Below are 71,120 nucleotides of genomic sequence, written 5' to 3' on the forward strand. Positions count from 1 at the left end.
ATAGATGGTTACAAACCAGCATGTGGGTGCTGGAACCTGAACCTGGGTCCTCTGCAAAAGCAGCAAGTGTTCTTAGTCACTAAACCATCTCTCTAGCCTTTAAAATGTTTGATTTTGAGACAAGATCTTGCTAATTCATCAGGCTGGCCTTGAACTTCCACTGTAGCCCCAACTAGTCTCAAAGTTCCCCTGCCTCAGCCTCTTGAGTAGCTGGAATTCTAAGGCACAGGCCTGGCTTGCCTCAGGTTTTCTGTACCATTGAGATAATACTAGGTACACACATGATGTGGTTCTGTGGACTTTGTAGACACTAAGAGCCATCCATGCCTTAAGATTCCTCAAATCTCACATTCAGGACCCAGAGGAGCCTAATCTCAGCCACAGGCAGGCTGGCTGCTCCAATGGGGCCAGGAGAGAATGCAGCAAGCAATTGGTATTTGTAGGCTTGAGATCCTGGAAGTGGAGTACCTGTCGGGTTCCAAGTAAAATCAGGCTTTAGCTAGTTAGCTAGAGTCTGGGGGGAGAGAGAGAGAGAAAGAGAGAGAGAGAGAGAGAGAGAGAGAGAGAGAGAGAGAGAGAGAGTGAGTGTGTTATGAGTGAGTGCATGTGTGAGTGTGAGTGTAAGTGTACATGCATGAGTATATATATGTATGTGTATGCATGTGAGTGTGTATGTCAGTGTTTGAGTGTGCGTGTACATGTGTGAGTGTGTGTGTATGTGTGAGTGTGTATGTGTGAGTGTATGTATGTGCATGTGAGTGTGTGTGTGTGCTTGTGCGTGTATGTATGTGTGCATGTGTATGTGTGAGTGTGTGTGTGTATGTGAGTGTATGAGTGTGTGTGTACATGTGTGAATATGTGAAAGTGTAAGTGTGCATGTGTGAGAGTATGTATGTATGTATGTATGTGTCTGTCCCCGTCCCCCTATCCCACACACCCAAAGGTTAACAGAAGCAATGGATCAGGCTGGAGGCAGCTGGTGGAAAGGGGACTTTAGCAGCAACGACAGAGTCTGGAACAGAGACTCCTTCAACCATGGCCAAGATGCACTGCCCTGGGCTCCCATTTGTGACAGTGCCTAATCTCATGGCATTATCTCATGTGAATGGCTTGGGGCAGGTCAGACTGGGAGGGACATCTGGACTGTAAGTAAGATACACACAGCAGGAAGTTGGAAAAGGGAGGAGATGATTGTTGGCAGAGATGGAGGGCAGGGCTCTGTTCAAAGGGCACGCATGCCAGCCAGTGCTGCTGGTGATAGTGACGTGGGCATTATTTTAGCTGCTAGGATCTGGGCCTCAGGGACCAGGTTCTGACTTCTCACGGAAGAAGTGAGCAGAGTGGAACCTGATATTTTATTACTATCCCTCCCCGCCATAAGTCTGTGTCCCAATATCATCCATCATCTTTCTAACGTTTTATACCATTTCCATTTATTTATTTATTTATTTATTCATTCATTCATTCATTCGTTTATTTATTTAGTGTGCATGTGTGTATGTGCCTGTTCATGCCTAACAAGCACATGGAGATCAGAGGACAACTCATGGGAATTGGTTCTCTCCATCTACCGTGTGGATTCCGGGGATCGAACTCAGACCACCAGTTGGGCATCAGGTGCCTTTCCTTTTTTTTTTTTTTTTTCCGGAGCTGGGGACCAAACCCAGGGCCTTGAGCTTGCTAGGCAAGTGCTCTACCACTGAGCTAAATCCCCAACCATCAGGTGCCTTTCTCTACCCACTGAGCTATCTCACCGACCCCAAGCAACGTTTTAATTTGCTCACACAAGAGGACTCAGATGACCGACTCCCCCATCCCCTACCACCAAACTTATCACCCAAAGTCGACCACGTGACTTCAGAATAGGATCCATTCATGATAGAAACAATCAAAATCAACTTTGAAATTTTCACCGTTATGTGCACTCTCTCCCCTCCTAAATCAGTTTGCTGATGATGACCAGAAATGCTGTCCTCTAGCAGGGACAATGGAAGAGCAGACTTCAGGGTGCCCTCATGCCCAGGGACTCTAATTACCTTTTGCTTGGCTGGGAGGAACATGGCAAGGACCATGAGTTGGGTGAGGGTGTCTCCCACATCCTCAGCCTTTGATCTGACCAAGGCCACCCTCATCTTCCTTTCTGCCACCTCTAACATCTCTCTGCGAATACCTTGCTCACAGGGGCAATGACCTTCTTGTTTCTGTCTTAACCTGTACCCACTCTAATGGAGGGCCATTGAATCTTCCCCACTGTCGGCCTTCCTTTTCCCTTTGAGCTTGACACCTACATTGTTTGTTTGTTTGTTGGTTGGTTGGTTGGTTGGTTGGTTGAGACTGGGTTTCTTTCTGTAGCCCTGGGTATCCTGGAATTCTCTCTGCAGATCAAACTGGTCTCAAATTCAGAATCCATGCACCCCCACCCCACCCCCGGCCCCCCTGACTTCCCGGAACTTCCTGTCTCAGTTTGACCTTTTGCTATATCTTGCCTTTTCACCTGCCTTTCAACGTATACCTTGCTCCACCCCCTCCCTGAACTCCTCACATAGGCTCAAGTTTCCAAGCACCTGCACAGGATGTTAGGGCTTATGGCCACAGTGACTGGGACCTAGTACTTCTTCTCTGACCCTGTGGGAGACAGAGGAAGGGCAAGGCTGAGTTTCAAGTTGCAATACTACCTGTAGACAATAATGGGCCCCTGGCAAGGTGCTAAATGGGTAAAAGACCTAGAAAAGCATGTCTCTTAGTGAATATGCTCTCTAAAGCGAGACTAAATCGCCTGATCATCTCAGGAACTTTTATTTCCCACGAACCCCTAACTCCCAATGCCTACCCTCACCTTACTTTCTGGCACCTCTAACGTCCCGCCCTTTTGCAACTTACAAACAGCTTTGCATAGGAGGCCTTCCTCCAGGCCACCGGTTGCCTTGTTAAAGTGCTGAGAGAGGCATCCAAAGACACATTGAGACGAAAGAGTTGGGGTGCTACATTCCTGGGCACACACACCGAAAGAACTAGAAAGAAAATAGGCGCTAAAGTTCTGAGACCACAACGTGTGGCAGGACTGGGCTAGCTTTGCCTCCAGGTTCTTGGATGCTTCGGTCCCTCTTGGGGCTGAAAATGAATGCTCCCCAAGGGCAATCCAGGGAGAGTGACTCAGTCTTGAATTGAGTCTCAGCGTCTCAGTTGATTTTTTTTTTCACGTTTTTCTTAAAGTTTATTCAATAATCTCCAACTTCACTGAGGTGGCTGACCATGACCAGGACAGAAGCCACCTCTAAACTGGAATTCTGTTGCTGAGCCAGCCCCAGCCTCAGCTTTCCTGTCAGCTCCAGGGGGCACAGCACTCCTTCTGTAGGTGTCTCTGTCTGCTTCTCCTCTCATGAGTTTTGCAGGCTGCCCACCCTCTGGACCTTTGGGCCGAGGTCTGCGGGTCTTGGGACAGCTGCGGTGCAGAGTGGCGGGCACAATCCCCGGAGGTAGGTAATCCCAGAGATACTGGATGCCCTCCTTCGTGAGGTACCAGTAGAAATGTCTCCAAGCAAACTGCTCCTTCACGTAGACTCAAGACTTGAGACTTGAGCATGGCCTTCATGACGTGAAGGTCGGGCTCGTTCTTGTCTGCCAGCTAGTGGTGCTTGGCCATGTGATCATCTTTTTTGGCAACCATCACCCCTTCCTTAAAAAGGGGTTCATAGATGGCAGCCTTAGGCATCTTCTTAGGCATCAACATCACGGTGGCTGCAGGGTCTGAGGCCTGTTTTGATTTTCAAAACCCATTGATTTGGGGCTGGAGAGCACAGTGTCTAAGAACACAGGCTGCTATTGCAGAAGACCTGGGTTCAGTTCCAAGCACCCACATGGCGGCTCACAACTGTCTGTCACTCCAGTTCCAAAGGATTCGTCATCTTCTGTTCTCCACAGGCTCTGGGTCTCACACATGGCACACATACAGATTAACGTGCGTATACACACACACACACACACACACACACACACACACACACACACACACAATTAACAAATGAAACACATAGATCTGCTGGTACCCGGTTCCCTGGCCCTCCTCTCCCACTCATCCCAGAAGGACTAGGCCTTTCCGACCTCCTGCCTCCATTGCAAGGAAGATTGCAGCGTGTGATGTCCCCATCTACTGAGGCTTACTTCCCACTGCATTGCTGGTCCTCGGTGTTTATGTAAATAAAAGGGCACAGACCCATGAAAGGGAAAAACAAGTCAAGGAAGCACCATTTAAAATATTATTGAGGGGGGTTGGGGATTTAGCTCAGTGGTAGAGCGCTTGCCTAGGAAGCGCAAGGCCCTGGGTTCGGTCCCCAGCTCCTGAAAAAAAAAAATATTATTGAGGAGTTGGGGATTTAGCTCAGTGGTAGAGCGCTTGCCTAGGAAGCACAAGGCCCTGGGTTTGGTCCCCAGCTCCGAAAAAAAGAGCCAAAAATAAAATAAAATAAAATATTATTGTATGTACGTATGATTTTATTTGTAGGAGGTTCCCGAGACTGGGTTTCACCGTGTAAATCCGGATGGCCACGAACTCTATCTAAACCAGGCTGGCCTTGAACCAGTAGAGGTTCACCTGCCTTTGCCTCCTGAATACTAGGATTAAAGGCATGGGCCATGTGCCTATCCCTGAATGGGGTTTTTGAGGAACTGCCTGGTGCCTGTAGAGGCCCAAGGAGTATTTAGATCTCCCAGGACTGAAGTTACAGATGGCTTTGAGCCATCACATGGGTACTGGGGATCAAACCTGGGTCCTCTGGAAGAACAGCCAGTGCTCTTATCCAGTGAGCCCTCTGTCCAGCCCCTTGCTATTATTAATTTATTAAAGGAACGTTTGGGGAGTTGGCTCTCTCCTTCCACCTCATGGGTCCCCAGGAATTGAACCCATTAGACTTGTGGTGGGCACCTGTACTCTTTGAGCTCTTCCCAGCGCCTCCCCCCAAGTCACTTTTAATGATTTGGTTTAGTTCCAGTGATGGAATTTCCCAAGCAGAGAGACCAGAAAGGATGGTGAAGAGACCTGTCATGTCAGCCGCTGAGACCAGAGATTTTCAAAACCTGCTCTACTTTCCTGCCAATGTCACAAACACTGGTAAACCTGCCCGCTGGGGCAAGGGATGTCCCCAGGAGGCCTGCTGTGTCATCTTTGGTGTCTAGCCAACCTTGTGTTCCTACAAGGGTTTGCCCTCTGGTCTGTGCCTGATCTCTAGGGTGTTTTCCCAACTTTCCACATGCATTCATGCAGGGAGTCATCACTTTCTTTCCCCATGGGAAGCTGGAAGGAGACGGGGCAGTCTGGGTGCGAAGGGTGTGGGTGTGGGTAGGGGGAGTAGGGGGATCCTGAATTCAAAGTCTACATCTGCGTCCGAGACCTGGCTGTGCTCCTGACCAGGGCAAACTCCCTAATATGCCTGAGATTATGTTTTCCTGAGTCAGGCAATCTGTTGAGATCACTGAGTCTACGTGTACTTATTAGTTTTAGTTAATTTTAAGTGTACATGTAGAATTATGTAATTCACCAGGCAGAGATGTAGATTGTAAAGAAACATGGCAAGAAGGCTCCCTCTTCGCTAAGCTCAGCGTGCTGGAGGAGCACCCTTCCACCACTGATTGCACATAGAAATCATTATGTGTGCACAGAGCCCCGCACCTCTCATGCCACAGGCTAGCCATGTGACCCCGCAGCCCTAAGACCAGGCTGTGGATTCTCATCACATCTCATTCATTTGACAACAACTAAGGCTTCCTTAATTATTTATTACCGAGCCCAGAGCCTCGCTAAGCTATATGCTGCAGCTCTAGAGAGAGTCTTGCTAAGTTTTCCAGGGTGGCCTTGAACATGGAATCCTCTTGCCTTAGCCTCTCAAGTACATGAGATAACAGGAGTGCACTACCATGGGCATGCCAGTTCCATTTAATTCTAAATATATCCACTGTGCGCGAGCATGCACACACACACACACACACACACACACACACACACACACACGAGATAAGGAAAGGATGTGGAGACAGCTTGTGTATGACAAAAGCTGAATTTAGTGGAGAGAGGAGTATTTACACCACAGACATTGGTGAATGCCACAAACCAGGGCTTCCCCTGCCATTCTGCCCCCAGCGAACTGCTGTGTCCTGTGAGAAACATGGTTGTACAACTTGGAGGGCAGTTGGCCTCAGGTGTGGTGGCGCAGGCCTGTAAGCCCAACACTCCAGAAGTGGTGTCAGGAGGATGGCCGAGTTGGAAGTCAGCCTGAGATGCATCTCGAGACCCTACTTCCAAGTGGGGTAGGCAGCTGGACAACCTCTGGACTGTCTGATTCTTGAGTTGAGGGACTGGATATGTCAGCTATGTCTCCACTAGTAGAATTACAGAGCCCTGGGCAAGATCCTGTGATCGGAATCCAGCAGAGGCAGGGGTTTCCTGCCCCGCTCTCCTGACCTTAGCGCCTCCTGCTTCACGGCTCTTAACCTCTGTGGCCATGGTAGAAATATCAATCCAATGTGAACTCTGCCTCCTGTGTCTACACCCCTGCACAACATAAAGTGGTACTAGCCTTATGGTCTCTTATTTTTTTTTAATTTATATTTTGTGTATGGGTATTTTGCCGGCACATAATATACCTGAATACCTGCGGAGGACGGGAGAAGGTGTTGGATCCCTCGGTGCTGGAGCTATAGACAGTTGTAAGCCGTTATCTGGGAGCTGAGACTCAAACCCGGGTCCTCTGGAAGAGCAGCCAGAGCTCTTAACATGTCTCCAGCCCCTTCGTGGCATTAAAAAACCCGTAGGAGGGGTTGGGGATTTAGCTCAGTGGTAGAGTGCTTGCCTAGCAAGCGCAAGGCCCTGGGTTCAGTCCCCAACTCCGAAAAAAAAAGAAAAAAGAAAAAAAAACCGTAGGATATGGCAGAGAAGATACGGAACACATCCTGAAGCTTAAACCTGAAAGGTCTTCCGGCTTCTACCCCGGCCCTTTCACAGCCTAAAAGCCTTGTGCTTTCATGAAGCTCAATCAATCACTTCAGGGGTTGGGGGTGGGGTGGGAAGCCATTTGGAAAGATAGTCACTAAGTATATGAGACCAATGAATAACATCATGTTGGACCCTCCAGCCCAAGGGATCAGCCTACGTGAGACCAAGAAAACTTCCCAAGTGGATGATACACAGTATCGGGGCTGGGCTGCTTGTGATACCTGTGGGTTTTTTGTTTGTTTGTTTGTTTTTTGTTTGTTTTTGTTTTTGTTTTTCTCCCCCCGCCCCCCGGAGCTGAGGACCAAACCCAGGTTGTTAGGCAAGCGCTCTACCACTGAGCTAAATCCCCAACTGATACCCGTGTTTTCTTAATAGCAGTTCTAGAAAGATAACATACTCCAGTGGAATTGGACCACTTTGCCCCCTATTCTAAAAGTTCCCAGTTGTTCCCACTCCTCTTTCCAGACCATCAGGGGCATCATCCATGGCCTATCCTCACAACCCAAGAGCCTACCACAGTGCTTATAGCCAGGTCGCAAGGAATGCAGCTGACTCAGAATCCCAGCTTCAACTCCCAAGATCAGGACGAGAAGCACCGGCGCTGAGGGCCTCTGCAGTTCTGAAATTGTGAAAGACAGAGAACACGGGCAGCAGAGCCAGGGGACAGGACTCTAAGCCCAGGGAACCTGCTGGCCTAGCCAGACCAGCACCACTTCCACAGCACTACCTCTGGCCCAGCTCTTCTCTGTGGCGTTGCTAACTACAAGGTAAGGTTGGGCTCTTGGTGCTCTGTTCAGGTGACGAGAGGCAGCTCATCTGGAGAGGACGTGTGCAGCATGCATGGAGCCCCGTTGCTGTCTTCAGCGCCACAGAAGCTAGGCTTGGTGGGGGAATTACACCCCTGTCATCCTAGTACTGGGGAGGCCTATGAAGGAGGATTCTGAGTTCCAAGCTGGCTTGAGCTACAAAGAGAGACCATATCTCAAAAACGGAAACCAGAAGGTGTCTTCCTCTTTCTATGACTCTAGTTCTGCTTTGGTCACCTGATGCTGGAGCCAGAAAAAGGGGTTCACTTGACCCCTTTGACTGGTGCTTGGAAACCTTCTCCAGGAGGAAGGGAAGCAGAGAAGAAAAGAAAGGGTGGAGACCGGTGAGGACTGGTGATAAGATTACCTGACACTCCTGCCCAGATTCCTCCCTGACCTACAGATTAAAGTTCAACCTTTTTTTTTTTTTTTTTGGTATGCAGAGCCCTTCCCATTGGGCTCACCCACGGTCACAGCCTTATTTCCACCTTGCCCTGCTCTGCCCTGACAACCTTAGAGTTGATAGCTGGTAGCTTACTCGTGATGAAGGCTCTTAGTCTGTAATGGCCTTTCCACCTCCCCATCCAGGAGCGATACCCTCCCTGAAAAGCCTACTTCTTCTCCAGCAGCAACTGCTGCCCCTACTGGGGTCAGTCTGGTAATATAGTAGGACCACTCATTCATTCATTCGTTCACTTGCATTCATTCATTCATTCGTTTGTTCATTCATTCATTCATTCTTCGTTCATTCCTGAGCACCTGCAGGAGCCAGCAGTGTTTGGTTCCAAAGACTCTACAGGTCAGATTTGTTTATTAAAAGATCCATCCTACCAGGGGGTGTCGATGAATGCTGTTAATTCCAAGCATTTGGGAGGTAGAGGCAAGTGGATCTCGGAGTTGGAGGCCTGCCTGGTCTACAGAGTGGGTTCTAGGACAGTCAGCTACACAGAGAAACCCTGTGTCAAAAAAACAAGACAAAACAAAATGAAAGAACGCCATCCTTCTAGCTGGGGGATGCAGAATGGATTGGATTTGGGGGTAGAAATGAGGCAGGAAGGCCAGGGGAAGGCTGGGCCTCCAAGTGGTTCAAGGAAAGACCCACAGGTGAGAAGGTTAACAGATGGGTCACTGTAGGTTACAGATAGAGAGCAAGAGAGCAAATGAGGGGATTCTGACTTGGTCCTCATGCTTTTGGCTTGAGGACTGTGCCTTTTCCATTAGCAGGAGGCTGTTATTATCTCACCCAGAAGGGTAAATCAGAAAGGAGGAGACAAAGCCTGTTGGAGAGAGACCCATAGCAGGGGAAAGAACCTCAGAGAGGGAAGCTGGCTGGAGTGGGAACCTTGCAGAGAGGGGATTTGATCCCTGCCAGGGGCTAGAAATGTTGAATGAAGCCATTGTAGCCATCTGTTCACCGAATTCTGAAACAAACAGAAACATTATTTCAAAATACACCAAAATCAGATCTCCTCCAAAGTGATAAGTTAATTGCTTGGGGATGGAGCACAGAGGTGGGTGTGACAGTTTCTTTTCCCTTATGTGAAGGACAGAGTATAGTTTGAACTAAAGGAAGCTTCTGGAAACAAACATTCTTGTAAATGAAGGTCTCAAATACAAAGATTATATACATATGTAGGTATATAGGTTTTATGAAATAATTAAACATAGAAAATACAATGTCCTATTTATTTATTTATTATGATATCTATTATATTTTATGGTGTGTGTGTGTGTGTGTGTGTGTGTGTGTGTGTGTACCAAGTATGTGTGTATAGTATGCCATGGCACATCTGTGAAGGTCTGAGGTAAGTTTGTGCTGATTCATCCTCTTACTCTGCCATGCCAGGCCCAGGCATGGGCCATCAGGCTCGGTGGCGAGTGCCTTTCCCTCTGAGCCAACTCTCCAGGCTCTTAGTATTTTAGTTTTAGTTGAAAAGGTAACTGCTTAGGCTGGAGAGATGGCTCTGTGCTTGACTGCTCTTCCTAGAGGTCCTGAGTTCAATTCCCAGCAACCACAGCGTGGCTCACAACCATCTGTGATGGGATCTGATGCCCTCTTCTGGTCAGTCTGAAGACAGCTACAATGTACTCATACATAAAATAAATAAATCTTTGGAAGAAAGGAAGGAAGGAAGAGAGAGAGAGAGAGAGAGAGAGAGAGAGAGAGAGAGAGAGAGAGAGAGAGAGAAGGTGACTGCTCATTGAGAAACACTTAAATAATAAACAAACATTGGAAGCTGGGCCGGGTTGCCCAGGCCTGTAAGCAGAGCACTTAAGAAGCAAAAGCAGGGGGCTGGGGATTTAGCTCAGTGGTAGAGCGCTTACCTAGGAAGCGCAAGGCCTTGGGTTCGGTCCCCAGCTCCGAAAAAAAGAACCAAAAAAAAAAAAAAAAAAAAAAAAAAAAAAAAGAAGAAGCAGAAGAGACAGTAATTTTCAGCCCAGGCCAGCCTGGGCTACATGAGACTCCATCTCAAACAACAACAAACTGTACCCCTCGTGACGTGCATGCAAACACCTTTTCTCTATACAACAAACCAGCCGTGGGATTATTCTATTTTTTGGTAGCTTTCTTGTCTCCCTAAGAAAGTACAGTCCTGTGGAAGAATGAATTGGGTCATAATTAACCCAGAGGCTCCCAAATTGAATAGTTGAGAAGCAAAACCCAGGGGTGCCACAGCTCGAAGCTGCATGATCTTATTGTACCCCATGGTGCCCCAGCACAAGATTGTATGAACAGTTGGGTGTCTTTCTTTTCTGTTTTCTTTTCTTTCTCTTTTTTGAAGACAGAATCTTGCAGTATCGCCTTGAGCAGCTTAGGACAAGATATGTAGCCCAGCGTGGCCTCAAATTTGCCTTTCTGCCTGACTCTGTAGAAATGAAAAGGGGGTGGGGTGTGGAGAGGTGGAGAACTCTGATACATTGTAACTACTTCTCTGATCAGTAAGGCTCCCACTCCTCAACAGTTACAAAGTTTAAGAGGTGTCAAAATCCTCCAGTCTGGCCTCTGTCATAAAGCAGTCATCAAGGCACCGGCTGAGCAAAATCCAAGAGCATGGAACCTAGGGTACAAAGAGAAGTGACTCTCAAAAGTTGTCCTTTGACCATACACACCATGGCACATGACCGCCTACTACATTTTTAAAAATTAAACCTTCTAGTGGTCCTCTGTCGGATATTTAAACTGCTCCCCCCCCACCCCAATTTCCTTCACAATTCTACATGATTCTGAGGATAAGCACCTTGGAAAACTCTGTCTTTCTACATACCCATGGAGACATCTCCATTCACTCACAAAACCGTATTAGTTCCTGTCCCTGCCCCCCACACACGCTATGTGAATTCCCGTGGATGAGCCCTTCCCCCATCCCTTTGGCCAACACTAGCCATTAGCAGTTTTTTTTTTTTTGGTTCTTTTTTTCGGACCCCCATTAGCAGTTTCAAAGAATGAAGTTCTAGGGGTTGGGGATTTAGCTCAGTGGTACAGCGCTTGCCTAGGAAGCACAAGGCCCTGGGTTCGGTCCCCAGCTCCGAAAAAAAGAACCAAAAAAAGAAAAAAAAAAAAAAAAAGAATGAAGTTCTAGTCAACCTGTGTATTTTCCTACAGCCTAATCTTACGGAGGCATTTTCCCAACTGGGCTTCCCTCCTCCCAGATGGCTCTAGTCTGTGTCAAGCTGACATAAAATTAGCCAGTACTAAGCAACAACAACAAACAAACAAACAAACAAACAAAACGCTCCAATAGTTTCCCATCTTTAAGAGCCAAAAGACTACATTTCCTAATATAAGACCCTCCATAATCTGACTTCTGAGCAATGGCTGACATCCATCCTCTAGATTCTTACCTCTGAATCCTGCACCCCCAAGCCACTCTGGGACACTTACGTTGTCCAAATAATCTGTGCTCTTCCATTGGATTAGGCAGTGACACAGCAAAGACTCCAGCTAGTCAATATTGATTGACAGCAAGGCCCTAGGACGTTCATGGGCAAAGGTCAAGAGAAGCAAAAGATCTGGTCCAAACAACATGCTTGTGATCCATCACAGGAGATAGGACAGTTAAACCAAGGATTACAGAACAGTCTAAGATACAGAAGCCTGAGACGGAGAAGCAACTGGAAGATGGAAATGGCGTGGACCACTGTGTGTGACCAAAGACAGTGTCAATATTTGTTGGACGTTTAAAAGCAATTTCACTTATCTTTGTTCCCTGAGCTGACCCAAATGGGACTTGAGTTTCGGACAGATCTAAGAAGCAAAGACGGAGAAGGAGGAGGAGAAGGAAGAGGGGGAAAGTAGAAAAGGACAGAAAAGGAGAAAATATTATGGCTTACAGAGTGTTTTCCTGGGTACCTCCCCACTTGCCTTTCACAGAACTCCAAAGGCTTGGTCTATCGCAGGAGGGCGGAGGCTCCTGGCAGCCGCACGGGAGGCAGCCACACCCAGCTCATACCTACAAGTGCAACCACTCCAATGCAAATCCTTTACTTCAAGTTTGTGTTTCTCTACTGTGCTTCACTGCAACTTAGACAGCAAGGAAGTGGGAGCCCACGGGGACAGCCCATATTGATCCAAGAACAGGTGTAAATCCCTGAAAGTCAAGAGAGTTTTCTCAAGTCCACCCTCAGGGAGTGGCATGTCATGTGGCAAAGGTCAGAGAGGAAATGGCCTGACTAAATAGCAGGAGAACTTAAAAAAAACATTAAGAAGAAAAATTCACAGTGTGTGTGTGTGTGTGTGTGTGTGTGTATGTGTGCACATGCTCGCATACGCATGTGCACATATGTGCACGTGTGCACCACATGGAGGTCTCAGGACAATCTGTAGGAGTGAGCTTCCTTTCACCCTGTGGGTCCCAGCGATTGAACGTGGGTCGCCAGGCTCGGCAGCTTACATTTTTTTTTTTTTTTTGGTTCTTTTTTTTTCGGAGCTGGGGACCGAACCCAGGGCCTTGCGCTTCCTAGGTAAGTGCGGCAGCTTACATTTTTAACTGCTGAGCTATCTAAGCAGTCGAGAATGATTTTTGTTTGCTTTGATTTAAAAACTGCATTCCTTACCTTGGGGAGGCAGTGAACAGTTTTAATCATATCACCCAGGAGGCAGAGGCAGGCAGGTCTCTGTGGTTCCCAGGTCCGCTTGGCCTACAGGGTGAATTTTAAGAGGGCAAGGGCATCGAAGTGAGACCTTGTCTCAAAACACCAAACCAAACCAATCAAACAGACAAGCCAACCTCTCATTACGTGATAATCTTTGAGTCGGTCAGAATGCTATAAACAGATCAGAAAACAGCCTTTAAGGTTTGAGCAGCAAAATCACAGGTTTGTAATGTTTGGGCAAATTCTAGAGCAATGTTTATGATTGGGGTCATGTCCGGTCATGTATTTAGTCTGCAATGTGCAACATCTTCCCCAAGTTGAAAAGCACCATGGTTGTCACAGAGAAGAGGCAGAGACTAAAAAATTTATTCAGGGGCTGGGGATTTAGCTCAGTGGTAGAGCGCTTGCCTAGCAAGCGCAAGGCCCTGGGTTCGGTCCTCAGCTCTGAAAAAAAAATTTATACAAACATTTGGTCAAGTGCTTTCTGGGAAAGTTGAGAAACCCTAACAACTGAGTTCAGTCCCTAAAACTCATGAAAGAAAAGGCTCCACAAAGCTGTCCCTGGTCATCTCATGTACACTGAGGCATTTATGCATCCATACTCTCATCCCACATAGATATGTTGTAGTAGTAGTCATAGAAATAATAATAATGATGATGGTGATGATGATGATAATGTAAATACCTGGAATATTTAAAACATGCCTACCCTTCATAAACAAAAAAAAAACATAAATTAAAGCAAAAAAAGTATAATCATAGTAACCGAGTACTTGGAAAAATATTTAATAAAAAATATTGGCGAGGAACGTTTTGAGACTGAAATAGGCCTTCACTGGGAGTGTAAGAGGGTGTGATATTTCTAGAGGGTGGTTGTCCTTCTGTGCTAAGAGCCTTGAAAAATGTCCCCTTTAGAAGAGACTGGGGCCCAGGAGCAGAGCGCTACTCTAACATACACTAGGCTTTGACTTTAGTCACTAGTCATGGGGTGGGGGGAGAGTGAGAAGAAACAGTCTCCCTTTTGATTAGGTAATTCCCCAAGGAAATAATCAGAGCCATAACTAAAGATGTCTACATAAAAATGTTTAGTATAGTGTGTCAGCAAATGTCCAACAATGGCTAAATGAATTTTTGCAAATCCTCGGAAGGGGATGTAGTGGGCAGTCATTTAAAACAAAAACCAGAGTCAGGGAAAACTTGATGTGGAGTGACCCGCAGGCAGAGGCTGAGGGAGGACTCGGAGGGTAAGTGCTCAGTGTGAGTTCAAGGCCCCGGGTTCAGTGGATCCTAGCACTCTGGTAAAAAATTAGGAGTGGCTGTTTGTACACCTGTAACCACAGCATTGTGAGAAGTAAAGACAGAAGGACCACTGGACCATGCTGGCTGCCGGTCTAGTTCCACATTCAGTGACAAGAGACAGTGTCAAAAGAAGGCAGAGAGTGACAGAGTGGGTCCTCCTAGGACCTCTGTGTTTCTGTGTGAATTCTCTCTCACACAGAGAAATAGAACAGGGTGTTCCTCATGGTCACCACTTTTATTTGTCGTTTTTTGAGACAGCATCCTCTTTGTATAGTTCAGGATGCCCTTGCATTTGTGACCTAGGGTTTGAATTTGTGATCCTGCAGCCTCAACTTCCAATCATGCATCACCCTACCTAGTTCCCACCCCTGCCCCCCGGCCAATATATGATGATCCAAATTTCTGTGATACAAATTTCCTAAAATGAAGATTTCTAGGTTTGACATCATTTTAAAAAAATAAAAACATTATTATTCAAGGCAAGGAACGATGGAAATCTTCATGACATGTCTTTTGTGGAGGTTAAAGAACAACTTGGTGGAACTGGTTCTCTCTTTCACCTCCACATGAGATCCAAGCATTTAGCTCAGGTCATCAGACTTGAATGGCAAATCCCTGTAACCACAGAACCACCTCACTTACCCAGATATTTTATACTTGATCTTTTAAGAATTGAGTTCTGGTTTCCTTTTTAAAAAAGTTACCAGTGGGGATAATTTTGTGTGTGTATGTGTGGTTTGTTTACTTGGTCTGGGCTGAGTATAGTTTGTTTCAATGTGAGTTGCAGAACACTTACAGGGGTTTAAAAGTAAACCAGACCTAGGGAGTTACCAGCATTGGTGAGAGGTCCTGTTTCTGTAGCTATCTTGCATTTCCTTTTTTTGTGATTGTAAGAAAAGCTGGTGAGGTTTTCCAGCAGACCCATGCTCAGAGACAGGAAGATAGTACCAGAGCTGCCATAGTTTATTAACTCATTATTTCTTAGTGCTGGAGATTCAACCCAGGTCCTTGTATATGTCAGGGAGGTGCTAAAGTCTGCCCACAAGCTGTTAGGTATTGAGACAAGGTCTTACTAGATAGTCTAGGTGAGTCTTGCATTCTCTCTCCTACTACTAAGATCACAGCCGTCCACCACTATGCCGTCCACTACTATGCCTGGCTACTGTTCCCTGGAGAGGAAGAATTAGCTCCCTCCCATGGAATCTGGCCTATGGTGACTTCAGTGTTCACGGGGTGGTAGTGGTGGTGTTTTGATTTCAGAAGCTGGGTCACAGGAGGCCGGGTGGCCTCCACGTGGCTGTCTCTGTATGTTCATTCTTCAGAAACTCCCTCTTGGAAGGGTTCTTCTTAGAACCAGTGGCCAAACCATGAGAAGCCCAGGCCCTGCAGGGAGTTTAGAGGCTACAGAGCCTCAGTGCCAGCTGAGCCTGGTGTTAGAGTCATATCAACCCAGGCGTTAGCACGGCAGTCCCCAGCCCTGTGCTGTCCAACCCAGGAATCACTGACCACATGTGGTTATTTAAAGTTCAACTTAATAACAATCCAGTTCTTCAACCGCCCAGGCCACAGTCCGTGGGCTTTGTAGCTAATGTGGCTAGCATGTTAGATAGCACGAATGTGTCCTCTTTCTATCTTTGGAGAAAGTTCCATTGTACAGATCCGTTCCATTTGATTCTCAGTCCAGTGTCTTCCCAGCACAGAGGTTCTAGTCATCAGAGAGCAGAGGCAAGGCACGCATGTCCACGTGCCCTTCTGAATTCCTGACCCGCAAGGTTCGCAGGCATAATACAATGGGTGCTTTCTACCATGATAGATGGGGTTTGGGGACAGTTATGTGCTAAGAGTGACTGGGGCAAACCCCTTTGAAAAGAAATGCTTCGCCCAAATCCATTCCAGCTGACTTTTGTGTGACATTGGTAGAACAGGGTCTCAGTGCTTGTCCCTACTACAGTGAAGCCTGGGTGAGAATGCACTAACCCTTGTATAGCCTCTTCAGTTAAGGAAGACCAGGAAGAGGAGGGAGGGGGGCGTGGGAATCCACTGAACTTGCGCCAGAGTCTGCCACAAGTGTTTGTGTATAATTTTAGTAAGCCAGGCTACATAATAACATATGCAAGCCGTGCTTGAAAATGTATTTAAAGTACTCTAATAACATTTGCTCTTGGAGAACTTTAAATAAATGTTCTTTGTGCTCAGGATGCCTTCAGCACAACGTCGCTCCTAGAATCTGCACTATCATCTCTCGCCAAAATCAAAACCTACACCTTCGGCTACTGGAGAGCCACTTCAAGAATTGGCTTAGACGTTAGCTCACCAGGATAAGGGGCGGGGGAGACAGAGAGTTTCCTCTTGGCCTGAGTTGCCTCTGTGGGATTGTTTGTTCCAAAGATGAATAGGGTGGTTCAGAGTTACCTGGTTTATCTTTTAGTTACACTTAACTGAGTGAATCTGCTCTGAAGAAGGTTTGGCCTTCTACAAACTCTGGTAGAAAGTCCAGGAAACCACACTGACGTTTCCTCAGACACTACCACATTGCCATCCTTTGAGAAAGAATTAGGAAAGAACTAGTTGTGTTGGTAATAACTCTACGGTGACTTTGTAAGTTGGATTGATAAAGATAGGTTCTCCATATGTGCTCCAAGCTGACTTTCATCTGGTGATCTTCGTGCCTAGCCTCCGTCAGAACGGGATTGCATGTATTCTGCCTCCTTGCCTGGTAGAAAGTATGTATGGGCTTGTTTTGTTTTGAGATAAATTTTCATGAAGCCCAGGCTGGCCTCTAACCCACTATGTTGTTTAGGATTACCTCAAACTCCTGATCCTCCTGCTTCTACTTCCCAAGTACTGGAGTCCCCACAGATAGCTCCTAGCAAATGATGTTTGTGAGAGTCTCACCAAGACTGACTTCTTCTGCCTCAGTTTCTGCTAGGATTAGAGCAATGTACAACCACATCCAATGTATTTTTTTGTTAATTTTAAAATGTCTATCTATGGTCTGTGCTGTACAACTATGTAAGAAGAAACGGGTAACAAATAGCAACATACTTGCATGTTGCCTTATTTTCGAATAAAGGTCAGCTCTCAAATGCTCTGGGTATCCTGGTGGTTCTCTACTAATCTCGATTCTGTTGATGGGGAAGCAGAAAAAGATGGTTTCCTCTCAGAAATAAGGATGAGGGTGTGTGTGTGTGTGTGTGTGTGTGTGTGTGTGTGTGTGCACGCGCACACACACACGCGCACACACACGCGCACGCAGTTCAGGACACTTTAAACTGATGCAATTTATGATATAAATGACCAGTGTTAATTTTATTATAATGTGCCCCTCCAGGATTCCTTAAAGATGTAAGGTTGTGAAAGGGAGTACTGGAGTTTCTAGGGAGCACTATTTCTTTTCTTTGTTGACTTTGGGATACCAGGGATTGAATCTAGTAGGGTCTTTTCATGTGCTAGGCAAAGGGAAAGCAAATGCTTATGCCAGTCACAAGATAGGCACTTATCTTTTATTTATTTATTGTAGAGATAGGGGGCTGGAGTGATGGCTCCACCATTAAAGGCTAGGCTCACAACCAAAGGTACTGTAGAGATAAGGTCTTACTATGCAATCTAGGCTGGCTTCTAACTTGCCATCCTCCTGCCTCAGACTCCTGGGTGTACTGGGGTTATAGGCTTATACTACTGAACTACAGCCCCAGATCTTTTTTATCTTAATTATCTTAAGACATGGTCTCACTGTTGCCCAAGCTGACCTTCAACTCATTTTGTAACCCAGACAATCGTTGAACTTCGATCCTCCTGCCTCAGCCTTCTGAGTACATGTTATTACAGTCCTGAGTCATCAGTTCCTAAGGAGACTCTCTCGATTGCGACACTGCCTGGAGCCTGAATTCGATATTTTTATCTCTATAAATTTATATGAATTTAAGTGATGATTTAGCAGTCTACACTGCTGTAGAATTCTAAAGCAACTGATAAGCGGTGGTAATTTGCGGCGAGGGACCCTTTAAAGTGCAAGACTTGAATAAATTAGTGTTATAGTTGACCTTTGGGTTGAAACCCTCTCATACTCCCTGCCTCCACCCTCAAGAGTTCTGGAAGTAACCCATAATTTGGTCTGTTTTTATCTTTTTTTTTTTGAAACATGTACCCCAGGCTAGCCTGAAACTTCCCTTGCAGCCCAGGCAGGCTTTAAACTTGTGATCCTCCTGTTTCAAGCTGAGTGCTAGGACTTATGGGTGTGTGTCACCATGCTAACTCATACACTTTCAAGTTACTGTAACTGATACTTTTTTTTTTTTTTTTTGGTTCTTTTTTTCGGAGCTGGGGACCGAACCCAGGGCCTTGCGCTTCCTAGGTAAGTGCTCTACCACTGAGCTAAATCCCCAGCCTCACTGTAACTGATACTTAACCAGTCCCTAGGAGGAAGTGCTTTAGCACTTTATATCTGGGACCGTGGATTGGAGAAATTCAGTAGGGGAGAAATCGGAGAAAGAGACCTGCTCATTTTCTCTAGAGAATTCTTGAAAAGTATACACAAGCTTAACAAAATTATGATTCATCTATTTTTAGTGAGACATTTTAATCTCAGCCAAGCCTAATATGCTCCCTAATTATAGTGATATATTTTCCAAATTACAAATCAAGACACATGGCCCAGCACATGTGTCTGTAATTCTGAGCGTTTGGTACAGTAACATTTGCCTAATGGTAATAAATTATGCTTCTAGGGCACATGAAAGATAAAGTGTTTCTCTTGGTAAGCCATTCCCAAAATATCTTACCTAGATTCTTGCAATTTCTGTGCCTAACTACAAAATTAAAAATGCCTTATTTCTGTGACAAATTAACGTAACGTTCACTCTAGAAAAGCAAAACCGCACAGCTGAAGAAACAATGGAAGAATAATTTATATTAAAATATTTTGCTGCCAGATGCTTCAGTTTTAAACACCATGCTCTCACAATCTAATCCCACTCTGCAACTAAAAAGCCAAATTACTAAAAATAAAACAGGGTTTAAAGCGTTTCTGAGTAAAACTTCTATGTTCTTAAGGAAAAAAAAAAGCACTACTCAAGTTTTAGGAACCTGTGCAATGAACAAGAAATGGGTCACCTGACCGGTCCCCACCCCACCCCTCAGCCCATTCCACAAACCCTCCCCTTCTCACATGCTGTGAGACTTTAGAAATATCCTTTCTCAAAGCTGTTCCTTCTAAAAGAGGAGGTGGAAACCCACGCAAGCAGGTCCGAGTGCAAAATAAAAGGCTACATCCAGACTTTTGCATCCATAAAACGAAGTCTCTTGGCGGGTCGCATAGATGAGGGTTTGTGCCCTGGGTGGTACAGATGGTCTACACAGACGGTGAGTTGCGGTTTAACCTCTAGACAGAGGCGTAGAAATGCCCGCCCTGCAGTGTTAAAGGGCAAGGCAGCACTGGGACCGGTTTTTTTCCAGGAAGCATGCCCCGAATGCCCAGGACAGGGAAGGGGAAGGCAGGGCCCTGGGCTTTCATTCACTGCTGCGCTTTCTCCCCCCTCCTCTCCGTGGCTCCCCCTCGACTTTCTCTCGCCTTTACACAGTCCGAGTTTGACGTCGGTCTCCTGGAGACCAGACAGCCAATCGCCTGGCCGCTGGGGTGCAGTGCGACCAATCAGGCATCGTTGCTACCTGTGAGTAATTATTTTTAGCCAAGAGGAACGCCCCGTTCCACTCCCGACGTTAACTCGGATTTCTGGGCTGCAGGTTGTGGAAACGGCGCCTCTCCGCGCTCCTGGAGTCTCTTGCGTCCCCATTCCCTAGACACCCGTGCACAGTTCAGAAACCAGCAGGTTCCTCAGCAAGGCACCGTGTTTATTTTGTGGGCCTGGGTGAAAGCCCTCAAAATGCACGCGTGGGCGCATACACAGTCACATAGGCAGTTTGGCAGCGCGTCGCTCTCCGGGATCTTTGATATAAGACAATTTCTTTCTTACGGTCTCAAGCAACCCTCATGTCCGAGCTGCTGCCAGGTGACCCGGGGAAATCTGGCCAGGGGGGCTGCAGAGGCAGTTAAACTGTCACCTGGGCGGGAGGTGCAGCAACGTGGCCTCCCTTCCCCGCCCCCAGGTTCTGCAGTTGTCACTCTCGGGGTGGCAGTTGGCCTAGGTCCTGCGGGGATTAATACTCAATGAATCGGAGCACGAGTCCGGGTCACCCCGGGGTGGGCTGGAGACCCACAGGATAGCTCGCCCAAGAGTGGGGTTCTCCTCAGCCGCAGTCGCACTCGGAAGCAGCCTTTTCCGTGTACTCTGCCCTCCCTCCCCCAGCCTCGGCCGCCCCTCCCGGTCGGCCTCCGCCCGGTCGCCACCTGCTCCCCCTCTCTCCCCCTCCCCCTCAGGCCTCCGGCGCCCTGCCGCCCCACCCCTATCTCCCTCCTCCAATCCCGCTCCAAGGCCCCCCTTAACCCCGCCCCCGGCCTCTCGGGCCTGTCAGATGATTGGTGGTAGCGGCGTTCGGGAGGCGTGACCATCTAATCAGCGGCTGTCTTGACGTGGGCAGGCGGGACTTGGCCAATGGCGTCGGGGGGCAGGGCAGGGGCGGAGTCGGCGCGGCCCCGGGGTGCCGGGTGGGGAGGGCGGGACTGTGACGCGAGCAGCGCGCACCCCCGCGGAGGCTGGGGGTGGGGAGGAGGCTATAAAACGAGAGGCGGGGCGCGCGCCGCGGCAGAAGGAGCGAAGCTCTGGCCCGGCGCGCTGAGGGCGCTGTACGGGGACGCAGGGCCGGGCCACCGGGCTGTATAGAGAAGCGAGCGCGCTTGTGTAAGCCTGCCGTCCCCGCCACCCCTGAGCCAGAGCAGCGAGCTCCCGGGCCCGCCCGAGGCGTCCGTCGCGCGTCCGGCGGTGGCGACGTCTTGCACCCGGCCGCCTCGCCGCTCCCGACCCACCCGCGCCCCCGCCCGCCGCCCCTTCTCCCCCGCCCAGCCGCTGCTCGGCGGCGGCCGCAGCTCCGGAGCAGCCTGTAAGTACAGTGGGGCGGCGGCTAGGGGCCGAGGGAGTGGCTGCAGCGTCCTGCGAGCCCGGGTGCGGAGGGGCGGCCGCGGGGACCCAAGGGAATGGAGTGGCTCCGGGGACCGGGTCCCGAGGCTCGGCGGCCGGCCGGCAACCGGGAAGAGGGAGCACCCGGGGTGGGGGCAGCGGCGCCCAGGCAGGGGGAGGGAGCGCCGGGATACAGGGATCGGGCCGGGACCGGTGCTCCGGGATGCTGGCTAGGTCCCAGGAGCCTCGAGCGGGGAGCAGAGGGGGGGACGGCAGGGTCAGGTTACGGCGGGGGAGGGGAAGGCAGGGCGGCCCGCCCCGCGACCTGCCGGTGCCCGGGGCCGCGTCCCTGGGGTGGCTAGAGAGCCTACTCTCCTTTTCCCCCGGCCGAGCTCCTCCTCCCGGAGCAAGGCTAGTAGTCTTCCTCCTCTTCCTCCTCCTCCTCCACCACCACCTCCGGCTGTTGCTGCTGCTATAGCGCTCGGGCTCCCGGCGCTGTGAGCAGAAATCTAATGAGACCCAACTGGCTGTTTATGTAATTCTTCACAGTCCTATGTTAAGGCGTTGCTTTAAAAACCACCTTCCACCCAGCCTGTCTGGGCTCGGCTGCACCTTTAAGCAATCCAGCTGAATCTGCTTTCTCTGCCTGCACTTGGGTTTCGGCTTGAAAAGTGTAGTTTGGGGGCTACAGGAAAGATTCTTTGCCCTTTGTCACCAAGAATATGGCAAATGGAACAGACAGATTAAGACCAGTTTGATTATTTTAAATGCCCTTTTTGATCAACCTCGTTGTACAAATAGCTCTCCCTTGGAAATACCTCTGTTTGCCCTTGATCTTTTCTTATCCCCACCCAGTGCTGATCCAGCAAACGTTTAAAGGTCGACCTTATCCCTCCAACCTCTCCAGGGACTGTCGTTTATCCGAAGAGGGAAGGAGATGGTTTTTTGAAAATTAGAACGAAACTCAGAAACTCTGCCCTTTAAACAGAGTAATCAATAAGAGTTTTAAGCTGCTTGTTTTTCTTATACTTGCAGCTGAGAGGAATTTCAGAATGTAGGAGGAGGCAGTACACAATAAAAAAAGAAAAAGGCTCCCAGAAGAGCAAGTTGTGTGAAAACCCTTGGCATGGTTAAATGTAGAGGGGATAATTTGGTTTCATTTACCAAGGTAACAGTCCATTTAGTACCTTTAATTTTTGTACCATACACTTTGAAAATTCAGAATATTTTTGTAACTTAATAACATTTCCCAATATTTAACATAAAGCAGATTTAAATGTGATGTTTCCAAAAGGAACTCGGGAGTCACTTCTAAAATGGTGACCAGCAAGGAAACTAGTGACCAACTTGTACAAGTGGAGTGTGGGGGGGTGGATGAGTGTGCAGTACCCGTTAGTAAACACTAGAAAGACAGGATACATACTCTGGAGGTTCCCTAAGTCCTGCTCCCAAACGGTGTGTAATCGCTTAGAGTGCTGTTTTAACTATAAACCTGTCTTGAACTTTAGCAAGAGATTGTTTTGTGGTCTGTTCCTTTATTCTGTAGCGGTATTTTCCAGTCTTTCTAGCCCAGTAGACACTTTCAAAAATAAAACTGCTTCAGGTAAAAAGCTTTTGGAGCTAGTCCATTGAGCTCACTTGGATGTGTTTGCTTTTGTTTTGTTTTCTTAAAGGAACAAGACCACGGAAGGTTGAAGGATAATCTTCTAGTACCAGCACTTTGAATGAGAATTTGTTTCTCTGCCACAAACTGATTTTTTTTTTAAATTTTATTTTTCTGGTGGAGGAGTTGAAACAAACCTACCTTTTGTGGCATCGCAGCTATGCAGCTTGAAATTCAAGTAGCACTAAATTTTATTATTTCCTATTTGTACAATAAGCTTCCCAGGAGACGTGTCAACATTTTTGGTGAAGAACTTGAAAGACTTCTTAAACAGAAATATGAAGGGCATTGGTATCCTGAGAAGCCATACAAAGGCTCAGGGTTTAGATGCATACACGTAGGGGAGAAGGTGGACCCGGTGATCGAGCAAGCGTCCAAAGAGAGTGGTCTGGACATTGACGATGTTCGTGGCAATCTGCCGCAGGATCTGAGCGTGTGGATCGACCCGTTTGAGGTTTCCTACCAAATCGGTGAGAAGGGACCAGTGAAGGTGCTGTACGTAGATGACAGTAATGAGAACGGGTGTGAGCTGGATAAGGAGATCAAGAACAGCTTTAACCCTGAGGCCCAGGTTTTCATGCCCATAAGCGACCCAGCCTCCTCTGTGTCCAGCTCGCCGTCGCCTCCCTTTGGCCATTCTGCTGCCGTCAGCCCCACCTTCATGCCCCGGTCCACTCAGCCTTTAACCTTTACCACTGCCACTTTTGCTGCCACCAAGTTTGGCTCCACCAAAATGAAGAACAGTGGCCGTAGCAGCAAGGTAGCACGCACTTCTCCCATCAGCCTGGGCCTGAATGTCAATGTGAACGACCTCCTGAAGCAGAAAGCCATCTCTTCCTCAATGCACTCTCTGTACGGGCTGGGCCTGGGCAGCCAGCAGCAGCCTCAGCCGCAGCCGCAGCAGCCGCCATCCCAGCCACCACCGCCGCCACCACCTCCACAGCAGCAGCAGCAGCAGCAGCAGCAGCAGCAGCAGCAGCAGCAACAGCAGCAGCAGCAGCCGCAGCAGCAAACCTCTGCTCTTTCTCCCAATGCCAAGGAATTTATTTTTCCTAACATGCAGGGTCAAGGTAGTAGTACCAATGGAATGTTCCCAGGTGACAGCCCCCTTAACCTCAGTCCCCTCCAGTACAGTAATGCCTTTGATGTGTTTGCGGCCTACGGAGGCCTCAACGAGAAGTCTTTCGTAGACGGCTTGAATTTTAGCTTAAATAACATTCAGTATTCTAACCAGCAGTTCCAGCCCGTAATGGCTAACTAAAAAAACAGGAAAAGAGAGAACATGTGTCGTACAAGTTAAAATGCATCGGCCCAAGGGGGACTTTTTTTTTTTTTTTTGCCTCCTTGAGATTTTTTTTTTAAGCTTATAGTAAGGATACATTCAAGCTTGGTCACAAAATAAAACATGCATCTTTTTTCATTTGCCAACCAAGCACAATGTTATTTTATACTGACTGTATATTTTAAAGTATACTTTCAGATATGGCCTCTTACAGTATTTAAGATATAGCAAGGACATGGCTGATTTTTTTTTATATATATATATAAAAAATTGGCACTAATAAGTGGGTTTATTGGTCTTTTCTAATTGTATAATTTAATTTAGTACAAAGTTTGTAAACTATCAGAGGATATATATATATATACATATATATATTGTTTCTACGACACGGTATTGCATTTCTATCTTTTTACTACAGTGATCTGTGGCAGCGGCTTCATGTTGTATTTTTTTTACTGAAATTGTAAAATATCCATCTTAAAGACATCAACTATTCTGAAAATTGTGTACAGGATATTCCTTTAGTGGTGGAATTAAAATGTACGAATATTTGCTTTTTCAAAAAAATGTATTTTCTGTTAAAGGTTTAAAGATTTTTGCTATATATTATGGAAGAAAATGTAATCGTAAATATTAATTTTGTACCTATATTGTGCAATACTTGAAAAAAAAACGGTATAAAAGTATTTTGAGTCAGTGTCTTACATGTTAAGAGGGACTGAAATAGTTTATATTAAGTTTGTATTAAAATTCTTTAAAATTAAAAATGCCTATCATGTGGTCTTTTGCTAAAAGCCTGTGCTCATGAAGAAGGAAGATGTGGCTCGCTGAGTCAGGGAGCAGTAATGGAAGGCAGGGCTCTGCCAGAGCATCGGTGGCGCTTGGTAGAGTGTTTGCCTCAAAAGCAGAAAGCCATGGGTTCAATCCCCAGCACCCTATGAATGTCAGTGGTACGTGCACACCTCTACTCCAGCATCCATCTAGGAGAGAGCCGTGGGGTAGGAGGACGTCGTGTAATCCCTCAGCATCTATTTAAATTGTGAGAAGGAAGTCAGGAAATGCTAGAAAACCCTTCACCTTTTACATTCAGCCATGGTCTGTAGCTAGAATTTAGGGTTAAACCCATGCACAGTTGGGAATGTTCATGTCTGTTTCTTTTCCCAGTAAAACATCTACATACTGTGATTTTGGGGGTGGGGGGATCATGGTATCCAACCTAGTTAGGGCCTTTAACGGATACTGATAATGCCTGAAATTATAGAATCTTAGGAGTTTTAAAAAATACTTAAGTTTTTGTTTTGTTTTGGCTGATGAGTTAAAACACCATCAAAATGGCAGATGTGTTGACAAATGCCTTTAATCCCAGCAGCACTTGAGGCAGACTTAGTTCCAGGCCAGCTGGAGCTAACATAAATAAGACCCTGCCTTTTAAAGCAGAACAAAACCTTTAAGACGAGTCATTTTACTGTTTAAATGTTTGCTGATATGTGATAGAATATTGGTGAAAACATTGCCTTGAACTGAACGGCTCAGCTTTTCTAGTAAGGCACCAGCACTGTCTGAGTTACAAGTGAAATGAGAGTTTTAGACACAAACCTACAAAAGCCTTTTGTCACCCAAGCTGTCTAGAGCAATAAAAGTTTTAAGGCAACAGGCACTGAAATAACAAGGAAGCTGCCCCTTGTACTCATGGTGAGGCCTTTGTCTCTTGGGCAGAATGAGGCTCTGAAGTACTAGAGTAGAGAGTGGAGCCTCACAGGTCATCCATTCTGAGCTTTTGGGATCACCGTTTGGATAGCAACAGTCAAGCACCAGGTGACACAAGTCCGTGAAGTTATCATAGCTTTAATTTGGAAGAAAAAGCTAGCATTAACACTTGTTCAAAACGTCAGGATAAGACAGCTGGCCAACAAAGACAAAAGGATTTGTGAAGACAACATGAATCCTTCAGCTCTTCGAGAAAGGTCATCTTGATACATTCGTGTTGATTTGAGACAGATTATATTTTATCTTGATTGGTTTCAGAAAAACCTGGTTTGGGCTTTTTTATAAGAGAATGATCAAAGGCCCTGTTTGTGTGCACTCCTGTTTTTTTCCCTCCCTACGAGTGGAAATTCTCTTAAAGGAACTTGTGTCTAACAGGTTTAGAAAAGCTTGAGTCTTAATCCCAGATCTGTTTTCTCCCCACTGTCATCTGCTTCGGGTCTTCTGAGGGAAGACTGTTTCACTTACAGTTTGAGAAGTTATATTCCTAGATGTAGCCCATCTTTTCGAGCTCCAGTAGGGATAGTTCTTGTACCAGCCTCTGCATGCTCAACCCTAGCATGCAACAAGCATTCTCCCTGGGGGTTGGGGGACTGGTGGTAGCTTCAGAGTTTAGTGCATCCACTGCCTAAGATCCATAAAAAAAAAAAAAAAAAAAAAACAAAAAACCAAACTTTTGTTTCTTTTTGAAGCAAGATCTTAAATAGTTCCATGCCTCCAATTCATTTTATAGCTGATGATCACCTTGAACCCCTGATCCTCCTGCCTCTACCTCCCAAGTGCTGCGATCACAGGTGACTCCCATCACACAAGGCACAGACCACCTGCAGTCAAGACACATCTGATGTGGCCAGCCACATTCCTTTGTTGGGATAAATTGATTTGCCTTTGGAAGGGAAAGCTAAAGTTACCCTGGAGTGGAAGATGTTTTTCTAAATGGTGTTAAGGTACCTCTATCTTAACAGAGATGTTAATGGAACCTTCAGGACTTGGGGTATTTAAAAATAAGTCTTTTATCCCAGCACTCAGGAGGCAGAGGAAGACTGATCTCTGAGTTTGAGGCCAGCAAGTTCCAGGATAGGGAGGACTACTCAGGGAAACCCTGTCTCAAATTAAAATAAAATAAAACAATAAAAAATAAAAATAAAGGGGTTGGGGATTTAGCTCAGTGGTAGAGCGCTTGCCTAGCAAGCGCAAGGCCCTGGGTTCGGTCCCCAGCTCCGAAAAAAAAGAAAAGAAAAAAAATAAAAATAAATAAAAATAAAAAGTCACTAGCATACAGTCATAGAAAACAAAATTTATTTCTTTGAACAGACTTAGAATGATGAAGTAAAATGTTGGTCGGAGACTTTCCTAAGTACTTGTTCCCTATCCAAACAAGCTGTCACAGGCATGAAATAGGAATTATATAGTTGTCACTTGGTATCCCTGAGGGATTGGCTTTAGGACCTCAGCGGATTCCAAAACCTGGGGATGCTCAAAGCCCTAATATAGACTGTGTGATATTTGCATATCTTCCATACACACTGTCCCATATACTTTAAACACTTTCTAGATTGTTTATAATATCGAACACAATGCAAATGCTATATAAATATGCTATATTGTTTAGGGAAAATGACTAAAGTATACGTACTGAATAAAGACAAAGGTCTTTCTGCTTGTAGGTGGTAAATTCATGGGTCCAAAAGCCACAGATAAAGAAGTCTTTCTACCCTTGGCTGGCTGGAATGTGTGCCTCTGACAGAAGCTGGGAACAGTGTAGGAACAGACGAGGAAAACATCCTCATAGAAGACTGCACGAAATTGTCACTGCGGAGGAAGAGCCAGGACATTGTTCAGTGTGCTGGGAGGTCACCTGAGATCAGATTTCTTTAGTTTCTGTAGCGTACTTGGAAAGTCTTTTCCTCTTTTGGAAAGATCTAGAATCGATATCTGCGCACGCAATTGGAAAAGTCAAGCACTTGTGATTGTTGAAGGCAGTTTGAAAAACCTTATAAATGATCCAGTTACATACTTCGATAGTATTTTCTGTGTGCCAAGCACCATTCTAACCCAGTTTAGGAACCACGTGGGGTGGGGGTGGGGAAGAGATTGAAGTACAAAAAGCTTAGCCCGGGATTGCGTGGCTAGTGAGTGACACACTTAGGACTCAGACTCAGTGGTCATGGCAGGGTTCATGCCCTTACATACTAAGTCATATTCCCTCAGATTCCTTGAAACTGGTATTTGAAGTCAAGAGAATAAACCTGTTTTTGATGTACTAGACACATGACTTGTTAAAGTTCTTACAAAAGTGTTAGTTAATACAAAGAATCTAGCAAAAGTCATTTATGACCATCAGTTTTTTTTCTTATTGAGGCTATTAACTGAGAAACAGTTTAATTGGACATGGCATATGCCTGTAAGCTCAGCATTTGGGAGTTGGGGGTGGGGTGGGGATCAGGAGTTGAGAGTCCCATGAGCCCTTTCAAGGGTCCTGCTCCAAGGACCTAAGGCCCTCCCAATGCACTCCACCTCTTAACCACCCATGGAATCACCCAAATGGGCTACACTGAAGACCGAGGTTTTTAAGGGATGGGCTGTGGAGAGATACTGTATCCAGACTGTAGCACCACGCTCAGAGGTCATGCTTTGGGAAAGATACAAAGTTGTTTAGAGTTGCAAAGCACTAACTCTCAACTGCAGCTCCATCTCCCCAGCCCCTCTTCTCTGATTTAGAAGCACTGCGCTTAAGGCTGTACATTTACTGTGACACTACTTCTAAAACCCACGGGCCTATGCGGCTATTTTCTTTTGTTTTTCTGGATGGGGTTTCTCTGTGTAATAGCTTTGTTGTCCTGGACTGGCGTTGTAGACCAGACTGACCTTGAACTCACAGAAATTTACCTGCCTCTGCCTTCTGATGATGGTATTAAAGGTGTGTGCCACTCTGTCCAGTCCCCCAAGGCTATTTTTTAAAAGATTTATTTATTTATGCTACGTATATGAGTATACTGTTGCTCTGAGGGCATCTGATCCCATTACAGATGATTGTGAGCCACCATGGGGTTGCTGGGAATTGAACTCAGGACCTCTGGAAGAGCAGTCAGTGTTTTTAACCACTGAGCCATCTCTCCTGTTCCCCCACACCCCCCAGACTATTTTCATTCCTTACCTGTGCTTATTGATAAATACTATGAGGAGGGGCAAAGTAACTTTCCAAAGTAATTTCTTTGATACATTACTAGCATCTGTCATTGGTTTGAAAATTACCATTACTATTAATTACTATTATTAAAGACCTTCCTTAAGCAAACCTTTGTAAGATATGATTCTGTGTCTGTGTCTGTGTGTGTGTGTGATGATGCATGTGTGTGGTGGTGTGTGTGTGTGTGAGATGGTGTGTATGTGTGATAGTGTGTGTGTGTGTGTGTGAGATGGTGTGTATATGTGATGGTGTGTGTGTGAGATAAATGGTGTGTGTATATGTGTGTGTGTGTGTGTGTGTGTGTCTGAGATGGTGTGTGTGATGGTGCATGTGTGATGGTATGTGTGTGTGTCTGTGTCTGATAGTGTGCAATAATGTGTGTGGTGGTGTGTGTGTGGAGGTCAGAGGACAACTTTGTGGAGTCAGATCTCCCCTTCTACCTTTATGTAGGCTCCAGAGACCAAGCCCAGCTTATTTTACCCTCTGAGCCATCTCACCAAACTAGATTTGGGGTCTGGCTACGTAGCCCAGGCTGTACTCAAACCCCTACTCTTCCTGCTTTGGCCTCCTGGCTGCTGGAATTGCAGAAGACTTTATATTTTAGAAGGATCCTCTGTTGGAACTGTAAGATGATCTCACAGTTAAGCAAACTTTCAAAGAAAACATCCAATCGGGAGGCAGTTTGTGCTCAAAGACTACGTGAAGTCCAATTCTTTCATCGCCTCGAGTCACTTAGCACACATGGCTACATGGCTTTGCAGAAGGGGCAGAGTGACTCGAACGTAATTGGGGAATGCAAGGACTCAGCACTTCGCTAATAACAGAGCTGAGCGCACTGGTGCAGACCTGCAACCTAAGCACTTTGGAGAGGTGGTGCAGGAGGATCATCCTTGATACACAGCAAGGTTAGGACCGATCTATATTACATGACATCATAGCTTTAAAAAAAAAAAGTCAGAAAATCAATTGTAGATGGCATGCACTGCAGTTCAGTGCTCCAGGACTTGGGCCACTGGCACTGAAGGATCTCGCATTCATGGCTACAATTGAGTGGCCTGAGAGGCCAAGAGACTGGACAGGCAGACAGAACAGTCGGTGAACTGCTAGAACACACATGTGCTTAAAGGTGCACGTTTTTTTTAGAAGCCACAAAGTCCATAACTTTAGCCATGTTTCTTCCCCATGGGATCAGAGAACTAAAGGAAAACCTGCCGTGTTCGCTCGTTGGTTGGTGGTTGGTTCGGTTTTGGGGTTTCTGAGACACGGTGTCACTTCATAGCCCTGGCTGGCCTGGAACTCCTTATGGACTAGGTTGGCTTTGAACTTGTGATTCTTCTGCCTCTACCTACCTCCCAAATGCTGGGATTACAGGCCCGAGGCCACCATGCTTGGCTCTCTTCTTAACATCAGCACCTTGTTTGTATCGGTTATTGGCAGGGAATCAAAAGCCCCTCAACACCCTAAGTGCTATTCTGTTCACATCTTCATAATAAACACCGTGGATTCTGTGTTTTCCGTTTGGAGACACAGAGGGAAACCCATGTCTAGCACTCCTTGGTGGATAAACTGCTTTAAACCCAGGACTCTAGATGATACGTCTAAATCTAAGTGTCCATGCTGCTGTGGGAAAAAGAAAAATTGTGGTAGTGGTTCCTATTTCAACCATACTGGGCCAAGGATAGGAGCAGTTAAAAACAGCTCTAACGATGGATGCACCAGATGGACGATGACGCTAACTGTGCTGGTGCAGGTAGAGAAGGGGCTTTGCTTTCCAGAAGGGAGCAAACACGGAGACTTGTAAGGAGAAACACATTCCTCCAGGCATTATGAGGACTCAACTTCCCTGACAAAATACGACCAGCGTGCAGAACGCAGAGCAGGTGTGCAATATTTTTAGACAAACCTTGGCATGTACCGTGGGTTGCCTCCCTTCTGCTTGTACACTCCTCAAATGTTGCAAAAAATAATTGTGGGAAAGCCGCTTTGACAAAAAGAGCTAGACATTACTTTTATGCTAAAAAAACAAAAACAAAAACAAAAACAAAAAAACCCACTGCAATCTTTTGTTTTTGTTTTGTTTTGTTTTTCCTTTGGAGCTGAGAACTGAACCCAGGGCCTTGAGCTTGCTAGGCAAGCGCTCTACCACTGAGCTAAATCCCCAACCCCAGCAACCCACTGCAATCTTAAAGTCAAACATACACTTCCTTTTTGGCCGCAAGGTTGCAGGTTGCAGCCATCTCTCCACACCGGTTCTGCAGATGCCCTGCCATAGTTCTTGAGGGTCACTGGCTTCCTTAGCACTGTGGAGAGGGCTGGGAAAATGCAGTGCCACAGACTCTTCTGGAGTGTGTTATCCCTCTGAAAATGGATTCTGACTTAAAACATTTTCCCGGGGCTGGAGACATAGCTTGCTGGATGAGAGCTTGTGTTGCATAAACATGAGGAACTGGATTTGGATCCCAGAAGCCACATAAGCTGGACACACAGTCATATACACCTTATATCACCAGCACTGTGGGGTCAGAGGCGGGGAGGATCATTGATGTTTGCTGGCCACCAGCCTAGCTTCAGGTTTAGTGAGAGACTGTCTTAAAGGACACCTGAGCTCCTCCTTGCCCTCGGCATACACAGATGTACATATACACAAGTCTACATACACCACACACAGTCACTACATTCACACCCACAGCTCTACATGCCATACATGTATGTATAGTCAACACATTAATTCACAGTTCCTTTAGACCACACAGTGTCACAAGCAAGGGCACATACTACTCTAGTCTGGTCTCTGTATTGATAAGAGAAGGGACTACTATCTTTATCATACCAATGCGGCTTAAGAAATGGGATGGATCATTGGGAGGGGACAGTGAGTGGTATGTAAAGTGAATAAAAAATTTTAAATAAAAAAAAATGGGATTATAAGAGTGGGCATGGCGGCACGCCTTTGGGAGAGGGAAGCTGGAGGACCAGGCCTTTAAGAACAGCCTCAGCTTTATCTCACACACACGCATGCATGCACACACACACATACACACACACATGTATGCACATACACACACATGTATGCACACACGCATACACATGGATGCATACACACATGCACATGCGCACACACACGAGAAATCATAAGCCCACACATATATTACTTATGTTAGCACAGGATCGGCATGCTAGAACCAGCCTTTTACTTTTTGCCACAAGCAGAAACCCTTCCCGATGGTTCCTATGGCCCATCCACCCTCCCCCACCCACGAGTAAGGATTTGCCTTATTTTGGAATGAGCTACCCGTTCTTCGTCACCTTGATTTTCCACATATGTCACACCATTTGCCCATGTCTTCCCCAGGGCACCCTCCTTGCTCTGTAAGCTATTGTTCTGGGGTTCTGTACAGCCCCAGTGACTTACTTTCTGCTAATTCCTTCCTCTTTCCAGGAAATACCATGGGGATACTCAGCCATTTCCATTAAGCTTAAGATGTTACAAGGCCCCAGCCTCTCTAGAAACTAAGGTGGCCCCAGGGCCTCCTTAACCAAAGACAGAGAACAACATAGTTGTCATCGGAGAAAACTCGGAAATACCGTGTTTTCCTGGGTCTTCCACAAGATCAGAAGAAGAGAAGAAAGTGTGTGTGTGTGTGTGTGTGTGTGTGTGTGTGTGTGTGTGTGTGTGTGTTGGAAGGGGAGGTGGGCATAATGGGAAGAAGTCTGTGGCTTTTTTGTTTATTGTTTTTTGTTTTGTTTTTTCTTTAGGAGATTTTTGTTGTTGTTTGGCTTTTGTTTGGTTTCATTTTGTTTTTGTTTTTTGAGGCAGGCTGGCCTCAAATTTGCTATAAGGCCAAAGCCTTAAACTCCTGATCTGATCTTCCGGCCTCCACATCCTAAGTATTGAAAGTGTGCATGCTGCCACACATAGCTTTTAGGGTTTTATATAAGAGAGATAAAGCATCCTTCAGGCCAAGCGACAGGTGTGTATCCTGTCTCCGACCTCCAGGTCTGGGAGCAATGAACGGTCACCTGAGAAGAGAGCTGTCCACACTGCCCTGGAGCCTACCTAGAGATTGGCATCCCTTAGTGGAGGTTTTTTGGAAGGTCTGAGTCACACATGTGTATGTCTCCCTCTCCCCCTCCCCCAGTTTGAAGGAAGGTAGGAAGTCAGATGTGTTCCTGTCAGTGCTGATTTTGCCACAGTCACAAAGTCTTTGAGGCTCCGGAGGAAATGATCACCCTCAGAAGCCATGCACTCATCATAGTCAATGCTCACACTGTCTCGATACTGCTCTAAGCCCCTGTGCATTTTAACTCATCTCAATCTCTAAGAACATGCCTCTGGAATTGTACCATTTCTCCCTCTCAGATGAAGAAATGGAGACAAAGAGCTTGCGACAGTCGGAGCCACAAGAAGGCTGGCTTTAAGCTGTAGGATTCTATTTTGCAACCCTTTCTCACAGTGGTTGCCTTCAATAGGTCAACCCTATCTGTCCATCAATCCATCCATCCATCCATTCATCCACCCAACCACCCTATCTACCTATCTACCTACCTACTTATCTACCGGTTTCTCTATGTAACCATGGCTGTCCTGGAACTCACTTTGTAGACCAGGCTAGTCTTGAACTCATAGATCTACCTGCTTCTGCCTCCCAAGTGCTGGGATCAAAGTCGTGGGCCACCTTGCCCAGCTAGTAGGTCAACTTTATAGTGAACCACCCTCTACAGGAAGACACCTCATATCTTCCTCTGGTTTCTGTGGGATCACACAGATGTATGTCCACATATGCACCATACATGCATGTGTATACCCACATACCCAAATACAATAAAAAATAAAGCCCATCCAAGCTGAGTGTGTGCCTAAGTTACATATAGGAAACCCAAGATCCTGTACCACCACGCCTGTAGTCCTAGCACTTGGGAGGGGAAGACAGGAGAAACAAAACATGTATCTTTAGGTACATGGAGAGTTTGAGGCCCACGTGAGTCCCTATCTCAAAAAGCAAAAGACCCCCCCCCAAAAAAAAACAAAAACAAAACCCACCAATGACCACAAATAACAATAAAAGCTTAGGTAAGGGGTCATATAAAACAGGCTTCCCCAAATCTTCCTCTCCTGTAGACGCCCGGCAACCGCAAACTAGTTTTAACATCAGCCTTAGCCAGACACTGCTTTCAAACCGGGGGTTAGTGGTGCCTACTGACATCGCTACCGCTCTCTGGTTCATCAGCTTGAGAAGTGGTCACAAGCATTTTACCTTCTGAAGTCTTTGGTCCTGGCCTTCACTAGGAGCTGTGTCAACTCATGTGGCTCCTACATGCGCCGAATTTCACTCTGGTTCCTAACTTCTTGCTTAGACAAGACACCATGGGACGGTCAATGTATCCACTGGAGAAATTTCCTCTGGGAGCCACCTGGTGGGTCAGGACCTGTGGCGATCTCTGTACACAGAACATTTGAAGCCTTTCATGAAGCTGTGGTCTAGCAGAGGTTAGTACAGTGTGTCCTAGGTCACCGGAAGTGTGAGACACTCACAGACACCACGTAGCTCTGAGAAGCTGTAGGCCAGGAGGAGTCGTTAAGTCATACTGAAGGGGTCACCAAGTGTTCACTGGGGAAGCCTGGGCCCCCCACCTCCATTGTTCAGCTCCCACAGAGGGACAAGAGAAACTAAAAGGTCTTGGACATGACTTCCTTGTCACCTGGTACGTGGGCAGTAGGAGGAGTCCATGCTGCTGACCCTTGGGAGAAAGATGGAGGGAATCAAAACACAAAGTTCTATTGCTCCTTGAAGAAGCTGCCTTTGAACTTGGAAATTTTGACCTCCTACACACACACACACACACACACACACACACACACACACACCATTCCAAGCTTTGTATGGAATCCCTGTGAAAGAAAGATGGTTTAGTACTTCCTTGACGGAGAGGGTAGGTTGGAGGTTCAAGGGCAGAGCAGCAGTGACAAGGGCAGGACTGGGTTGTGTAAGAGCCGAGGCTGATTCCTGCCTTTCAAGACAGGTTTTCCATTTCTGAGGAGCCTGGAAACCTCCTCAGGCAAGAGGCTCCCTCTAGGGGTCATCTTGCTTGATTCGTACCTTTTGTATGAGTTTGGTGACGTCAGTGTTTGTACAAGGTTCCACCCTTCTAGAAGTCCACGTTAGTGGAAAGGGTGTCCATTGCACAAACTCGGAACCCCCACCCCCCACCCCCGGCACTTTCCTGTGTCAGCCTCAGCGCCACACCCTGCCCCCCAGTGTAGGAAGCAAATCTTTATGAAGCTCAATCAATTGTTGTGTCCCGTCCAGGTTGGTTGCTGGATGCCTGAAACAGTTTTCAGTTGGGGCATAAATCAAAGAGTGAGACTTTGAGAGTGGGAGGAGAAGACGGATGAGTAGAGCGCTTGCTCTGCATGCATGAAGCTCTGGCTTTGATCCCAGGCATCATGTTAACTCAGGCCTGGTAACACAGGTCTGTACATCCAGCACAGTTTGGGCAGGAGTTCAAGGTCATCCTCAGCTACATGAAGATTTTGAAGCCAGTCTGGGTTATATGAGACACTGTCAAAAAGAAAGAAAAGGGGGTTGGGGATTTAGCTCAGTGGTAGAGCGCTTGCCTAGCTAGCGCAAGGCCCTGGGTTCGGTCCCCAGCTCCCAAAAAAAAAAAAAAAAAAAAAAGAAAGAAAAGAAAAAAAAGAAAGAAAGAAAAGGAGGAAGAGGAGGAAGAGGAGGAAAGAAAGAAGAAAGGAAAGGAAAGAAAAAAGAAAGAAAGAAAGAAAGAAAGAAAGAAAGAAAGAAAGAAAGAAAGAAAGGAAGAGAAAGAAAGGAAGGAAGGATGAGTTTTGGGGTTAGTCATGGGAGAGCATGCTAGCATCTCTAGAAAGGCCTGGTGATACACGGTGAGACTCTGTCTCAAAAACAAGAAACAAACAAAACCCCCACAAGCTTTGGAGGTAGCCTTTTATATAAACTTTTATAGAAACTAGCCCCATGTAACTCTTCCCCCTTGGACCACTTCTGCAGGCTTTCCTTTGCGTCTTCAGTGGTCTGCCAAAAACTCCATCACAGGCTGGCCCCGCTCTCCCGTGGACCTGAGCCTGTTCAGAGAGTGTGGCTGCTCTGCCCACACGGAGCTTACATTGGCATAAAAAGGCCAAGTGTTGGGGTTGGGGATTTAGCTCAGTGGTAGAGCGCTTGCCTAGGAAGTGCAAGGCCCTGGGTTCGGTCCCCAGCTCCGAAAAAAAGAACCAAAAAAAAAAAAAAAAAAAAAAAAAAAAAAGGCCAAGTGTCTGGTCCAGGTCTCAGGCCAAACTTACAGGAAGGGACGGGTGTTCAAGCCTTGCTGGTAGCACTAAAGCTCTTGTTGGAAAGTTCTGTAAGGATACAAGGAGCAGAGTGTCTGGTCACAGCAGTGGTAACTCATACCTTTAAGCCCAGCGCTTGGAAGGCAAAGGCAGGTGGATCTCTGAGTTCGAGGCCGGCCAGGATGACACAAGGAAACCCTGTCTCAAAAAAATCAAAAATGCCAAAGCTTGAGGAAGTCTCTAGATCACATTACTCCCAGTGTTCTCATGTAAGCTGCAAAGGGGGCAGGGGTGTTAGACTGCATGCCAAACCCATCCCTAGTAGCTGTGCCCCGTCAGTCAGACACATTTATTCTCTAGAGGAGTATTGGAAAAGTTCCTCGTCAGGGCTGTTTCGATGAGCGTATGCGATATATAAATATCAGTCACATTCTCCTCCTCCACACATAATAAGTTAAACCCATATGGGAGGTCAAGCCTTCCTTGGACATGCTCTGTCATGAGAAACCAGGGAGGAAAGGCTTATGACCAGAGAGGAAGCTAAGGCCAGAAGGAGTCATTCATCTCTATTCCTGATCTATGGTGATGGTTATGCATGTGGCTAAATGTGTAGGCTTCAGAGTCATGGGGGCCCACCTAGGCTTGGTCTCTGCTGCCTCAGGGACCTGGGCAGACCATCCCACCTCCCTGAGCATCCTTCGTCATTTCTGAAATGAGGAGACTATTAGGTGGAGGTGACTAACACACACCTCACAGGGTGACAACCACTTAATGATAGAATGCACGTGGAGCACTGGTCTCGCTCAGTCATGGATACAAACCTGTCACCGAGGCATTTAATTGGTCAAAGGGATCCACCTCAGCGGACGTCCAGCTTTGAGTCCGTCCTTGATTCTAACAGGGCTGTGAGGCCGTTGCTACATTTACTCTATTGCTTCTTGTGTCCTGAGATCAAGAGAGAAGGGGTATGGTCCTTGAAAGGAGTTGGTGAGAACCCAGCTCCCTGATCTGAGGCGCTGGAGCTCGGAATGAAGGGTAGAGAAAAGGGTAGGGCTCTCCCTAAAGGCCCAGAGCTTCCGGCTTTACTCATGTGGTGTCTTCCTTCTCTGCTTATTGGGCTATCAGCTGCCCGACTCAGTGTTCATGGCGAGATAAGGGTGAAGTTTTCTCTATTTCTTTTCTTTCTCCCTACCCTTCCCCCTTCCCCTTCTTTTCTCCAGCCGCCCTCCTCCTGGACCCTTCCCTGCCAACAACTGAGTTGACATTTACTCTCCCTTTGTTCTCCAAGGTAGCTGTGGGCAGACAGCCATTCTCTGTTTTTCTGTTCTAGCCCTCGGCAGAAGCATGCAAAAGCAATTATTCCCCAACTGGAGCAACCGGCCCCAGGACAGTCAACTTTTGGAGGGCATGTCAGCTAGCGACTATTATTATGCCGTTTACTGATGAGGCTGCAGAGGCAGAGAGGGCCACTTACCCACGGCCACACAGCTGCTATTTGAGCCCAGTCGGTCTGTCCCAGGAACAAATGCTCTCTCATAACCTTGACCTTTTCTCGCTGGTAGCCGCTGTGGGCAGCAAGGAGGCTTGAGGACCCTAAAGCTAAAATGTCTCACCCCTTTATTTTTTCCTACTGATTCATTCAGGACAGGTGCTGTGAGGGGCTTCGTGAGTGTTACACTCTTTCGTTATTTTTTTTTTAAACTAGACTCTAATTTATTTTGTAAGGGACACCTGTATAGAGGTCAGAGGACAACTGTGAGGTGTCTTTTCTCTCTGTCTACCACGTGGACCCTGGGGATCAGGCTTGGTCACGAGCACCTTTGCCCACTGAGTCATTTTGCTGGCCCCTTTCTCCTTTTTTATATTGAGACATAGTCTTGCTAAGCCGTCCCAGCAGGCTTTGAACTTGAGATCCTCCTGCCTGGCTCTCATGAGAAGCTGTGATTACAGGCCAGTATCTTCAAGCCTGGCTTAGTACCTCTTTAAAGACTCGAGCAGTACAATTACCATAGCAGTGACCTTGAATAAAGCAATTCTTAGGCTTTAGTCAGGTTGTCCTCACAAGAAATGACAGGGCAGCATGGGCGTCTCTGAAAATATGGCAAGTTCTGCACTGCTGTCAACCTGCTTGGGAGGTGGCAGCTGTCACAGGCATGGTGACTTGCCCTGGGAGGGCTTAGTCTCTAGTTCCTGCAATCAGCCACCTCTCTCTGCTGTCATTAGCTCACATTTTGGTAGACTCTCTTTTACCTGAGAGCGATGTGTGTGTGTGTGTGTGTGTGTGTGTGTGTGTGTGTGTGTGTGTGTCTGTATGTGTCTGTGTCTGTGTGTCTATGTGTGTCTGTGTGTGTCTGTATGTGTCTGTCTGTGTGTCTGTGTGTGTGTGTATGTGTGTGTCTGTGTGTGTCTGTATGTGTCTGTGTGTGTCTATGTGTGTCTGTGTGTGTCTGTGTGTGTCTGTGTGTGTCTGTCTGTGTGTCTCTGTGTGTGTGTGTCTGTGTGTGTGTGTTTGTGTGTGTGTCTGTGTGTGTGTGTCTGTGTGTGTGTCTGTGTGTGTCTGTGTGTGTGTCTGTGTGTGTGTGTCTCTGTATGTGTGTGTCTGTGTCTGTGTGTCTGTGTCTGTGTGTGTGTGTGTGTCTGTGTGTGTGTGTGTCCACGTGTGCAAGTGCCGGTATGTATAGTGAACCTCTTCAAAAGCCCTGGGATACTGAGCCTCATCTGCCTGCAGGTTTGTAAGCCTTCTGGGAGAAAAGATGTGAGGATCCTGAGGCTGAGGTTAGGGCCTACTCACATTGAGTAGAGAGCCCCTATAGCGTTGCTGGCTGTAAGACCGTGAGACCACATACCAGCAGATGGTTAAAAATAGAAAGCCCTAGAGTCCTTGGCAAGACAAACGCATAGCATTAAGGAACACTAGAGATACCCAGACCCCCTACATGAGTCGTCTGCCAGGGAAAATGATCTGCTTTTAGCTCAGAAGAGGGCTGTGCCGGGTAGACCACAACGGAGGATTTTGTCCGTGTCACACAATACAGTGCCGCTACGATGGCACCTGAGAAGTGCTCAAAGTGACTGAGGAACTACATTTGGAACAGCGTTTCTTCTGAGTTCATTGATGTGTACTCAATACCGAGGGTACTGCAGAAAGTGCCTTCACAATCCTGCAAGGCTCAGTCCCCTCAGAGGCCAGCGAGGACCAGATGGAAATACTGGGCAAGGATAATCAAGAGGGGAACTACCACCGAGGGCCTCGGCATCTAAGCAAAATGACTCAGATACATACACTTCCCTGGAAAGGGCATGGAGTCAGCCCCACCCGGGTCTACTGTTGGTTCTTCCATTCCTTACCCTGTGAGGTAAGGGAAGTCGCCTTAAACGTTTAGTGTCGCAAACCCAGCATACGTAAGGTAGGGGAAATGGTACCTGTGAGGCAACTTTCCTTCTATGAGGCACTGAAGACTTTCTTTATTCATTCTCCACTAAACAACTACTTCACCCTCTGAGCGGCCTGGCCTTGGGTTAGTGAATCCAAGAGGCATTTTATCTTTCCCTTCTGATTAGGGTGGGGTCTGCAAACAGCAAAGTCATAAAATAATGTCAGCCTAAGGAGGGCTGGGCATTAGCTACCCATTTGCTGTGAGGGAAAAGAAAAAAACCTACTAGAGCAACTTGAGGAAGAAAGGGTTCAGCCCACCTCAGGATTTGAAGGAACACAGTTCATCATGGCAGAGATGGCATGATGGTGGCGACAGGAGGGTAAGGTGACGGTTGTACTGCACCTACAGTGAAGAAGCAGAAAGAAACGAATGCTGGCGTCCAGGTGGCTTTCTCCTCCTTATAAATTCTGTGTGGTGTGTGTGTGTGTGTGTGTGTGTGTGTGTGTGTGTGTGTGTGTGATGTCATGTACATGTGAAAGCCAACATGGAACTAAGATGTTAGTCTTCAGAAGGTAAATCTCTTACTGGTTTGGAGTCGTCAAGCAGGCTGGATGCCCCAAAGATGCATCTGCCTCTAGCTCCTCGGTGCTGGGATTGAGAGCTTTATCACCACAGCAGAATTCACACTGGGGGTCGGGAGGGTGGTTCTGGGCGTCAAACTGAGGTCCTCGTACTTGCAAGACAAACACTGCCAACTGAGCATCTCCCCAGGGTTTCTTTTCCCCTTTTTCATATTACTCTGGGATTCCAGGTCATGGGACATTGCCAACCCGTCATTCAGGCTGAGTCTTTCTTTAGATAAACCTCTCTGGGAACATCCCCTGATTTCCAAGACAGGCCCAGAGCTGTGACTCCTAGGTGCTTCTGAGTCTAGTCAAGTGGACGATGCGGACAGACCTTCGAGAGCTGTGAGGGACGAACAGCGTGTGTGGAGGACATAACTCACAGCGTGGCTGGCACACAAGCATCTGCCCCTCTCTCTGGTAGATGCTTCTCTCACTCAGGCCTTGCATCCTGACTGTCACATACAAAGGACACAAGTCAGCCTCCAGCCACCATCCTCGGCTGTCTGTTAGACACAGCTGCATAGGTCCCTTCCCATAAACCAGAAAAAAAAAAAAAAAAGTCAAGATGTTGACAACCTCATCCTGTGAGAGCTCTGAAGGTTCCTTAAGACTCAGAAGGGGAAGATACACCAGTATGTTGGGGTAGCCCAGCACCAGTGATGTGCTGGGAAGAGGTCCATCTCTGGGCTATCTTGGGCTGGTACATGCTGAGACAGAGTCCTGCATCCCTTCGTGGGAGAGAGGTTACAGGTGACCATTACGGTTAGACATTTGGATGTCAGGGTTCTCCGTCCGTGGCTAACTCGAGATGTGAACAGAGAGACTCCAACCTGACCTTCAGGCAAAAATGCTAAGGGGCTTCAGAGCCTAAGATGTGGGAGGGAGAGGGCTGGACAGTATGTCCACCTGCCTGCCCACACTCTTCCTTGGGAGGTAATGACCCTGGAAGCTTATTCTTGCTTCCTCCTGACAGTCTGAGAGAGCACATTCCAGAATGAGGGCACAGCCAAGAATAGGACCCAGGAGCCCTGCCACCACCCGCCTGCATTACTCACAAATTCCCTGGAGAGGAGGAGAAGCCCTAGCTCCTTGGTGGGATGAGAAGAGGAGGAGGAACTACAGGAGAGGGGCTGAGGAGAAAGAAAGGCCCCAGAGGACCCATTCTTGGCACATGGTAGTCAAAAAATGCAGTGCCCCCCTCAGGTCCCTCCTCCCAGATCCTGTGTTCATCCAGCCGTCTACCCTGTGAGCTCCGAGCTGGGCCACAGTATTCCTGGAGCCCCTGGCCATTACTCTGATTTGGGTCAGCACCCGCCTAGGGGCATTCGAGACGTGAAGAGACTGAGGTAGCCAGGGACAGCAAGGCTTCCCCCAAGGAGCTGCCTCCTGAAGGATGAGGAGGCTGATGTCTGGCTCAGGAATCTAGGCCATGACTGCAGTTGTGTGTGATGGAAACTCGTCACGTGTCCATGAGGTAAACATATCTTGGGTGATGCACCAGAGGCTGACCAGCTGGAGCCGGATTCTGTGGAGGTGTCAGGCATCGGGTTGGATGCCTCATTGGCCGTGCGGGCACGTGAGTGAGTTCGTGTGTGTGTGTGTGTGTGTGTGTGTGTGTACAAGTTGTGGGAACAGGCTTTCCTTTTCTACTGTGTAGTCCCTAAGGATGGAGCTTGGGTCGTCAGGTTTGGCAGCCAGTCTTTTTACTCACTGAACCATCTCTTTCCACCTACATTTTTAGAACAGGATTTTTCACTGAGTCTGGAGCTCACATATTCAGTTAGGCTGGCTGGCTGGGTAAGGCCCCCATCTCCTGAATTCACCTCCCCAGCAAGGGGATTACAGGTTGTACCCAGCTTTTTACACGGGTTCTGGGGGTCCATGCTTGAACGGAGGCATATCCCCAGTCCTTTTCTTTCTTTATTTTTCTCTTGTTTAACCTTTGCTTTCGAGATGGAGTTTTCTTTGTGTAGTCTGGCCTTGTACTTGAAATCCTCCTGCCTCTGGCTCCCAAGTGCTAGAACTGTAGCCCTGTGCTTTGGCCATGGCTGAGTGAATTTCTCATTACGCTTGCCTTATTTTTCCTCACGTAGGAAATGTCACTGTGCCTGATGGGGTCTCAGTGCGGACCACAGGAGAAGGCACTTGATAAAGTGTCAGTCCGGTGTTAGCATAATGGAGCAGTTGGAGGTCATGGCTGAAAGAAACAGCCACATGCCTTTGTGTTACTACTGTCTCCTTTCCCTAGTTAGGTTTTGTCGTGGCACTTGGGCAGCTTTCTGGTGCCACTGTCCAGAGGGTGACATCAGACTAGTGAACAGCTGGGTAGACAATGGAGCAAAGTATCCTAGGAGGGTGGGAGCTCAGGAAGAGGGAGGGAGGGAGGAGGGGACATAAAGCCACAGTGCCTTGTTTAGGGGTGGTGGGGACAGTTCTGACCTAGTGTCAGCCAAGCCTGAATAGATTAGAAGACAGTAAAAGGCCTGGATAGCAGGCTAGTGGTAGGGAGAGCCACATAGCCTTGAGGTAGCAAGGGGTGAGATCCTCCACAAACAGGACAGCATGAGACTGACCTGGCTGCAGGTGGCCTCGGTTTCCTCCTGTCCTGGAGCAGAATTGAGGGCATGTCTAACAGACTGAGCCAGGTGACTGCCACTGCTTTGGGAACTCAGGTTAGCCCAGTATGAGAACCTGACCTGCTCGTCAGAAAGAAACCAGCCTCATACAGCAGGTCAGAGATGGCCATAGCTTCTCAAGCACTCGGCCCCTAGTGAGCCCTGAAGCTTCTGAGCCCCAAGTCAGCCCACGGAAGGGGCCTACTTCGATGTTCTTTGTGATAATCAGAAGACTGCTGAGGCCCAGTGTCTAGAACAATGATGTATAGCGTTTGGTCCTGGGGCCCATCTTTGCCCAGGGAACTTCAGAGGGCAAAAGGACTGCTCTAGGCCAGGCTGTAGTTCTTACAAGGGTAATGGGTTGAATCCCAAATCGCTTTAAGTGCTAGGACTACCTACGCATCATCGTGAAACAATCCTGACTGAAATAGGAGGATCACGAGTTTGAGATAGATCTGGGCTGCAGAGTGAGGCTGAGATCAGTGCAAGAGACTCGGTCTAGAACAAAACAACAAATCCAGGGCAGAGGAGATGACTCGGTGGTGAACACTTTCCTCACAAGCACGAGGACCTCAGTGTGAATGTCTAGAACTCACATGAAGCCAGGCGCAAGGCAGCGAGGACCTGTAATCCCAGTGTTCCTATGGTGGGATGGGAGATGGAGAATCTCTGTAAGCTTCCAAGCCGCTGTGTTGGGTAAACAAGTCCCGGGTGGAAAGGGAGGGCAGACACCTAAGGCTGTCCTCCGACAGCCACACATGCAGTGTGGTATGAGTGTCCCTGCATTCACACACACGAGCGTGTGTGTAAGTGTGAGCGAACGGGCATGTGAGTGTGCTGGTAGACACACAAAAATGACAAACCAGTGACATGACATCAGTGTTCTCACTTCTCTTTGTGTAGCTAGGTGTGAAGATGGTCAGAGTCAGCCAGTTAGTGATGGAGGTTGGATTCAGATCTTGGTGAGCCCTGGTCTCATGGGCTTGGTAGTTTCTGCAATGCCCACCTCCCCTGAATCTCCCTCTCTACCAGGGGAGCAGAACAGCAAACTGACCTAAACATGGGGTTTACACTCTTCTTTGTATAAGAAAACTAAAGTGGCAGGTAAGGCTGGAGGCTGGAGAGTGGGCACTTGGTTGGACATTGTGGCCTAGAAGCAGGTTCAGTCAATGTCCACAGGCCATTATGGACAGAGTGAGGTGACAGTTCTCAGCCTCCCTGGATGCCTGAGTAGGTTGGGAAATGACCATCAGTCATGTTGTCTGGCTGGCTAAGTTCCTTGCTTGGTGCCCTTCAGTGATGGCGTGGCCTTCCCACCCCTGCCCTCTCTTCTCTTAGAAATAGAGGCTCCGGGGTTGGGGATTTAGCTCAGTGGTAGAGCACTTGCCTAGCAAGCACAAGGCCCTGGGTTCGATCTCCAGCTCTGAAAAAAAGAAAGAAAGAAAAAAAAAAAGAAATAGAGGCTCCTCGTCCACTCCTCAGGCCTTTGCTATGGGTTAAAGAGGCTACTCTAGGCTAGGCTGGGCCTGGCTTGAATTCCTCCTTTGGGTGTGGTCCTGAGAACCCCATGAAACTACAAGAAAGGGGGTGCCTCTGTTGAGGGTCAGACAGGCTATGGGTTCCACACATTTGACTGGACCTAGGGAACAGCCATTCAGTCTCCCTGGGGCCAAATGCACTACTACTGGCCTTGTGAGGACACTGGAGAGCAGGCCTCTTCCTCATGTCCCTACAACTCACAGCTGAGTATGAGGGGCTCTTGTCCTCCCACCTTCACACTTAGACTCCACAGTATCAGAGGCAGGAGGACCTTGTCTGTGGCCCGGATCCCCACTGTCCCCCACAGAGCAGTTAGACCACACTTCAGGGTCTGAGCCCTTCTTGCCTACGAGTGTGGAAAAGTCACCCTGCCTTCTCGGTAGGGGTTTCTCCTGTTGTTTGTTTGTTTGTTTGTTTATATTTATATATTCTATATGAGTACACTGTAGCTGTCATCAGACACATCAGAAGAGGGCATCAGATCCCATTACAGATGGTTGTGAGCCACCATGTGGTTGCTGGGATTTGAACCCAGGACCTCTGGAAGAGCAGTCAGTGCCTCTTAACCACTGAGCCATCTCTCCAGCCCTTCTGCTTATTTCATATTCTTCAGAGTGTGGTTGAGGAGCTCATATTTCACAGGGGACCTGAAAATCTACCGTGTCCCTCCATGGCTCAAATACAGTGCCATTGGCCAGACTTCCCTCCTAAGAGGTCACCAGAATCAACGACGTGATCACAGTCCCTTCCTCGCCTTCCCAAAATGACCACACATGTGGAGCAGTTGACACTATGAATTTTTATTTAGTCTTGTCCTCTGTATATTTGAGGAAGACATTAGGACGTCCCACAGTGCTTCCATTGGGGGAATGCGGGCAGAGTGAAGGGCTGGGGAGGAAACAGGGCAGATGCAGTGATGACAGAGGGGCTCCAAATCCTCTTTCCAGTGCCTGTGTGGCTGGGACCAGAACAAACAAGTGATCTCAGAGCTGCCATCTCCAAGAGGCCCCTCCCAGGCCCCACCCAGATAGAGCTTTCCTCCCGACCCCTGCAGGTGCCCAAATGCACCACCAGATGGCAGCATCGAGCAATATTCATGCTCCCTGGGCCCACCTCCGCTCTGATGCTGTCCCCTGTCCCTCCTGCCTTTGTCTTCTTTATTTCTCTTGCTACCAAAACAGATCTTTGGGCTTCTCCAAGGAAGTCTATGGCATATGAAAGCACCTGACCCATCAGATGGAAATGCCTAACCGCTGTCAATCACCCACTGGCTCCTGGGGGGAGCGTGGGGGACTGCCTTCCAGCTCGCCCAGTAGAGAGGTATCAGCTCTCTATGGTCCCAGCACCTGGCACCCAGGAAGGGTCCACTGGGCTGAAATGAACAGAAGTAAACCAAGAAACCGATGCAGCTCAGGAAAAAAAACATGGATTCCCCTGGTGTGGTGACACAAACCGACCCCAACAAAAGTAGCGGTCCCCGCAGCCTTCATTAGGATAAGTTATAGCCTAGGGTGAATGCTCTGGCTTCCCACTGCTCACAACCCTTTATGTGGGTGGTCTCTGACTACAGCGATGTGGTGGGGGCAGGAGGCAGTGGGGCAGTTGTCTTAAGTGATCCTTGGCCTCTCTTTTCTCCCCCCACATTACCTCCTATACAAGCTAAACCATTTAACAATGCAGATGGTATCTCCTCCTGACCCCAGGCTGACACTGGGCAGAGGGGCACGGGTCAGCAAAGGGGAATGAGACTGCCTGAGGGAACCACTCATGGAAAACAACTTACATGTGTCCTTTCTTCCCTTTTGCCAACCCCCTTCCCAGCTAAAAAAAAAAAAAAAAGAAACGGACCTTTTTAGCCAGACATGGTAGTGCACATCTTTAATCCCAGCACTCAGAAGGCAGAGGCGGGTGGATCTCTTAGTTCTTGGCCAACCTGGTCTACAGAGTAAATTCCGGGACAGCCAGAGCTACACAGAAAAACCTTGTCTGGGGGTAGGGCTAGGGTGGAGGGAAGAAACAGACATTTTATTGAATCCAAACACCTGTGAGGCTCCTGGGTTTCTTTTAGCTGACTGCTCTCTTCTAAGCCCAGGGGGTACAACCACTATTCCCATTTTGTATACAATAATCTAAGGCACAGAGAGGTTAAGCAAATTGTCCAAGGTCAAGGGGCTGGTAGTATGGAGAGATGGGCCACAGACCTCTAAAGGGGGGCATGTGCTCCCTACCATTTTCAAAGGGAGAACATGGAGAGGGAGAGAGAGCATATGGGTGGCGCTAAAACTTCAGTGGCTTTAAGACATTGGTGGCTTTCTTCCCACGTGTTAGCTGACGTTTCTTCCCTAGTCAAGGCTGTCTAACCTGACTTGTCTGGATGGCTAGCTGAGAGCAGAGCGGGTGGGCGGAGGAGGGACAGGGTAGCAAGGCTAGCTTCATTGCAAGCCCAGGAAGTCCTTGAGGACATCGCAGGTTTTCTTGTACATGACCTCACGGAGCTTCCTGACCCGCCGAGTGCTTGATGCACCCACAAAGCTATCAGGTTTCAGCATGGCCATACCCCCCTCCACTTCCCCCATGATGATGAGCGGTGTCTCTCCCACTGTCACATTGGGGCAAGGACAGGTCCAGTCCACATGAAGCAGAGTGACTTCCAGCGGTTCCCGGCCCAGAAACTTGAGACCCATCTTCTCATCTTTTAGGACCTCATCCACGGTCACCAGGGCACGGCCTGAGTCAGGCTCTTCGGTCAGCTCAGAGACCCTGCCCAGGATGACAAAGTCACTCCGACAGAAGCTGGTAACGAGTTTTTGTCGTGGCTTGCAGGCTCGGCAATTCTGGTTGCCCCTTGGGAAGGGACAAGACTCCTCGCAGGCCTCACGGCTTTCAAAGTTGTTTCCATTGCCTTCACAGCCGCCATAGACGAAGGACTGGCATAGACCCGTCTGGCTGTTGTAGGCCCAGCGTGGCACGTAGGCTTTGCAGGGTCCCTGCAGGGCGGGCAGGCTGCATGTGGCCAACGGCCCACTCATACAAGCCAGCATGCAGGCCTCATAGGTCTCGAAGTGGTTGAGATTGCGGTGGCAGTGGCCAAAGGTGAACGTGAGGCAGTTGTTAGCCTGGGCATCGAAGTGCCAGCGTGTCTGTTCCTCTCCACAGTCCTCACTGTCTGGGGGCTTCAGGCACTCTGTTGCCGGGAAGGCTGTGCCGTTAAGACTGCTCTCTGAGGTGGCCCTGGCCTGACCTCCCCTGACCACTGACAATGGGAAGTCAGCCCTCAGGACCCCAGCGACATTCCGAGCTGTACAGGTGTATATACCTGCATCCTGGGGCTGCGCATTGTAGATGACCAGCTGGGCGATGTTGGTGACCACCACATTACCACGCACGTGGTTGGGTCTCATGACCACATTCTCTCGATCCTCCAGCTGTTTCTCCCAAGTGAGCTCTGGCCTAGGCCTGCCTACTACGTCACAGAGGAAACTCACAGTCTCACCCACAGTGACTGACTGATGGACGGGGTGGTTGAGCAGGGCCGGGGCGGCCATGTCCAGCCCGAGAGTCTCTGGAGAGGCGGTGGTAGGGTGTACAGTGGTCTCGGGCGGAGGAGGGCTGGTGTTGGGCCAGGTGAAGTGATAGCGGCAGGTGACCACAGACAGTGTGACGCCCTTGGAGCAGGCCTCGGCGTCCATGTAACAACGGTTGTAGTAGGTAAGGCCGTCAGAGGCACAGGTGAAGCTGGGCTCCTTCTCACAGCGGTCTTTACACTTACACACAGGCTGGCCGTCCCAGATGTCACACTCGGAGCCCTGCTGCAGACACATGAAATGGTCACACGTGGCCTCCTTGGGCATGCCCACAGGGCCCTTCTTCCCTTTCACATCCATGTAGCGGGCTGCTACGCAGCTCTTGGTCCCACACACATTGGGGCAGCACTTCTCATAGGTCTCACATTCCTGAAAGAACCAGAGAAAAAGAGAGAGAGAGTTCTGAACATGGAGGAAGCAAGAATGGACAGGTTCTGACATCTCTGCCAGAGGCTGGACCGTGGGGACTTAGACCTGCGTGCGATGACACTAAGTACTTAAGGTAGATAAGAGCTCACATAGACCCAGCATCCACTGTCTGTCAGGCTCCTGAACATCCTTCTGCTTGCCACTTTGTACACAGCAATCTAAGGCACAGAGAGGTAAAGCAAGTTGTCCAAGGTCACAGGGCTACAGAGAGAGATGGGCCACAGACCTCTAATGGGGGACATGTGCTCACTACCATTTTCAAAGTGAGAACATGTCAGAGAGTTGATGCTCAGGCCACAGAGAGGAGAAGTGGCAGAAAGGGGCTTCCTGGAATGGAACATGGTACAGTTACCATGAAGCACCGGCTTACATTGTGAGGTTGACTTTTCCTTTCCTCCACTAGGGTAAGGATGCGCTGGCTAACTTGAAGAGGTCGCATCTTGGACCCATGTTCAAGGCTAGCCACACCTACCTCCCCCCATCTGGGAGACACCGACATACACAAAGGTGTCAGAGACCCTTGCGACCAGAAAATAAAAAGTGCTCCTGTGTGGTGTCGGTGAAGCCTTGCCAGTCTGTAATCCCCCTCTGACTTCTGTGGAGTCATGTAAGGCTTTACTCTAATTCTTCAGAATTAGCACATGCCAACTGGAGCCCACACAAATGCGGACTGCATGTGGTGCTTTGCACAATGTCACACCGTGTGGCTGGGCAGCTGGCTGGGCTGCTAATCCTCCACCAGGTAGTGGCTGTGTGAATTAGTCCCCACCACACTGGCCTCTTGTCCTTCCCACTTTGATTCTAGCTTTTTTGACATTCCACATGAGCTAAGAGGGGGAAAACAGCCCCCACCCGGTTGTGTGGAGCCGGCTGCTCCACTTGTTTACTCTTCTCCCTGCTTCAGCTCAGAATAAGGACTTTGTTTTGAAGCCCTTGTTTGGCATAGGCTTCTGGGCCACAACAGGGGAAGCTTGGGGACAGGGATGGGTCACATCCAGAGCTGAGGTTCAAGGGAGAGAGAACATTAGAATGAGGGGTAGACAGGGACACTGTGATCTGTGAACAGGAAAGCCTGCTCTTTGATTTGACGGCTATTCTGTTCCAGTGTGCCTAGGCAATTCCTTCAGGGTCCAGAGGTCCAGGAATGGCGGGATACTCAGGAACCAGAGTCCTTGGGGATCAGGTGAAGGAAGGCTGGAGAGAATACTTAGAGTACTTTCACTTAAGGAGATACAATGTATCTAGGCTACCTGGATGCTTAGCTCTACTCTGGTGCCTTCTCCAGACAACATGCAAAGCCAGCCAAAGTCCTACTGTCCCTAAGTCCCACCTGATTTCAGGCTAGCTAGTATCAGGGCAAAAGATTCTCCAAGGGTAGCCATCTGATGGCATGAGCTCTTTGATGGGAGGACTGCCACTTTCCCTGTTCCTTTATCCCCACACTACCACTGTGGACCACTGCAGCATCCTACCACTGTGGACCACTGCAGCATCCGTCTTGAGAGGCTTGAGAATGGTCCCCAGAGAATGTGAGGCAACAGCCACTCTTTTTCCATGCGAAGCCCCATGCTTTCTCAATGTGACCAGCTACTTCTAGAAGCTCCCAGGTCTCCCATGTTCGTTAGTGGTGCCTACCCCAAACCCAAAGCCCTTGGAGACTCTGGGCTACCCTCAGAGATGACCAGCAAGGTAGTGGCCACACTTAGTTCAGGCACCAGTACTCTGATAAATGAACTGCCAAGGGACAAGAGAGGACAAGGGTGGCCCTTAGAAGAACCCACCTGACAGCCAGAGAACAACTATCTGGAGGTGGCGTTTGACTACAGCAGCATCCACAAGGGAGGAGCATGTGGGAACACTGAAGAGGCAGAGGGGTGGGAACTCAGTTCATTTCCCTCACAGGACACTTAGAGTGTTTGTACATACTGGCTCCTGCTCAATCTGCCCAGTAGCCTCATTACTGTATGGCTGAGTTCAAACCTGAGGAAAAGCCTAGAAGCCTGGTGAAACTAACTGCAACAATGTATCCAACAGACATGTTTCCAAGCCAACCTGTCTCTCCCTGGCTCTGGCATCACTCTGTGAGCATCCATTTTCGACCTCTGAGTGAGCAGCAGAACAGCCACCATTGCTGCTATATTATCCCGAGAGACGTGCCTTCCACAGTGCTGGCCCATTGCATCCCTCAACAAACACAAAGAGGAGTGCTCAGAGATGGATTTGGACACTACACCCTCTTCTTCTAGGTCTCAGCCAGGCTCAAGCCCTGTTTGTCTCAAGGTGGGCAGGGTCTGTGTCCCTTTATGTTCCTGGAAGCACTCCTGAGGCGTCCCTGCACCACAGCTCCCACACTGTCACCGTCACCGACCCACTCAGGTGGTCCATCTCAGGCTTCAGGAATCCCACTCACCTGGTCTGTTTCACACTCTCGCTTGCAGGTGCTCTGGGCATCCACCCAGAGGTTGGGGTTCATGTCGTTGGGGCAGATGCCTGCATGGGAGTATCGGATGTGTGGCAGCGCTAGGCCTCGAAGGGGAGCCCCGAGGAGCAGCAGCAAAAGCAGCCCCCAGTGGAACCAGAACCGATGATGCCCTGGGGCCCACATGGTGCTGTCTGCAGTAGCCAGAGGGTTCCCCTGTGATGACACCAAGGGCTGAGGGCCACCAGGCCCTTCTTCTCCAGGGCTGGCAACACCTGCCCTCCTCACCCCAGCAAGTCTCCTCGCTGAGGCTGCTTGCTGGCTTTCGGCTGCTGTGACTGGCTCCGCCAAGTGCAGCCTGCTGGGCTGTGAGGCTTCAGATAAAAGAAAGGTCTTTGGAAGGAAACTCTGTTCCCCCCCACCCCTGGTGCGCAGGGAGAGGAACACAGCAGGGGCTCGAGCCTGGATTTATATCCTGGGCGCACCACCCGAGTGGGAGCGAGCTAACCCGATGCCTGTCAGAGGCCGGCTGCTGGCGCCTCTGTCCCGTGGCTGATCACAGACGTATTGCAGAAAGGGGGGAAAAGCTGGAAACAGTTTAGGCAGCGGTCTCTGGCACGGTGGGACACCTGCTTGTTTTTGACTCCAGGAGGCCTTTAACCCCTTCCAGGGACAGAAATGGCATGTGCTTTGGGGGGGGGGAGCTGGCCCCAGGACACGCACGCTCACTGTGAGGCAGGTTTGTTTCCCTTTCCCCACCTCCTTGGGGCCAGGCCCCCTCCTCCCCTTCAGCCACCTCTAAAGAACACACAATCGCTTGTTACGAGGAAGGACCTGAGCCGCTGTGTTAGCGTCGTCCAGAGCGATAGTACATTTGAGAGCAAATGACGTGGAAAAACAAGTTCACGGCCATTCAAGGGCGGGCCCAGGCAGCCGGCGCTGTGCTGTGTAAGCTGACTCCCACCCCGGGCACCAGGTCCCCTTGTGGGGGGATGCACACGGGTAGCGCCACATCCCTGTGTTACGGGTTACCGGCAGTCCATGTCTTAAGTTCCAACTTTGGTGAATTCCCCCAAAATCATTCCAGAGAGACATACCAGATACCAGATATGGTCTGGCTCCCCCGGGCTGCTGGGACGGATCACATTCCTCGCTCCTGTCTCTACACACTTGTGGAGTCCAAGAAATCGGTGCAGCTACAGTGTCCCAGGACTCCACTACACCAGCACCGAGCTGCTCTCGCCGGTGGCCACAGTGGCCCCCCTGCTTGGTGGACCCTTGGGTGCTGGGCACCCTATGGACTTGTGGTTCGCTTCCGATGGAAGAACAGAAGCCATTTGCCTAGGGTCCTCAGAACCACCAATCATATCAGTTAATCCTTCCGTGCTCCTGACTCTCTAATACATCACTCCATTTAATCCTCCCAGCAAGCTGTACATCCAGTTTGGACTTAAGCAAAGGATGAACGCACAGTGAAGCTAAGCAACTTAGCCCGTGTCACACAGCTCCCTTCAAACAGGAGGCAAGGGCAGCGGCTTGCTGGGGGTGGGCGGGGCCTTTCGAAGCCACCCCTCCCCCATCCGTCTGCCAAGATTGCTATCAAGGTACAGCCCAAAGTCTGGTGTTTTTACAGAATGGTTAGGAAGTTTTTGAAAGTCAGGGGTCGTATTGGTGGAAGACCTCGGGAGAGAGCTGTAAGTAGCCAGGAGGGGCTATTTCTATCCCAGTAGATTGAGGGTGTCTGATTTCGTCATTAGATGCTTAGGGTGATGAGGAAAGGAACCCTTGAAAGACAGAGGTGCCTTTTTAAGGATAAGCCAACAAGGTTTGGAGAGTAGACTGAGCAGTGGTAAAGGGCACGGAAGTGGCTGGAAGATGGGGTCTGAGGCCCCCCAGTTGCTCTCTTGATAACCATGGCTCCCCACCTAAGAGGACTGTAAAAATCACCCGCAAGATCATCTCCTTTAGATTCTTCCCTTCCTGGCATGGTGAGGCACTGGCCTTTCTCTTTCTGAGCCAGTTCCTTCCGTTGTGTGCTTCTAGAATCTGACTTCTCTATCACTGTCAAAGGGCTAATGAAGGGTGTCAGGTCTTGATCTGCTAAGTTACCAAAGCAAACCTCCCTCAAAGGAGGCCATTTCCAGTAATGAAACCAGACAGCGGGCGATGCCGGCTGCTTTGAATTCCCTGTAATTTCATAAGCCGTGTTCCTGCTGCTCGAAGCGGGAGCCTCTACACAGCCCTGCCCTGCCCGTGGCTCACCCACTCAGCCTCCCGCAATGCCACAGAAGGAAACAGACAGTGACAAGTTTCTAGGCAGCACTTAGAGAAAGTGTCAAGAGACATCATGCCAGGGCAAGCATCTTAAGGGAGGATGCCGTGTGTCTGGGGGTCTGCTGAGGCCATGAGAGGTTCTGGTCTCCACTCCCTGTTTTCATGGTTGGTGGGAAAAAACCTTCCACCCTGTTTACGATGGTGACCCCGCTTCCAGTCCCAGGAGATACCTGTACGGGAACGGAAGCTGAGCAGGAAAGTTAGGCTGGGCCTGCCTAGTAGTCCCCCAGTCAGGGGAACATGGCCCAAGCTTCCCCTGCTGTGTGAGCCACAACTGTACTTACTGTACCACGAAGTCCAGCAAGCCTCCCTCCCCAAGCCCCTTGCTGAGACCTCCCCCTCTCTGCCTCGGCCCTGAAGCCTGTTTCTAAGCGACTCTGAGCTTCCCACCACCCCAAGCCTCTCTGTGATCCCCCTCACACCCAATCCCACTCTGCCCCAAGTTCCTCACTGGGAATGGATGTGGGGCTAAGCTGCTGGGCAACGGCCTGGCCTCTGGGTATCTTCTAGCTGTCATTCATCTTTCCCCGACATAGGGTCCAGCTTCGTTTCTCCGCCACTGAGCGTGAGAGGCGAGAGTGAGGGCCGGGTGCTGGTCTATGCTAGAAAAGCTAGACCACAGTGCCCTTCACTCTCCTCCCCATGCGTGTGCTTAGGACCTGCTCAAAGGTCCTGCTGCCAGGAGGCCACCCTCAATCTGACAGTGAACTCTGGGTGATCCTTGACCTCAGGTTCACCCTGAGCTTCCTGACCCAGTGGGGTCTTGACAGGGACAGCACAGCTGACCTATTACCCAAATTAGCCAGCCCCACCCTACCACTCAGCCACAGCATACACCACTGTAGGCCACCCAGAGAACCCAGAGGAGCCTCTCAGACACAATAGTCATGCACAAACCAAGCCTTTTACCTCTCATCATGTCTGTTCCCGCTTTCCCTAGCTCATTTCTCTCCTCAAATGGTTCTTAAAGCCCCTACTATGTGCACACACGGAAATCCACAACTTCACAGTCTGCACCAGAAAACAGCATGGCGCAGTGATGATAATTGCAGGGACTGTGGGGTTGGGGGGGAGGTGGTCTTCACCCTACTGAGGGGTAGCAGAAGGGCTGGGCTTGGGGTTGATGCTACAAGATGATTATTGGGTGGGGCTTGAGACCAAGCAGCAGCCTGCAAGAGGAAAGAAGGCAGCTTCCTATACTAGGCACAGTGAGGCCTGGCCCACAGCTCTGGGCTCCTCGGCCAAGACCCCACCCCCACCCCTTTGTGGGGCCCAGGAAGGGGAGATGAGGGCAACTCAGGAGGTTTAGAGGAGTGGGGGGTGGGAGCTGCTCCACTCCTTTAGAAAGACAACCCCCAGCAAAGGCAGACCAGCAGCCCATTCTCCACCACGCCTAGGCCCTCTGTAGGGCGTCCATACTGTCTCATGCGGGAAGCCAGTCCAAGTCGTCCTTCTGGCTTTGTGTTTGGAAGGATTTGGGGAGCAAAAATGGGAATAGGGAGAAGACGCTGTCCTCCATGAGGTGCTCAGAGAGACTGACTTAGGCCACCTCAGTGAAAGGCTCATTACCCAGCTGGGGACCCCCTGCCCGAGCAGCCTCAGGCCTGGCTTACATTACAAGGCTACATGAGCTCTTCCCTCCAAGTGAGGCTGCACAGAGCCTTGTAATAATTATGGGGCCTCAGCAGATGGTGGAGGTGGATGGGGGAGGCCTTCAGCTGGGGGACACGTGACCCACCAGCATCTGTGTGGAACAGGACCTGGGAGTGTCCAGGCTGAGCTGACGGTGGTAGGGGGTTGGCACCGAATCAAGATCATGAATTACAGGCTTGGGAGGGGTGGGGCACAGTCTAGGGAGGCCTAGGGTTGTTGTCAGAGCCCCTGGACACTGGAAAGATCCGTGTGTATCCTCAGGCACAGAGGGATATGCCAGGCACACAGGGTTGGGTGGCTTTGAGAACTTGCGTGTCCTGGAGGGTTTTAGTTCAGATCCTGCTCCTCTGTAGTTCCTGGGCCGGAGTGGCAATTCATTCACATCTTTCAAGGAAGGACCACCTCCAGTTCCCCATCTGAGGCCCCTTCAGCTCCTCTGTGATCCACGTCTTGATTCCTCCAGATTTGCACTGATGGAACCAGCTTCAAAAAGCCCCGTGAAGTTCTCAGCCAAAACAAACACAGGCAGGCAGGCCCGAAGGTGTCTGCTCCTGACTCTGCTCTGCCTGAGGAAGTCAAGTCCCAGCTTTCCCACGCCTTGGAGGCCAGGAGGAACACTGCATGAGGAACCCGGACTCCCTCCCAGTTAGGGCCCCCCACCCATTTTAAAAACTCCCCTGGCCATTGTGGCCTATGACCCCACTCCTGCCTTGTTCCTGTTCTTTGTTCATTGAGATGTCCGGAGGTCAGGGGGCTCCCTAACACCCTATGCTGTCCCTCAAAGTGGCTCATGCTCTCTAAAGTCATCTGCACCCCTGAAATGCATTCCGTTGTCAGTGTGTCCTGTTTTATGTGCACCTGCGTGTGTACACGGTGTGGAGGGGGTGGGGCCAGAATAAGAGTCTGCTATTGAATGACTCTGGATTAACAAAGGTCCCTGCAGATTGAGGATGAAGGCAAACGCATTCAGTCTGGACCACCAGGAACCGCTGTCTCTGTTTAAGTTAGCATCCCCGTTCTTTCCCTAACCTGCCCGAGCAGCCATACTCCCACTCTGGTCTTCCCAGCTCTTCCCCTCCAGTCTTACACAGACTTTGGTCTCTGGCAGGGACTCTCATCTCCAAGACAGCAGCTTTCTGACCCATCTCTGAAGCCATACCAGACAGGAAGCTCTCCTAATCCTGGAGGACCAGGAAAGCTGCTTCCTGACCAGAGGTTCCCGGTACAGTCCATAAATAATAAAAGCAAAACCAAACTGAACGACAGCTTACAAAGTGACATGTTTGGTGGAGTTGGGTTGAAGGGTGACCCTCAAATGTCCCGACCTCAGAACCTGGGAATGTAGCCATATTTGGGGAAAAGGTCCCTGCAGGTGCTAAGGCTCTCGAGATGAGATCATTCTGGATTGTCTGGGAGGGAACGGCACAGATGGCAGGTATCTGCCTAGGAGATCTGGAACAGGAGAGGGTCAGACACAGACTTGGAGAAAACCGCAGCCAAATGTCGGAGCAGCAAAGGGTTGTCACCCAGAGCTTTAGGGGGATCAAGCACCTGAGGACATTTTGATTTTGGCTCTTCAGCCTTTAGAACGGTGAGGTGAAGCAGGTGCAGTGTCTGAAGCCAGCAAGTATGTGGTACATTGTCACAGCAACCACACAAAGCAAACACACCTGTCTGGCATTGCTCAAGGGCCCTTTCTGGTGACAGTTAAATAGCACAGCGGGACCCACCCCTTCTCAGTCCCTCCAGTTTCTCCTCAGCAAATTGCTTCTCCAGAACATATTCTCTTCTGACAGGTTTATATTCTCTCTGCTTTTATTTCTGTTCAGCCCGGAGCCATAACTTCATTAATAATAGAAGGAACACAAACTTCAAACCAAGCTACACCAAAAAATAACTAGGTCCTTGTTTTCAGATGGCTCCGTTGCTAGCTTCAGCCCGGCACCTTCATGCCGTCTGCAAGCTCCTGCTTCTGGCAAGGCCAGTTCTATGCCTTTAACTCACACTTCGGCCCCATCAACCCCTCCCTCTCCTCTTCACTCTTGTGCAGCTGGAGTCTGTGTGTTTTCTTGAATGTCTGAGCCGGCTTCACCTTGAACTTGGAATTTCACAGCGGGGACGAACTGTGCCTGCTCACAGAAGTCCTCAAACTCCAGTCTGCTGCAAACGACAACAGGATCTGAAGTTGAGTCCTTGCAGTCTTCTGGTCTGGAGATGATGAAGATGTTGCTACATGGTGACCCCAGTCCCTCCTAGACAGACGGAGACTCTGGACCCAGGTTCCCCAGCCTCCTCTCCACCCCAAGTCTGCTATACTTACCTGATCGGCTCTTTTTCATGTACCAAGGCAGGGTCTCTCTAGGCAGTCCAGGCTGGCCTGGAACTGACTTTTCTGCCTCAGCTCTTTGAGTGCTGGGTTCGCATCACTACGCCCAGCTATTTTGATTCACTCTTATTCTTTTTTTTTTCTTTTTCTTTTTTCTTTTTTTTTCGGAGCTGGGGACCGAACCCAGGGCCTTGTGCTTGCTAGGCAAGCGCTCTACCACTGAGCTAAATCCCCAACCCCTCTCTCTTATTCTTGTGTTCTTCCCTCCCTCCCTTCTTTCTCTTTTTACACAGCCCCTCTCTATAAAGCCCAGACTGGGCTGGAACCTCTGTATAGCCCGGGATTACAGATGTGAGACGCCTCGCCTGGCTTAGGTCTAATTAATTAATTAATACTTTACCTGCATTGGTGTTTTGCCTGCATGTATGCCTGTGTGAAGATATCAGTACTTAGAGCTACAGACAGCTGTGAGCTGCCAGGTGGGTGCTGGCTGGGACTTGAACTCAGGTCCTCTGGAACAGGATGACTTAACTGTTGACCATCTTTCAAGTCCTAGAGCTCTTTTTTTAAAAAAAATACTTATTTATTTATTATGTATACATAATACATCATACAGCTTTCTGTCTGCATATGTGCCTGAAGGCCAGAAGATGACCCCAGATCTCATTACAGATGGTTGTGAGCCACCATGTGGTTGCTGGGAATTGAACTCAGGACCTTTGGAAGAGCAGTCAGTGCTCTTAACCGCTGAGCCATCTCTCCAGCCCCCTAGAGCCCTTTTTTTTTTTAATGCTAGGATTGTATTGTTTTATTCTTTAATGGAAACAATGACCTTTATAGAATGCCTTTAAAATATTTTTATTTTAATTTTTATTGTGTGCCTATGCATGTGTACATATGATATGTGTGTATGCATACATGCATGTCATGGCACATATGTGGAAGTCTTTGGGAGCCAATCTCTCCTGTTATAGGTTGGGGGGGTTGAACTCAGATCACCTGGTTTGCCCACCAAACACTTCTACCCAGTGAGCTATCTCGCTCACCCAGTCACAGCAGTTCTCGAAACAAGCACAGAAAGGAAAGCAAACAGGACAAAGTCCACCTTTAATCTCTGATCCTCAGGGGAAGAAACTGCAGCAGATCATAAGAAATGCATTTTGGGTCTCAGCGAGATGGTCCAGCGAATAAGGCATTTGCCGTGGATGCCTGACAACTTGAGTTCCATTCCCAGAAATGACTTAAAGTTTGAAGGAAAAAAAACCTCCCCACTGGGTTGTCCTCTGACCTCCCATGTGTGCCAGAGCAGTGCTCCACCTAACTAACCATTTCCCTACACAATAATAAATAAATAAATACTTAAAAAGTAACCATATCGGGGTTGGGGATTTAGCTCAGTGGTAGAGTGCTTGCCTAGCAAGCGCAAGGCCCTGGGTTCGGTCCCCAGCTCCGAAAAAAAGAAAAGAAAAAAAAAAAGTAACCATATCTTGCGGGCTAGGCATTAATGCCTCACATCTATAATGTCAACACTTTGGAGCCTGGGGTAGGAGAAATGTCATGAGTTTGAGGCCATTCTGGCCTACACAGTGAATTCCAGGCCAGCCTGAACTGTAAGGTGAGATCCTATCTCAAAACATCTCCTAGAGTCTTCTGCTAGCAGCCTTCAGATGAAGATGTAGAACTCTCAGCTCCTCCAGCACCATGCCTGCCTGGATGCTGCCACGCCCCGCCTTGATGATAACGGACTGAACCTCAGAACCTGTAATCCAGCCCCAATTAAATGTCGTCCTTTATTTAAAACAACAACAACAACAACAACAAAAAACAAAAAACCAAAAACCATCCTCCCAACTCTAAGAGGAAGGGAGAAAGAGAAATATATTTTTCCTGGCTACTCAGTTCATGCCCACAGTTGTAGCAAAAGTTTTACACCAGCTGGGCATGGGGTGTTAATTGTAGCCCTGGGGAGGCAGACATAGGCGGATCTCTATGGGTCTGAGGTCAAACTGCTCTACATAGCAAGTTGCAGGTCAGGCAGTCAAGGCTACATTAGCACACGAATACACCACACGCACACCACACACACACACACACACACACACACACACACACACACACACAAACAAACAAAAATATTTTATATATGATGACAGACTCTTGAGTGTTCCAAAATTTGAAGACCACTTGTTTGTTCTTTTTATTGTGTCCTTCAGAAGGTTCAGCGTTGCAAGATACAAGATTAACATAGGAACTGTTTGAAGTTGAAATTAAACAACATGGGTCAACATCATGGCTGGCTCACTGGAGGCTAACGCACTTGCCACGGGCGAGCCTGATCACCTTAGTTCAGGCCCCAGAGCCTACATAAAGACATATGGAGAGAACTGACACCTAAAATCTTCCTTTCACCTCCACACACTGTGGTGGTTTGATAAGAATGGCCTCCATGGACTCGTGTGTGTGAAGGCTTGGCCATAGGAAGTAGCACCATGAGGAGGTGTGGCCTTGTTAGAGGAAGTGTGCCACTGTGGAGGCGGGCTCTGAGGTCATATATGCTCAAGCTGTGCCCAGTGTGACACACAGTCTCCTGCTGCCTGATATAGAGCTCTTGGCTCTTCTAGCTCCATGTCTGACTGCATGCTGCCAGGCTTCCCACCATGATGATAATGGACCAAACCTCTGAACCTGGAAGCCCAGCCCCAATGAAGTGTTTGCCTTTACAGGAGCTGCTGTGGTCATGGTGTCTCTTCACAGCAATGAAACCCTAATAAAGATGTACACCGCAGCAAGCGCTTCCACACTTCCACACCTGTATTGGTGGTGTAGCCCCCTAATCTCAGCACCTGGGAGCTGATGGCTGGACACTCGGAAGCTCAAACTCACCCTCAGCCACACAGCAGTTCAAGACACAAGCTGGGACTACTTGAGATCCTGTCTCTGAAAAAAACAAGAGAGGAAGGTAGGAAGGAACGAAGGAATGGGGAGAGGGGGAGGATGAAGGAAGGAAATGAAGAGCAAGGGCAAGACCCTGAGGTGCTATGATTTGGTGTGGTCGGTCCCCAAAGGCTGCGTGTAGGAGAGCTGGTCCAGTAGGGCCATGATGAGAGGTGGGGGGATCTTTAGGAGATGGACCATGTAAAGGGTGTGGAGGCCATTAGGGGCTTCACACTTCGAAAGGATTGATGCTCGTCCCATGGGTGACTTTAGAAGCCTGCCCTTCAGATCTTTGTCTGCTTCAAATATCACCCTGTACTTTCTTTCATGCACCCATTCCCACCAGGATGCTACCTGCCCGCCATGTATAGTCAAAGAGGCCCTCACTGGAGGTCAAACAGACAGAGCAGGACCACTTTAAACTTCCAGCCTCTAAAAATATGAAATAAATAAGCCTTATTTTTTTTTTCGGAGCTGGGGACCGAACCCAGGGCCTTGCGCTTCCTAGGCAAGCGCTCTACCACTGAGCTAAATCCCCAACCCCAAGCCTTATTTTTTTAAAGCACCAAATTTCAGGTATTCTGTTAGAGCAACAAAATGGACCATCCCATTGGGTACAAACATCAACAGTAGACTCAGGGTCTACACACAAGAAGTTATAAAACCAGGGATTGGAAAGATGGCTCTGTGGTTAAGATCACTCACTGTCTGCTCTCCCGTAAGACCCAGGTTCAATTCCCAGAACGTCCCTGGTGGCTCACAATCATCTGTAACTCCAGTTCTAGAGGATCCAATGTCTTCTTCTGGCCTCTTAGGTGCTACACACATGGTTCGCAGACCTATGGGAAGGCAAAGCACTCATAACACAGAAGATAAAAACAGAAACATTTTTTCAAAAGAAGCTATAGACTGTATCGAAAGAAAACAAAGAAACGCTGAAGAGGCAATGCTGACCATCAATGGGATGGCTGCTGTTGAAGGAGCACTTCTCACACACTCTATCAAGTCAACAAAGTCCTAGCAAACCACTTGTGACACCAACGAAGTGACTCTGATGTTGACATGGAAGGGAAAAGCTCACCCTAAAACAGAACACTGGATGGCTGACATTCCTTAATTTTAAGGCTTCAGATGAAGCTACAGTAGCCAAGGCAGTGCAGTCTTGGTGGATACTAGACGGATCAGTTGAATAGAACAAAGGGCCCAGAAATAGACCCAGACAAAAGCAGCTGGTTGATCTCTTTCAAAGGAACAAAACCGACCAAACAAAGACAAGATAGCCTTGTCAACAGTCAGTGCATGGTCAATTGGACATCTGCATGCAAAGTAAAGAAAAGAATCATTAAAAAAAAAAACCATACCAGATAAACATTATGCTCTTCCCAAAAATTAATTAAAAACATGTCAGAGAGCTAAATGTAAAACATAAAACTATTCAAGTTCTGTAATCTAAGAGGAAGTTAAAATGCTCTTACACTTGGCGGATTGTAGATCTAATACCCACAGCCAATCTGTGGAGGAAAAATAACAATGACTTTTTTCCTGCCTTGCAAAAGTCAGTATTAGGCGGATGAAAAACAGAAGTCACGGAATGAGAGGAAAGGGAGGAAAGGCCAGCATCCCTCAGCATCCTTGCTAGCTTTATTTCTGTTCCTGTGATAAAACACCCTGACAAACTAACTCAGCAGGGTGGTGGTGAACACCTTTAACCCCAGCACTTGGGAGGCAGAGGCAGGCAGATCTCCGACTTCGAGGCCAGCCTGGTCTAAGAGTGAGTTCTGGGACAGCCAGGGCTATACAGAGGAGCCCTGTTTTTTGTTTTTGGTTTTTGGTTTTTGAAGAAAAACAGAAGGAAAGATGGAAGGAAGAGCGAATGGGCCATTTAGGGGAGCTTGCAATTCCACATTATGGTCCATCACGGAAGGGAACTCAAGCCAGGAGCTCAAATAGCTATTTACGTCATCACATCCACAGTCAAGAAGAGGAAGAAATGAATGTGTACCTGCACTCATTGGCTTGTTTGTCCACTCTTACCCACTCAGGACCTCCTGCCTCAGCCACAGTGCTGGCCCAGCAGCCAAACACCAGGGCTTTCTCTTACTCTTCTGTGAGGCTATGAACCTTCTAAGGCCCTGGTGATGACAAACAAAGTCAGGAAGGAATTCGAGGTGTGATAGAGGACATCAGTGCGCAACCTTCCTTGAAGTTAGGATGAGGTGACGTGGGCACTCCTAGCAGGTGTTCACCATCTCTGTGACCTCCTAGAGAAAGTTGTTTCCTGGCATTTGCGGGTGCCACCATGTTGCAGGATGAACAGGAAGAAGAGCATGATATGTTTCGTTTTATCCAGGGTTCTTCCAACCATGAAGTCTAGCCCGTGAAGTGACAAGTTAGACACCGGTCTGGAAATGTTCCCAAGAGAAAGGCCTTCAAGATGTGGCCTATGGCTCTCTCTCACTTCCAGTTCAACCAGGCCGAGCTCAACATGGGTGGTGGTGAATTCTTTGCTACTCTTTCCATAGAGAGATAAGATAGAGGTATTTGCCTTCCCATTGAGTCTGGCTGTAGTTGATGTTGACAACAGAATGTGCTAGAATACAACTGCCAAGTCAAGCCTTAAAGATCACAGTGTTTGCCCCTCTTTAGAAGACTCCTTTGAGGAAGCCGGTACTATGTGAGAATCTCCCTAACCTTAGACTACCTTGGCACAGAGAAGGTACAACCAGCCACTCAGAGGGTCTCAGCTGAGTACTGCAGTACCACAAGAAGAGGATTATTTTCTCTCTGCTATTCCACAAAAGAACAAAATGGCCCAGGAGAACCCCTACCCACTACCACCCTGCCCGACCAAATCTCTCCAAAGAGAATGTTCAGCCAGAACAGGGGGAAAGGAGGTTGTGGAAGCCAATTCAACAGCCTGGGGCCTCATCCTGAGTCAGGAGCTGACAGCATTCCCTGCAGATGCAAGGGAGAATACTTGGAGATGTGTTTGAAGTTGACGCTCTCTCCTCTGTTTACCACAGGGGCTGGGAGCAGGCTGGAAGGGAAGCGCCATCCACAGAGCATTAACCCCACCCTTGGTCGAAGGTAACACCTTGCCTGTAGGGAGGGTTGATTGGTTAGTTGTTTGCTCTGCACAAAAGCTTGAGTAGGTTTGCCTTGCCTGGCACTGAGCAGATGTCAGACAGTAAGACGCACCGGAAGGTGCGTGGTCTACAGATACTCGGCAGATCCACATGCGGATGGAATATTCTGGAAGGCTTGACAGCAGCCTCTGTTCCCATCCCTGACAATTTCTCTACCTAGGAATGGTGGTAGGGTGGCTGGAATAGATTTTGAACAACAGCTCAGAAAACAGAGAAGAACGTTGGCAAGGGGAGGCCTGCTTTCAACTTAGGGCAGAAGCCAGAGGAGGCATTTGGAGGAAGCGCTGTTACCATGGAGACATCTGAGAACTGAGTGTATAAAACCTGAGAGGTGAAAGGGGGCTGGTGGCCCAGAACATTCGAGAAACGGCAAGGTGGCCACGTTAGCTGGAAAGGAACTGGGACTTAGACTCAGGCTGGCCCCACTGTAAGGAAGGAGGCTTCACTTTGAAATCTGTTTTGCGTGGACGTTAGGAGATGGAGATTCAAAGGGAAGAGCCCACTGTGCAACCTGGGAAGTCCAGCCACTGCTCTGGCTTGCAGCTGGCTGACTACAAATACAGGATCCAGTGATTGACTCTCTTCAGTTTTGCTTCCAGCTCTGACTGAACAGGAAATGGCGTTCGTTGAACTGCCGGAAGGAAGAAAAGAAGGAAGCGTTTGCTCATTCCCTGCTTGCCCTCACTCTCCCTAGTGAGTTTGTTTCTTCCCTGATATTACAGCCTACTTCTTTGGGATTCCAACATATACCGAAGACCACCTCATGGACCAGACGACTAGTGTATTCTTAGACCTTCTATTGGGAGACAGCCATTGTTGGAATAGTTGGACCACAGATGATAAGCCAGTGTACTAAATCATATATCATTGATTATATTCTTCTGATTAGTTCTACTCCTCTAGAGAGTCATCACTAATACAGAGTTCGAGCCGTGGGGCAGACACTGGCTAATTCATGGAACACCACTAGAGAACATGATCCGGGAGTGAGGGTAGCTGAACCCTGAATAGCAAGCCCTCATCAGGCTGACAGCATCGGATCTACCACCATATGGAGGAAGGGAGGAGAAAGAAAAGGGAACCTAGCCAATGTGCTGAGGACCTTGTGTTTGAAGACGTTCAAAGACCCCTGTATGCAAAGGAATGCTCTTGGCACCCTCAAACACTGTCTCACCGCTCCTCCCAGCCCGTTACACTGCCTTCCTACAGAAGATCGTCACTGCAGAATGGGCGGGTCTAGCCCTCCCCTTCTCTTCCTCCTTAGAACTTCGGACCCTCCATCAAGCTTCCTAGCCTCCACCTCTGCTCAGCGGGATCAGTTCTGCTAGCATTTGGATACACTGTAGCCTCTCCTACCCCAAAGCTCTGAATCACTCCCTGCAGCCTACACTTTGCCACCACCAGAGCCTTGCCCCTCCTCGCCTTCCAAGCTCATCCCCAGGTTCCCAAGTCCCAAACTCCCTAACTGACCAACCTCCCACAAGGCTCCATCTCTGTGTAACATCACAGGAGACCACTACATCCCTAACCACCTCCCACCCTCACACCCTCAGAGGTGTGTGTGTGTGTGTGTGTGTGTGTGTGTGTGTGTGTGTGACTACTTTCCTGTCACCCAGACCTTGTCCCTGGGGTACATACAGGCTGACTCCTTCCTTTCTTTCTTTCTTGCTTCTCCTGAATCTCCCATCACAAGCAGACAGCATTTGCTGTACGCTAGAATCAATAGGCAGTTATTTAAAATAAACAAACAAACAAACCAAAAAAAATCACCTTGAGTGCCCTGCCCCCTCCAATTAAATCAGGGTCCTAAAGTATTGGCCAGATGTGGTGGACCTGAAACAGCCCCAGATGAGTCTTGAATTCGGCCAGCATGTGCGGATCCTGAGACATCCAAAGACAATGTCATCACCATTCCTGTGTTTTCTTCTCAGCTTTCACGTGAGCCATTCCACAGCTCAACACTGAAGTCACATGGCCACCCCTCTAATCTGAATAGAATCTGCACAGACATTTCTGTAACAGACTAACGAGGAGCAGTTCTGAGACTTTAATGGGATTCCAGTGCAAGTTTGCTAATTTTATTTTATTTTATTTGGAAATAGCATTTCTCTGTGTAACAGCCCTGGCTGTCTTAGACTCGGTTTATAGACTGGCCTTGAACTCACGGAGATCTACCTGCCTCTGCCTTGCCAGTGCTGGGATTAAAGGCTTGTGCCACCACACCCAGACTGCTATTTTTATTTTTTAATTTCTCTGGAATACTGAACCATCTTGGCACTAGCTGTTTTCTCACTAAGTCTCTTCCTCTCTCTCTCTCTCTCTCTCTCTCTCTCTCTCTATATATATATATATATATATATATATATATATATATATATATATGTGTGTGTGTGTGTGTGTATATGTACATATATGTGTGTGTATGTATATATACATACGCACATATATATGCACATATACATACATATATATGCACATATACATATCTATACATACATCTCTCTATATTTTTTAAGTTAATTGAGGAAGGAAGCAGCTGGAGATTCGCAAGGTAACTCAGTAGAAGATGAACCAGACTTACCCAGGCATCTGAGGCTGGGTAGCAGGGAGGTTCCCTCACTACCCAGACAGTTGTGCTATGAATGAAGGTTCCGGGCTCTTCAGTTCTGCAGAACCTCCCTTGCTGGATGAGGACTCCATTTTCCCCTGGGAGGTTTTATTTCCTTTTTTTTTTTTTTCGGAGCTGGGGACCGAACCCAGGGCCTTGCGCTTGCTAGGCAAGTGCTCTACCACTGAGCCAAATCTCCAACCCTCCCCTGGGAGGTTTTAAAGAAGCCACTTGATTGGTACCCAAGTCCAGATCCTGGATAATCTCACCTGTAATGAGCAGTGGCTGTGAGCCCTGCCCAGTGTCCTGCCAGCCCCTCACTTCGGAGGCAACTGGAAGCTTCACTGTGGGTTTGGGGAAATACAAGGGTACATCAGGGGTTTCCGGATCTGCAGCACCATTGTTGTTTGTATTAAATGTCCAAGCATATATCTGCCTGCTGTAAAGACTGGGACTGCCTTCCAGTTTATTCAAGAACAGACATGGTGTCTTAGTTAGGGTTTTATGGCTGTAAAGGGACACTCTTATAAAGGACAACATTTAATTGGTGGCTGGCTTACCGTTTCAGAGATCCAGTCCATTATCATCATGGTAGGGAGGGTGGCAGGGTCCAGGCAGACGGTGCTCTAGAAGGAGATGAGTGTTTCTACATCTTGATCCAAAGACAGCCAGGAGATGCGGTTCTGCAGTCGGCTAGGAGGAGGGTCTCTTCTGGATTGGGTGGAGCACTAGGAGCCCTCAAAGTCCACCTACATAGTGACACACTTCCTCCAACAAGGCCACACCTTCTCATAGTGCCTCTTCCCAAGGGCCAAGCATATTTAAAGCACCACACATGGAAATGTGGAATAGCCACACAAATGAAAGTTTACTGAGCTATAAAAAAGAATAAAAATCAAGACCCGAAGATGCAACATAAATGGACCTTGAAAACATGCTGAGTGAGAACGGCCATAGTCTATCTGCTTGCTGTTGTTTGAAATGCCTAGGAGAGGGTAAATCCACAAAGAACAGGAAGGGGGGGGGATGATATTAGGCCCTGTGAGGAGGGAGTTGGATGCCTGCTAATAGGGGGCAGGTTTCCTTTTGAGGCTTCCTTATGGCCACCAGAAGCATAACCTTACCTATGGGACTGACCACTGGACTTGCTGACCCTTCCCTTTATCTTCTTATAGTGGGTTGCTAGGGGAGAGTGGAAGTGACCAGGCAGCTGTGGGAAGTCACTCCCTCCCTCACCTGCACATTGTCTCTCCATGCACTAAGCATTTTCGCCTCCTTCAGAGACCCTCTCCCATGAAGAGGGGTGTCCAGGTTCGCCTCAGCAGCCCTTTGAGAAAAGGGGGAAGCCTTTCTCAAGGGCTCCCTCTACAGACTCCCATCAAGCCCTCTTCCTTGTTGGGAGGATGGGTTGCTAATACTCAGCCCCCCTCAGCCTCGAGGACCCCCAAAGATTGAGTCTGCTGGTCCCAAGTCTAATCAGTAAGAAGCAAACAAATATATTGGTTTCTGCATTCTACTTACAAGTCCCTGTTCTGTGTCCAGAACAGTATTTGTTCTGGCCGCCTTGGTCACACAGACCCCATGTGTGGACCACCTCACCCAACGTTCTGGAGATGGGTCTGGGTCTAGACAGACTCTGAGCAGCAAGTCTTGGCCCTTGGGACTACAATATCTGTGCTGAATGCTACACGTTCCTCTCCGAGGTGAGCTATTCCAGGTGCTCTCCCTGCTTCTGCCCTTCAGTTTCCTCCTCATAGCTCCATTCTGTCCAGACAGGACCATGATGAGCTTCTTAGCTCCGCTCTAATGGCTGCTGAGATTCAAGTGCTACTTAACACTGTTACACCTTAACGCCAACAGCCTCCTCTCCCCAAAACTAACTTGTACCGGAAAGGAGGAGGAGTGTTTTTCTTATTTAATAAACAGTTTTGGTGTTGGCAGGGAGAAAAGACTCAGGGAGACCAGAATGATGTGCAAAGTGAGACTTGAGTCCATCTTTCTGCCTCTGCTGGGGTATTTGTTCAAACATTGCTTAACTATATCACATGTGTCTTCCCCTTCAGTCTACCATTCATCTGTGGCGAATGTCTTTACTACAGTAAAGACAGTAAGCGCTCAAGACTCACGACTTCCTAATTATTTTACTTCACTCTGGGGATGAAAAATGAAAGTCAAGTTTCTGTGGTTGGAAATAATGTCCCTGCTGGCAGTTGTTAGCACAACCCCGAGGGCCTGTGGGTTTCGTGTGGCTCAAGTAACCTTCTGATGCCTCCCTTCCCACCCCACTCCCCTGGAGCAGAGTTCTAAGCTATCCTGGAAGCTTTCAGTCCCCTGGCATGTGCCATACTATAGGGGGAGTTTTGGTTTCTTTACAAAGCCCAGTTCTGTTATGTGAACACGCTTACGTATCCCAGGCGTGTGATAGATTGCTTCAGATGGTCCATGGCTGTTTACTATGATTCGTCTCGTGCTTTAGGAAGGGTGTAATTTTTGCCAGCTGCATAGTTCTGAGATTCTGGGGAGGTTATAAATGAGAGTTCCAGTGCCTGTGGTGACTGTTACTTCTACTGCTGCTTTTGTTATTGCTAAATGGTTGTTTTTGCTGGGTTGCTGGTTCGAGATATCTTGATGATGGGGATTGGACTTGCCCCTAGGGACCGGATGTCCCTAATCGGCAGGAAGTAGTCTAAAGAAGTCTAAGCTCCCTTCCTCTTTAACCTTTCTCACTTACCTAGTGTTGGGGGGCTGGAAGGGATTAGGGTGGAATAAAGGTTGGAAGGGTGGTAGATAACAGAACCCAATTAAGTAGCCCAGACAGTCCGCCAACACTCTACCATCCCTCATGTCTGCCGTGTGTTGGTCCTATGCTCTCACCGACTTGCTCCTCCTTATTTATTACTGTGTCTTGCAGCCTTTTCTGCCTCTCTATAGGATTCTCAAAAATGACTTATTTGACTTTTGGAGAGGGAGAGCAGAGAGGAAATATGTAACCAATAAGAGGCCCCCGGGTTGGAGGGTGGAGCCGCCAGGATTCGCCACCAGAGGGTTTAACTTAGAATGGCTTACAAATTAGGATGTTAGTTGTTGGGCCCAGCGATGATGTTACCTGTTGATTCCAAACAAACAAACAAACAAACAAAAAACCCTGAAAAAATGACTTATTTGGAATTTTTATGTGTATATGTGCTTTGCATGCATGCATGCATGTATGTGCACTGTGTGTCTGCCTGGTGCCTGAGGAGGCCGGGAGAGGGCATCAGATCCCCTGGAAGTGGAATTGCAGGTGATTATGAGTCAGCACATGGGAGCTAGGAACCTAAGTCAGGCCTCAGGTCTTCTGCAAGAGTAGGAGGTGCTCTTGACCATTGAACCATATCTCCAGGCCCTCTCTACGGGTATTTTGCACACTGTTGCCAGGTGTGCTGACTCTCACCTGTAGTCCCAGCACTGGAAGAACTAGAGGAACTCATGTTGAAGGCTATCTATGTTGGAGGATATATATATATCCAAAAAAAAAAAAAGTTTGAGACTTGGTGCTCTATGGCTATGAAGAGACGCCATGACCATCACAAACTCCTAAAAGCAATGCATTAATTGGGGCTGGCTCACAGTTTCAGAGGTTCAGTCCTCAAGGCAGGAAGTATGGCTGATGTGGTGTTGGAGAAGGAGCGGAGTTACATCAGGATCTGCAGGCAGCCGGACGAGAGAGACCCCAGGTTTAGTTTGGGCTTCAAACTTCAAAGCCCATCCCCAGTGGCAAACACACTTCCTCCAACAAGGCCACACTTCCTAATCCTGTCAAATGGGCCACTTCCTGGTGACGAAGCATTTTGACCTAAATAAGGGCCATTCCTATTCAAACCACGATGCCATTGTACAGTTCCGGGGGTCATGATCACCCCAGAAGGAAACTTACTCCCCATCTTCCTCTCTGGTCTCTTTAAAATTATGTTTTTGTGTGTTTTGGTTTGGTTTTGAACTGGAGTCTCATTTAGCTCAGGTTGGTTGGACTCATACTGTAGTCATGCATGGCTTTGAACTCCTGATTCTCCTGCCTTCACATCCTGTGCTCTGGGGTTATAAATATACACTAACACCACGACTGGATCTATTTATATATTTTGGAGTCGATATGATATATTGTGCTGTAGCCCAAGTTGGTCTGGATCTCATAATCCTCCTGCCTCAGCTTCCCAAGTGCTGAGATTATAAGTGTGTGCTAACTACCACACTCGGTCAGTTTTCTTGTTTGTTTTGAAATAGGGTTTCTTTGTGTAGTCCTGACTGTCCTAGAACTCCCTCTGTAGACCAGGCCGGCCTCTGCCTCCGGAGTGCTGGCATTAAAGCACCGTCACTGGGCTCAGTTTCCTGTAAGTAAAAAATTGTAAATAAGCACAAGTAATCTGCTTCCAGGTCTGTATCTAAGCAGGGAACTGATGAAAAGTGAGGGCAGGGAATAGAGGGACAGAGGGTGTGAGGAGGATATTCCCACTGTCCTAGCCCTCTGAAGAGTGTGAGGGGACTCAAAGGTTATGACCGGTTCATACTTGTAATCCCAGTGCTTGGGAGACTGAGGCAAGACGATCATAACAGTTCAGGCTGGGCTACAGAGTGAGACCTGGCCTCAAACCAACAAACAACAAAACTCCACAGGTTGGAGAGATGCCTCAGCAGTTAAGAGCAGTGGCTGTTCTTCCAGAGGACCTAAGTTAGGTTCCCAGCACCCCTGAGGTGACTCACAACCACCAGTTCCAAGGGATCTGACACGCTCTTATGACCTACTCGGGCACCAGGCACACAAATGGTACCCAGATATGCATGGTTGCAAGACACAATAAAAATTACATACATACAGGTGTGTGTGTGTTTATATTTAAGCGTGTGTTTAAGCACATTTGTGGGTTTGTTTTCATTTTAACTTAATTCTTTTAGTCTTTGTGTGTTTTGCCTGCATGCGTGTCTGTGTACCATGTGTGTGCCTGGCGCCCGCCGAGTAAACCAGAATCTCTACTGATTCCAGAAGTTCTCATTATCCTGAAATGAAAACCCAGACTCTTTAGTGTTCGTTCCTGGCAATCTCAAACCTGCTCTCTGTCTCTATGGCTTTTCCTGTCCTGGGTGCCTCACAGCA

General features: G+C 48.4%; 2 protein-coding genes across 2 annotated transcripts; one reads left to right on the forward strand and one right to left on the reverse strand.

The window, feature by feature from the left end:
• Positions 1-22,870: 22,870 nt before the first annotated feature.
• On the forward strand, positions 22,871-24,909 carry Tob1 (transducer of ErbB-2.1). The gene has a single exon (NM_133317.2). The coding sequence runs from the start codon at positions 23,021-23,023 to the stop codon at positions 24,119-24,121; it is 1,101 nt and encodes a 366-aa protein (NP_579851.2). The 5' UTR covers positions 22,871-23,020; the 3' UTR covers positions 24,122-24,909.
• Positions 24,910-45,336: 20,427 nt separating this feature from the next.
• Wfikkn2 (WAP, follistatin/kazal, immunoglobulin, kunitz and netrin domain containing 2) lies at positions 45,337-51,431 on the reverse strand. Its single transcript, NM_001398592.1, has 2 exons — positions 50,980-51,431; positions 45,337-48,509 (listed from the first exon to the last, which is right to left on the reverse strand). The coding sequence occupies exons 1-2, from the start codon at positions 51,172-51,174 to the stop codon at positions 46,989-46,991; spliced, it is 1,716 nt and encodes a 571-aa protein (NP_001385521.1). The 5' UTR covers positions 51,175-51,431; the 3' UTR covers positions 45,337-46,988.
• Between the last annotated feature and the right edge of the window lie 19,689 nt (positions 51,432-71,120).

This window comes from Rattus norvegicus, chromosome 10, assembly GCF_036323735.1.
Source record: "Rattus norvegicus strain BN/NHsdMcwi chromosome 10, GRCr8, whole genome shotgun sequence".
In the NCBI taxonomy this organism is placed as follows: Eukaryota; Metazoa; Chordata; class Mammalia; order Rodentia; family Muridae; genus Rattus; species Rattus norvegicus.

Bases quoted from the DNA above. Each gene is read 5' to 3' on its own strand.
- Tob1 (NM_133317.2), top strand. From the start codon at position 23,021: ATGCAGCTTGAAATTCAAGTAGCACTAAATTTTATTATTTCCTATTTG.
- Wfikkn2 (NM_001398592.1), bottom strand. From the start codon at position 51,174: ATGTGGGCCCCAGGGCATCATCGGTTCTGGTTCCACTGGGGGCTGCTT. The intron at 48,510-50,979 runs GTGAGTGGGATT...TGGTTCTTTCAG, and splicing joins GAGAGTGTGAAACAGACCAG to GAATGTGAGACCTATGAGAA.